Genomic DNA, 71,063 nt, shown 5'->3' on the forward strand with positions numbered 1-71,063 from the left:
CCAAGGAAGAAGAAATCTTTGAATATTTTTACATATCAATAATTTATGGGAATATTTTATAACCGTCTTATACAATTTACAAAGGCAAAAGTACTTGAATTTATATTTAGCAATTGATATTTGGAATCTGAGTTTACTTAGAAATGACATGCTTTTTTATCATGGCTTCTGGACTTTACATGAAAAGCATTCACAAACATTTGTATCTTTTTCATTTATGTAATTAATGTTAGTAGTTATTTTAGGTTCCTATATAAACTGAGATAGTTACTATTTTAAATTCTTTCTTTCCTTCTTTCATTTTTCTTTCTTACTTTTCAGGGTCTTACTCCAGCTCAGGCACACCTGGGACTCACTCAGGTGGCCCAGGCGGGTTTCAGACTCATGGTTCTCCTTTCACCTCTGCTTCCTGAGTTCTGGGATTAAAAGCATGAGCCACATGCTCAGCTTTAAATGATTTCTTTATCAAAGAACACTGAATTTGTTGTCTCTGAAATATTTGAATAATCAAGTGTGATTTTGGCTGGCCAGCAAGCCAGGCACAAAGCATGGTCATCATTTGATGAAAATAGGTTTTTATCATAGCAGCGAATTTAAATCAGCTTATTTGTCAAAGACTGAGTTTAGTCATGTGAACAAAGGCACCTGGATCATTTTCAGTTTTATTTGTGTGAGTGTCTGCCTGTCTGCACACCAACTGCAATAGAGTTTCTTGGGGGGATTTTACCATATGGACATGAAACTGTAATGTATATTTCAAGGTGGCAAGAAAATGTGTATACATGAATCAAGTTTATATAAATAACTCTTATGCTGACTTTTTTTTTGTCATAAGAGAGTATAGTTAAACAAATTTACCAATTTGTAATCGGCGGGCTGAATCCAAATTATATTTATGAATGAAACAAAATCAGCTGCCCACACAGGTCAACTCCAAGACAGAGCTGCTCAGGTGTTCAGAAACTACTCTCTTTCTTTCCTTTCTTGGACCCATGTGAGTCTGAGAGTGAGTCTGCGGATGTTTACAGGCCAGCTGGAATATGCCCTCATGTGCCCTTTAATATTTAGTATACTTAGTCCCATGACTATTCTTAACTACCTTAACACAGTGTGGTTACAGACCAAATATTTCCCCTGCTGCATTGAAGGAGGCCTAAGTCCCCTTCAATGCGATGACAGTATGGGATCCTGGAGCTGTGTGAGTGCCCAGACCCAAATGTTGCAAGGCACGATTATTTCCCAATGGGGCTAGAGGGGCCTCTGCTTGGTTGTCACTTGGCTGTGACAAGTGGGAATGGGTTCCCATCACCAGTGGTCATCTGTGTTACTAAAGGCACATTGATTGGTTCTGAAGGCTCCTCTGCTGGTTCTTTGTATGTTCATGTGTATTATAGGTGTGTGTGTGTGTGTGTGTGTGTGTGTGTGTATAGACACATGTGTGCCATGGAGCACATGTGGAGGTCAGAGGACAACCTTGAGGTATCAGTCCTCACCTTCCACCTTGCTTGAGACAGCCTCTTGTTTGGCTTCTTGCAAGGACCAGGCTGGCTGGCCTGTAAGTTTTGGGGACACATTGTGATTCTGAGGATACCAATTCTGGTCATTAGACTTGCACAGAAAGCATTTTTTAACCACCCAGTCATTTCCAAAGCCCCTGGGGGAGCTTATTCTTATAGTCACCCCAAATCAGACTGAACAATGATATCTAACAACTATGTCTCTAAGCAGTTGTTTACACTGGCCAGTCTCCTCCACCCTTTCTCTATTACTACCTATCTTTTTATTTATTTTGAGGTAGGGTCTCACTCTAGCCCAGGATGATCTGGAACTCACTCTGTATCCCAGGCTGGTCCTGAACTCACCACTGTCTTTCTACCCGAACCTCCTGAGTACCGGGATGGAAGATGTGTGCCCCTGTACCCAGTTTACATTACTAAATCTCTTAAAGGCCTCACTGATCACAGTGGCCAGTGAGTCTGGGGTCCCTATTTCAGTTTTTACAGTTTTCTCCTGATGTCTAGAACCAGTTGAGGAATGAAAAAAATAAAGTCCGCAGGAGTCCTCAAGCTTCGGGGCTCCATGGAGATCACGGAAGTGTGCATATGAGGAGCTCCCCCACCCTCCCCTGCCCCATTCTCTTGTCACGGGCAGTGAACACCCAGCTGAAAGATGGTCTTGAAATGACGGCCTCATCGATGGCCACACGTCCTAGCTTCCAGATCTCATTGACACCAAACAATTCTTGCAAAAGAAGGGAATCTCTGTTTTTATTTGAATCATCTCGTTTGCAGCTGTCCCAGTTAGGTTGCAGACATGGAGGGAAGTCTTCCAGATCGCTTTCAGGGTGCTCCGTGTCAGAAAGTGATGGCAGCGGGAGGGAAGGAAGGGGAAGGAGTAAGTAACATGCCACACACACCTGAGCTCCACAGATCAGGTAACAGGGGCCCTCCTGGCTCCCTACCCCACTTCTGAGAGCTCGTGAAGGCCCTGGGTCCACAGGAAGGATCCAGCAAGCTGCACAGCCCAGGGACCCCGTGGCAGTCCTCATTCTGTTGGCAACCTCAGCTTCTCTCTGCCAGGGAACATGCACACCCACAGCTGGGACCCGAGGCCTAGGTGTGGACCAGCAACTCCAGGGAGGGCTCTGGGGCCAGGCTGGGTCCTGGCTACCGGGTCTGACAAGGACAAGGGACCTTGTTGTCTTTTCTCCAGCCCCAGGTTCCGAGGCTGGGCACTTCCTACTCTTTGTCCCTTAGGACAAAGCTTTTTTTTTAATGTTCACTCAAATGTAATGGGGAGGGCTAATTACAGTAATCAGCACAGTCCATTGAGATCCATCCAAACAAAACAATGCAGTCACTCTTCAGTGAGCAGATTGTGGGGCCTTTGTGAGGGTGGGCGGGGTCCTGCCTCCTGGGCCACACAGTGCAGAACAAACAAACCTGCTGCCGGGAGGCCAGAGCAGCAGAGCCAACACGGGGACCTCATGCTGCGCCTTCTGTCTGCAGGACTGAGCCTGCTGTCTGCGCTGTGAGCAAAGCCATGGCCTCCCAGGATCCTGCCAGCTCCAAGAAACTGACAGCCCTGTGGTGGTCAGAGGGGGCAGGGACCCACGTTCCTGAGGTTCCTCCTCTGGTTGAGTGTCAGACCAGCTGATGGAAGTTGCAGTGGAAGACAGCAGGATGTCTTATGTCCTTGGTGACCTCTGCTCAGAAGGACAGGAGGCGACCACAAGGAGCAACATGGAGTCTTCCCGTCCTGTGGGGGAGCACCCAGAGGCGGAGGGAGGAATGGGGAGACCTCCCCAGATGATCATTTGGTCTCATACCCACAGGCCGTCTTCCTTGTGTCTCAGCTGTTGGTTCCAGAAAAGCTTCTGTCTGCTCTCCAGAAAAGATTCAGTTCAGCATTTTCATTTCACAGTGCAAGGCTAGTGCATGATAGCCTGAACAAACCCACATGTTGTCCTTTTTTTGTTACTTTAAACATTTACATTTTAAAAATATCTGATTTATTTATTTGAGAGAGAGAAAGAGGCAGAGGGAGAATGGCTGCACCAGGGCTTCCAGCCACTGCAAATGAACTCCAGACACATGCACCACCTTGTGCATCTGGCTTACGTGGGTCCTGGGGAATCAAATCTGGGTCCTTTGGCCTTGTAGGCAAATGCCTTAACTGCTAAGCCATCTCCCCAGCCCCTTACAGTGCATTTTTATTTAAAGCCCTATAGATGCTTGGCCATTGGCCCAGTCCCATCACTGATGGACTATGGTGACTTCATGCGGCTTCTCTGATTTTTAATGTCCTTGTCCTGGAAGCTAAAGTGGTCTGATGCCAAACAGGTTCCCCCAGGGCAAGGCTGACACCTAGGCACCCTAGCTACCCCTAGTGATGTGTTCAGTTTCTAGGCCCATCGTTCTTGAGCCCATGACCTCCTCGCCATGACCCAGCTCTCTTTTCCCTTTTCAAGGGCTGGCTGACTGGTGCCTATGCTCTTGGCCACCTGGGTCAGGGGAGCCCAGCTCCCTGCCCTGCCCTGTCCTTTCCACACACAGATTTTCCCTGTCCCCTTACAAAGGGTCTGCAGTCAGCCATCCCAGGCCTCAAACATGACCCTGAGGCTCTGAGCATAAGAGAAGAATGTGGACAGGTGAGTGTAGAGCCATGGATCTAAGAACAAGAGGGGGATTCTATACCCATGCCCCACTTTCCAGGGAGGGGTGATGGGAGCTCTTTCCTGTGGACCTGAGAATGAGGAAAACACCCAGGGGCTGCCAGTCCTGTACACCCTGCAAGGGCTTATGGGCTCAGATGACTCTTGTCCTAAATGAGACTCAAATGCCTTCTGTGGCCTAAGGCTAAGATCAGGGAGTTGAGGTCCCTTCAGGGGTAGAAACCAAGCTTGGTTCCCTGGATATTCCTGATAGTGGAGTCCCCTGTGGTGTCAGGCTGATCACAAAACACTGAAAAGAGCTCCTGCCTAGGGAGATGCCCCATTCTGAAAGGTCTACAGGTGGGGAAGGACAAGGAGACAGTGGCTTGGTGCTCTCAAGGGCTTTACCCAGATCAGGATCATAAGAAATGAGGGCTGGAGAGATGGCTTAGTGGATAAGTGCTTGTCTATGAAGCCTAAGGACCCTGAGGCTCAATTCCCCAGGACCCACATTAGCCAGATGCACAAGGGGGTGCATGCTTCTGGAGTTCGTTTGCAGTGGCTGGAGGCCCTGGCGCACCCATTCTCTATCTGCCTCTTTCTCTCTCTCTCTCTGTCACTCTTAAATAAATAAAAGTGAACAAAAAATTAAAAAATAAAAGAAAGAAATGAGATATTCCGGGAAAGCTAGAGAGCAAGCACAGAGCATGAGCTCTGTCAGGATGAAGACCTATGTGTGTCTTCCCATTAAGGGGCTTTTCAGGGTTCATGGTGTTAATATAAGAGGGAAAAGCACCCAATGACCCTCGGGGAAATGAGAGGTAGAATATGTTACTTCTTGTAGCTGAGATGGAGAAAGCAAGTTGCCAGGCAGGGCGATGAGGGGTGCATATTTGGAGGGGTCCAGGACGCACAGACTATATCTGGTCATGATGGCAGAGTGTGAAAGCAGGCCAGGACATTGGTTGGGGCTGGATTCATCAACTCCATAGGAAGGAATAACTGGCTTCCAGCCGGGACTTCAAAGCTCGGCCAACACACCATGTTTAAACAGCTTTATTCAACTTGGGCTCTGCCCTACACATTTCAATAGTGCTCTTGACTCTTATGACGTGTCTGAGTCTTTTACACAGAGGAGACTGTGCAATGTCTAGTACCATATCCCACCAGCCAGGCTCCAAGTTCACCTGTAGGGACAGGTCAGTGGCCATGCAAGCTAATCACCCTTCCAGGGACCTCAGGTCTCTCTGCATCCCTCTTCTAGACTCCACCAAGATCAGTGCTGACAGCCCATGAAGACAGCTGAGTCTGGAAGGTGCTGCAAGCCACACCTGACTTATAAACGGAAGCTGGAATGCCACTCAATTGGGCAGCGCCAGAGCCACCTGCAGGTGACAGTGTGGGTGACTGTGCAGAGAGGACAGAGCAATGAAGCATCAAAGAAGAAAGCCAGGCGTGGTAGTGCACACCTTTAATCCCAGCACTCGGGAGGCAGAGGTAGGAGGATCATTGTGAGTTTGAGGCCACCCTGAGACTACATAGTGAATTCCAGGTCAGCCTGGACTAGAGTGAGACCCTACCTTGCAAAACAAAAACAAAAGCAAGAGGAAAAGAAGACACCCTACACTGGACCTCACCCCAGTGTACTCACACTCTGTGGAGAAATGCTGAGATCTCCCATGGGGGCCGGAGGGCTGACTATGGGAGCTGGAAAAGAGCACTTGGAAGGTGCTGGGCCAGACTCCCTTCTAAGGGGAGGTGTTGTGTGGGTCCCTGGATCCTCGGGGCCACAGTTCCCCAAAGGCAACCAAGGAGAGCTGGGTCTTGAGAGGCCGTGAGCATGGCGGGACATACATACACGGGAAATGACTTCGGAGAGTAGTTCGGTTTATTCAATAGGGAAATGGGTTTATAAACAGTTGAGAGCTAGAAGAGGGTCCTAAGGGGATTGGTGGGTTCAAAAGTTGCTGGACAATGCTAGGGATGTTCATTCCAGCATGCAGGGAGAAAGTCAGGTGACCTACACAGTGGCAGGAAGAAGGTTGCAGGGGGCTGGGCTGTGTGAAGGCTGCTGGCTGATACCATATAGGGAGTTTCCTAGGCAACTGGCCAAAAGTCGCAGGGCTAGGAGCAAAGCCGAAGTCCAGGTGTGCCGGGCTTGGAGAAGGCGTGGTCTCCTGTAGCCCTTAGCCGTGCCTGGCAGCTCAGGCCCATCCCCTGAAGGTTCTAGCCTGTGCCTGGCAGTGTTGTGTCTGGTAGAAAGGAGCCACTTTGGAAAAGGGGAAGTGCCTGGGAGGCCTGGGGGTGAAGAAAGCAAATGTGTGGCCAACATGAAAAACATCATAGGAAAGAGCCAAGCCCTGGTGCCACCCTGTATTCAAACTCCATCTCATTCTCATTATGATGGCAGGTGGTGTTTAAAATGTGACTGCTCAGGCTGGAGAGATGGCTTAGTGGTTAAGGCGCTTGTCTGCGAAGCCAAAGGACCCAGGCTCGACTCCCCAGAACCCATGTAAGCCAGATACCCAAGGGGATGCATGTGTACAAGGTAATACATGTGCACAAGGTGGCACAGACGCTTGGAACTCAATTGCAGTGGCTAGAGGCTCTGGCGCACCATTTCTCTCTCTCTCTTGCTCGCTCTCTGTCTCTCTTATAAAAAAGTGGCTGTTCAAGGGATTCCAGACATCCTTAACTTCAGTCTACCTGGAGCAGAAATTGTTCCTAGGGGGTATCCCGGAATTCACAGTGACCCCAAGAATGGTTTCTATTGAAGTTCACTGGCACCCCACTAGTGAGTTCCAAGTGAGTCTTATTGGTTTCTCAGCCCAGCTTATCTGCACACAAAAAGATAGACTGGCTTTCTGTTGGGTCACCGGCCAGGTGAATGTTCCTTTACCTACATTCTGCCCTCTGGCCTAACCATGACCAGCTGTGGCCCAGATAGATAACCCAGCAAATGCCACCCACTCCCTGAGCTATTACCACACCTTCTTCCACCAGGTCTGAACCCAGCCCAACAGTTTTCAGTCTTACCCCATCTCTTGCAACCCTAGAGCTATTCTTTATAGCTCTCTCTGTACTTGTTAATTGTACATTACACAAATTTAGAAACAGCAGGTGTAACGAGATGGACAGCATTTGAGGGGTAAAGATGTGATGGCACAAGAAATCCCATTTGCCTGAGGCAGCCTCGACCAGTGAAAGTTGAGCTCAGAATTGATGATAGTGGAAGAAATGACCCATGAAGAAGTCAGGAGGAAGGAGATTCTAGAGCAATGGGCATTCAGGGTGGGACTTGGGCGCAGCATCCATACTCAGAAGGTGTAAGACACAAATCCAATGGGGAAGTGCCATGTACTAGAAGACTGGAGAGTAGGGAAGAGAAGCCTGGGTCTATCGGAGTGTACTCTGCATGGAAAGACTACTGTATGTACCAGAACTGAGCACCACCATTGTAACTTCTCTTGTGGAGAGGGATAATTACGAATTACTGTTCCCTTTGAAGCGGAACTCAGCATTGTACATGGTTATCTTTCTGTTTCCTATAGTTTGGTGCTCTAACCACCGGGTATCACTGCCCTTGGATGGCCATATGTTCCAAGGTTAGCTAATGCCTGAGATAGTAAAGGCATCACCTGCAAGCTCAGCTTTTCACAAGCCCATCCACCTACATGGTTTCGCACCTGGGCCACTTCACATCTCCTCATACAGAACTGCTAGGGACCCTAAGCCTGTCTAGGGACCATTCTGAGAGCTGACACTAAGTCTGTCTGACTGTGATCTTATTCTTCCTGCCCCCTCACTAACCACCATGTAGGCTCTTATCTAGACCCTCTCTCCACATGCCAACTTGCCTAACTGCTACTTCCTATGGTACTGTTGTGCCATGGCATACCACCTGTAGGTAGAGACCTGTAAATCTGATTATTTCCTGACGAGACATAAACAAGGCATTAACAGCAAACCAAAGAAATGATTCTACTCAAATCCAGCTTGGTAAATCCACGAATTGATGAGTGAGGTGCATGGGTAACTCAAAGGCACTGGATCACCAATAAGTATACCTGAGTATAGGTGATGGATCCCAAAAGCTGCCTCCCTGGAGCTCTTTGCACTACTGGTAGACAGGTACCATGGAGAGTGTCCTCACTCCAGTAACTATGGACTTCTTCTATGGCCTTGGGAAGGGACTTTGTGTATCTTGTTACTTTATGAGTGTCCTTGGCTATGCAAGTTTCATCAGCTTTCTTGAATATTTGAACCTCTTTTTTCTTTCCTTTCCTTTCCTTTCCTTTCCTTTCCTTTCCTTTCCTTTCCTTTCCTTTCCTTTCCTTTCCTTTCCTTTCCTTTCCTTTTTTCTTTCCTCTCCTCTCCTTTCCTTTTTGGTTTTTCGAGGTAAGGTCTCACTCTGGCCTAGGCTGACCTGGAATTCACTATGTAGTCTCAGGGTGGCCTCGAACTCATGGCGATCCTCCTACCTCTGCCTCTCAAGTGCTGGGATTAAAGGCGTGCGCCACCACGCCCAGCTGAACCTCTTTCTTTACCCAGGAGGAATGTTTCACTTCAGAGAAGGTAGCTGCATAACACTCTACCCCCTTTTTTTGGCTCTTACATTTTTGACCCTTTCTTTGGGGTTTTCTAAGAAGTAGAGGGGATGACATAGGTGTTTGATTTGTTCTTTAATTTATTCCTGGGTCTCAGGCCACTGTGACACAGCAACAGTTACTTACTTCCAGGATGTTGAATGGTTACTTCCCACTGTTTAAAAAAACTTTTCCTTAATTTCTGACCAAGGTTGACCTGAGCGTATACACAGAGGTTAAGAAGACAATTTGACAGGGCCATTACATCCCCAACCCACTGAAACCTATAATCCCCAGCCACGTGCTTCTGTTTGTTTCAGTTTAGTTTTATATGAGGTGTCAAGTTTTAATTTGACTTTATTTAATTTTGTTCTGTTCTGTGGAGTGGGCCTTAACTGTAATCAGGATGCAGATAGTTTTATCCACAATGGCTGCATCACTCCTGGCAGCAGCAGGTATATTTTGCTGGGCATGTTAGTGGTACGTCATGCAGGGGCCACTATGGAGCAATTCTATGAGTAAGTTTTCCCCAGCAACTTGCATATTGCATTCTAGCACCGTGAAAGCCAGCCAGCAGGGAGAGACTTTTTAGCTCAGCCTAGCCTGATTTATTTATGTATTTGAGGTAGGGTCTCACTCTAGTTCAGGCTGACCTGGAATTCGCTATGTAGTCTCAGGGTAGCTTCAAACTCGTAGCAATCCTACCTCTGCTTCCTGAGTGCTGGGATTAAAGGCATGAGCCACCACTCATGGCTTTTTGTTTGTTTGAAATTCTAACTAAACTATAGTGTCTTCAGCCAAGAGAGGTCTATCATCTAGTTTTGGGCATATAACCAGCAGCAGTGCTAGTAGCCTTTATGGTTTGTGGGGTCTCTCGGGCCAACAAACCACAGGGTAGTAGTCCACCCTGTGGAAGTTTGAATGTGTGTCCCCCATAGACTCAGATGTTTTATTAAAGCTTGTAACTTGGGTCTCCAGCCTCCTCGGTGACACTGGGGGTGCATCCTGGGGTCCAGCCCTAAGGTGTGTTTGGGAGTGGATCCAAGTTCCAGCCCAAAGATATGCAGCAGCAAGGTGTGAGCTGTACAGGGATTCCTGATGATTGCTGCTTTTTGGTGTGTGTGCTGGACTGGTGTTTTCCTTGTTGCAGCTTTTCTCCCTTCTTGGATCTATGGAAGGAAGCAGCTTCTTCTGCCATTGATGGAACACCCCAGCCTGGATCTATAAGCTAGAAAGAAATCCCTTCCTCCCATAAACAGCAACAGGAAGCTGTCTTCTACACGCCCCTAATGACTCCTACACGCCCCTAATGTCTTCTTCACGCCCCTAATGTCTCCTACACGCCCCTAATGTCTCCTTCACGCCCCTAATGCCTCTTACATGCCCCTAATGCCTCCTACACGCCCCTAATGTCTCCTACACGCCCCTAATGTCTCCTTCACGCCCCTAATGTCTCCTACATTCCCCTAATGTCTCCTTCACGCCCCTAATGCCTCTTACATGCCCCTAATGCCTCCTACACGCCCCTAATGTCTCCTTCATGCCCCTAATGTCTCCTACACGCCCCTAATGCCTCCTACACGCCCCTAATGCCTCCTACACGCCCCTAATGTCTCCTACACGCCCCTAATGCCTCCTACACGCCCCTAATGCCTCCTTCACGCCCCTAATGACTCCTACACGCCCCTAATGCCTCCTACACGCCCCTAATGCCTCCTACACGCCCCTAATGTCTCCTACACGCCCCTAATGTCTCCTACACGCCCCTAATGCCTCCTACACGCCCCTAATGTCTCCTACACGCCCCTAATGTCTCCTACACGCCCCTAATGCCTCCTTCACGCCCCTAATGCCTCCTACACGCCCCTAATGCCTCCTTCACGCCCCTAATGCCTCCTACATGCCCCTAATGTCTCCTACACGCCCCTAATGCTTCCTACAAGCCCCTAATGTCTCCTACACGCCGCTAATGTCTCCTTCACGCCCCAATGTCTCCTACATTACCCTGTCTCCTTCACGCCCCTAATGTCTCCTTCACACCCCTAATGTCTACTACACGCCCCTAATATCTACTACATACCCCTAATTTCCACTACATGCCCCTAATGTCCATTACATGCCCCTAGCATCTACTACATATCCATAATGCTGGGGGTTTTGCTCAACAACCTATGACTCGTGGGAGTGCTCTGGTATAACCCATACACATTGTCTAAGCCTTTTAACTGTTATTTTTACTCTGTTTTGATATCTAAGGGTTAGTATTATATAATGAAACCTTTTCTCAAAAACTGGGCGGGATCTCTAAAGGCCCCCAATTAAGCACTGTAAGTGCCCGCTTGTCTTGGCTGGCTAATGGGATATGAAAAGACGTGTTAGCAGCATCTCATATAGAATGCAAAGGTCCCATCACTTGTGTCAACTTTTGTTTTAAAGAGCGATAGTGGATACGGCAGCATGGATTGGGAAACCATGTCATCGAATCTTCCACAACCCATAGTCATTCTCTGTGATCCATCCAGCCTCATCCTGGGCTGATGCCACTGCCATGGGTCCACTCTGCATCCCTCCTGAATGGTCTCAGCGGGGCAGATTGTTCTGCTCAAGGAGCAGGGCTGTGCTCTAGCATGTCATGACTGCTGCTGGTGCTGGCTCTCTGGCTATGACAGGCTCCAATAGTACACTGTGTCCGTTGTGTTTCCATCGGCTGCTTGAAAGAGCCCTAAGCTGGGCAGACAGTCTCGACTCTTCAGTGTACTTTCTTTTAGGGGAGAAACGAACATAGTGTGCTCCGGGGGAATAACTTACTGCCACCAAGACATGCTCAGTCATTTTCATCTGCTCTATTTTATTCTTTATGCAGCCAGTGAACTGTTGCTTAGGCTTTAAAGCTTGCAGAAGTTCACTAGCACAGCATTTGGCTTTCTGCTGTTTTCCCCCCATGAAGTCCAATTTGACAAAAGTCTTATCATATCTGTGTTTGAATTGTGAGAACAGATGCCATTGTCTGTTTTTTATTCTTCCCCTTATCTTCTTTTTACTGCTTTAACATTTTATGAACACAATGTATTTGTAAATCTAAGTCATTCAGATCTGTCATAGCCTCTTTTATCTTATAAATCCTACCAAAGGTCTTAGGAGAGCCACTAAAGTTTGTAACTGTCCCAAGGTCCCTGTGAATCATCTTTGTTTTATCTCTCCTATGCACACAATCTATATAGCCCTATAAATTGAGCAGTGAACACCACCTCTTCATGTTCAGTTTCTTCAATAACATCTGTCATTACCCTATTATCTTAAAGTCCCTGATATTTATAGGGCCGTCAGCCATTGATCACTAAAATGTTCCTAATGACTTATGAGCCACTTCATCAGATGTTGATTTTCCTTATATCTTACATCTCAAGTTATGCAGCCCTTGTCTCAAGTGAGGATGAAAAGTTCTTTTATTTAGTATCTCTGCTTTTACAGTACTCAGATTGACCCCATTCATCTCCAGGTCCCATAGCATCAAGGCTGTAAGGGACTTACTCCTTGTTTATTTAAGTCTTTCCTAATTTAAGAGTATTTTCTAATTATCATAATTTCCTTGCTGGGCCATTATTAAAGCCCCTTTCTACACATTGAATGATGGATTTTTCCCCTCTGTATTAAAGGTCATGCCTGAAAATTATCTTCTTTTGCAGCTAGCATGCTCTCTTCTACCTTATTGTCCAAATTTTCCAATGAGTTCCAGATTTTAAGATCACAAAAGGTGGCTCTTTCACATAGCTACTTGTTCTCTCTCTCTTCCTTTTATCCTGCCAGCTTTAAGAAATGGCAGGCCAATACTTTCATCCCATTGTCCTTCTATTTTTTTCTGCCAAATGAGAGAGTAATATAGAAGATAGAATCTACATGGCTTTTTGTTGTTGTAATTCCTCCATTAAATAGGCAAGTTCCTTCTGCAGACCATCTCAGCCTCAGTTGCACGTTGTTAGTTCCCCAAACAGATGTCACACAATAGTGGTTACCACCTGTAAATCTCATCCCATACGTGCTACTTTCGAGGATCCTAATATATTGTCTAGTCCACCACCCATTTGGGGTGCAGTCTTGGTTGACCCAGACCCTACTCATCACAGAGATAATGTCACCTTATTCCATGAAGAAGATAGCCATCCTGGGATTCTTACCAAGGACAGTCCACTCTCTCACATGTCTTGGCTTATTTTATCACACATCAAAGGAAGTATGGAAATGCCACTACAGCAAGGAAACAAACAAACTCATACCACAGGGAGGAAGTAGCCACCTTGTGACTGCCCCCACCGACACTCCACTCACTCTGACCAGACGCTCAAGCCTCAGCTGCATGTCTCATTTTCTATCCCAGAAGTCATGCCACCACTCTTCCCCAAGTCAACGTTGTTTATGTCAGTCATGGTTTGGGTGCCCATTGTATTGTGTTATGTGCTTTGCCTGGGAACATAGGAATGAACAATGTCTACTCACCCTAGAGACAGCAGCAACAGACCAGAGATCAGTTCTCCCCAGGTCCAGCTTGGTGAACCAGTGAGTTTCTTAAGAGTACTTAAAAGAGCCTCAGTGACTCAAAGGCCAAAGTCCACCTGAGCATGGCTGAGGACTCAGGAAAGGGACATTTCTGGAGAGTTCTTGCAAAGTAGCTCCCACAGAAAAAATCTCTAGTCAGCGATTGTTTGTTGATTTTATAACCTTGGGAAGAGACCCTGGGAATCTCACTCTTATGAATTTCATGAGCTACCTGGAAATTGTAAGCATCGTTAGTTTTCTGAGTCTTTATGACTCCTCATATAGGAGGGAATGCTCAAATTCAGAGGACATAGCTGCACAGCAGTGATGCAGAGTCCTCCCCTTTGATCATGGCCATCTGAGCATCTTCCCACACTTGCACAATACAAAGTCTGGACCCATCAGACCCTGTGTGATGCAGGTTGCCAGGGAACGTTGACCAACCCCACTGAAAAAGCAGAAGCTTAGAAAAGGATGTGGGTCTTGAACTCTTTCCTCTATTGGTACAGAGACTACTTATTGCAGGTGCACAGGGAACCAGGGCCCCAGTTCCTGGTTCCTATTCGGTCCCCATGGCCCTCTCATGGCATGTGGAAACCGGCCAACTCACAGTCTAAGAAATCTGAGGGAGACAGTCTTGCTTTCTTTTCTGTCAGAGGGTTAAAAAAATATAGAAATTAGCCGGGCGTGGTGGTGCACGCCTTTAATCCCAGCACTTGGGAGGCAGAGGTAGCTGTGTGAAGCCCCACTTCTTGACTCAGCCATTCATCCTTGAGACGAGAAGAGTCAACCATCCTTAAGAACAGAAGACTTAACAATCTTTGAGACCAAAAAGGTCAATAATCCTTGAAACCAAAGTTTGTGTTTCTGCATTTGGTAAAAGGACCCTGAATTTTTCATTCTCTTAGGTTTACCCAAGAAACCATGTCTATTTTATATTTTAGCTAATTGCATATGATGAGGTTGAGCCCTGACTATGAATCATGGCACCCATGCATTAGGAAATAAAAACCCTAGTAGACTTCCTGCCAGTGTGCTTTGCTTGTCTGGACTCTTTAGGAAGCTATGCTCCCTTTGGCAGAAATAAACATGGCCTTGCCATATGCTTTGGATTGTGTGGTCATTCTCAGAACCCAGACTCATTTATAACAACAGGGATCTAAAGATCCTGAAAGAGGCAAGGGGCTCCGGGGAATGGTGCTGTGGCCACCATCGTACAGGGGGAATCATGAATAGTAAGGAAGGAGAAATAAGAAAAAAAAATCTCAGCTGGGTGTGGTGACAGATTCCATTAATCCCAGCACTGGCAGCACTGGGGAGGCAGAGGTAGGAGGATCATCATGAGTTTGAGGCCACTCTGACACTACATAATGAATTCTGGGTTAAAGTTAGACCCTACTTCCTTGAACCTCCCCCCCAAAAAAGAAGAGAAAGAAAAAGAAAGAAAAAGAAAAAGAAAAAGAAAGAAAAAACAATCTCTTCTTCTCATTACCTTCACGTGGAAGGTTAATAATTTCTGCCCTATTCAGTGCTTTCCTATCTGCATCTTCATTCCAAAAGGCTTCCAGACCAGGGTGGGGTCAGTGTGGGAATGCAGTACCTACCAGTCTACAGGGGGTGGGGAAGGGGACTGGGAAGTCTTTTCCCTTTGGGCAGCTCACTCACAGGAGGAAACCTTGCCCATGCCGGATGCTTCTGGACTCCACACTCAATCTCACACTCAGAAATTGCTGGAACTCACTTATAAGCCCCATTATCTGGTAGTAGGAGAAACCAATCTTGTTAGGGGAGATGGTGGTGCCTGGCTGCTCTGGCAGGAACTGGATGGCAAAGAAGAAGATCCTTGACCCTACTAAGAAGGACAAAAGCTATATAACCACCAAGACATCACTGAGCAGAGAAAGAGGCGCATCTGATGACTTGTAGCTGAGAAGTGCACCACGAATCTGGAGTTCTTTCATAAGCATGAAGTCACAGGCTCTCCTGGAAGACAGAACCTAAGAATGGTTGTGCCCCAGTGCACCTGCCCACTTCCTCCCTGCTCCCACTGTGGGCCCAACACTGAGGTCACCACCAGCTGCCTCCTGATGAATATCTCCAGCCACCCTAAGCTATTCAGTTCTGTGGCCAGAATTCCGGAGACATCCATACTGAGATGTTCAGGACACTGGACACTGGAGCTATCAAAGGATATCTGGAGTGGCACAGGAGGGTCCCTATTATAGGTAAGCAAGTGCAGTAGGGTGGTTGTGGCAGGACAGCATGAGGTACCCAGCAGGAATAATTGTCTGAGAATGACCCCATGTTGTCCAGGCTCTGTTCTATGAACCATCAAAAAAGTCTGCTATCATCAAGGAATGGATGAGGCTCTGATTTTCACAAATATTCTTTGATATCAGTCCATAACTCAAATATGTGATTTGCCATGAAAATGTCCATTCTTGCATGCTCTAGAAAGTAGGCTTGGGAGACGACTGGTTACAGAGTAACAGAGAAACCACACCCCAATACTCCAGGGCTCATCAAAGAGGTTGGGCAGAGGCATAACTGATGCCAAGCCTGCACTGAGTCATGATCAGAGCAGACTGGTACTTATCTATCTCATGCCATTTCTCAAAGCCACACATTCCCTTAGTTTCCAAATGTTTCTCTAAAAGATTCTATCAGGTGACATAATTCTACACTTCTTCCCTATCCTGGGTCCCTACCTGACTGTGAAACCCATTGAAACCCAGAAGGAACAAAAGGCCCTGCACAGAAAGGAGCACAGAGCCTACATCAGCTTTACCAGGAGTGAGGAGCTCTGTGCTGAAGAGCCCCTGTCATCACAGGGAGACCCCATCATCACAGTGGGCACCTGTCATTACAGTGAGCACCTGTCATTACAGTGAGCCCCTGCCATCACAGTGAGCTGATGTCATAACAGTGAGACCCTGCCATTACAATCAGCGCCTGTCATCACAGTGAGCTCCCGTCATCACAGTGTTTCCCATAATCACAGTGTTCCCATCATCACAGTGCTCCCGTCATCACAGTGTTTCCCGTCATCACAGTGCTCCCGTCATCACAGTGTTTGCCGTCATCACAGTGTTTCCCGTCATCACAGTGTTTCCCGTCATCACACTGTTCCCGTCATCACAGTGTTTCCCGTCATCACAGTGTTTCCCGTCATCTCAGTGTTCCCGTCATCGCAGTGTTCCCGTCATCTCAGTGTTCCCGTCATCACAGTGTTCCCGTCATCACAGTGTTCCCGTCATCACAGTGTTCCCGTCATCACAGTGTTTCCCGTCATCTCAGTGTTTCCCGTCATCTCAGTGTTCCCGTCATCTCAGTGTTCCCGTCATCACAGTGTTCCCGTCATCACAGTGTTCCCGTCATCACAGTGTTCCCGTCATCTCAGTGTTCCCGTCATCTCAGTGTTCCCGTCATCTCAGTGTTCCCGTCATCACAGTGTTCCCGTCATCACAGTGTTTCCCGTCATCACAGTGTTCCCGTCATCTCAGTGTTCCCGTCATCACAGTGTTCCCGTCATCTCAGTGTTCCCGTCATCTCAGTGTTCCCATCATCACAGTGTTCCCGTCATCACAGTGTTCCCGTCATCTCAGTGTTCCCGTCATCTCAGTGTTTCCGTCATCACAGTGTTCCCGTCATCACAGTGTTCCCGTCATCACAGTGTTCCCGTCATCACAGTGTTTCCCGTCATCTCAGTGTTTCCCGTCATCTCAGTGTTCCCGTCATCACAGTGTTCCCGTCATCTCAGTGTTCCCGTCATCACAGTGTTCCCGTCATCTCAGTGTTCCCGTCATCACAGTGTTCCCGTCATCTCAGTGTTTCCCGTCATCTCAGTGTTCCCGTCATCACAGTGTTCCCGTCATCACAGTGTTCCCGTCATCTCAGTGTTTCCCGTCATCACAGTGTTCCCGTCATCTCAGTGTTCCCGTCATCACAGTGTTCCCGTCATCTCAGTGTTCCCGTCATCACAGTGTTCCCGTCATCTCAGTGTTCCCGTCATCACAGTGTTTCCCGTCATCACAGTGTTCCCGTCATCTCAGTGTTCCCGTCATCACAGTGTTCCCGTCATCTCAGTGTTCCCGTCATCACAGCGTTCCCGTCATCTCAGTGTTCCCGTCATCACAGTGTTTCCTGTCATCACAGTATCCCCCGTCATCACAGTGTTCCCGTCATCTCAGTGTTCCCGTCATCACAGTGTTCCCGTCATCTCAGTGTTCCCGTCATCACAGTGTTCCCGTCATCACAGTGTTCCCGTCATCACAGTGTTCCCGTCATCTCAGTGTTCCCGTCATCACAGTGTTCCCGTCATCTCAGTGTTCCCGTCATCACAGTGTTTCCTGTCATCACAGTGTCCCCCGTCATCACAGTGTTCCCGTCATCTCAGTGTTCCCGTCATCTCAGTGTTTCCCGTCATCTCAGTGTTTCCCCGTCATCTCAGTGTTCCCGTCATCACAGTGTTCCCGTCATCACAGTGTTCCCGTCATCACAGTGTTCCCGTCATCACAGTGTTCCCCCGTCATCTCAGTGTTCCCGTCATCACAGTGTTCCCGTCATCACAGTGTTCCCGTCATCTCAGTGTTCCCGTCATCACAGTGTTCCCGTCATCTCAGTGTTCCCGTCATCACAGTGTTCCCGTCATCACAGTGTTCCCGTCATCTCAGTGTTCCCGTCATCTCAGTGTTCCCGTCATCTCAGTGTTCCCGTCATCTCAGTGTTCCCGTCATCTCAGTGTTCCCGTCATCACAGTGTTCCCGTCATCACAGTGTTTCCCGTCATCACAGTGTTCCCGTCATCACAGTGTTTCCCGTCATCACAGTGTTTCCCGTCATCACAGTGTTCCCCCGTCATCACAGTGTTCCCCGTCATCACAGTGTTCCCGTCATCACAGTGTTCCCGTCATCACAGTGTTCCCGTCATCACAGTGTTTCCCATCATCACAGTGTTCCCGTCACTTCCCCGTCATCACAGTGTTCCCCGTCATCACAGTGTTCCCGTCATCACAGTGTTCCCCGTCACCACGGTGTTCCCCGTCATCACGGTGTTTCCCGTCATCACAGTGTTTCCCGTCATCACGGTGTTTCCCGTCATCACAGTGTTCCCGTCATCACAGTGTTCCCGTCATCACAGTGTTCCCGTCATCACAGTGTTTCCCGTCATCTCAGTGTTCCCGTCATCACAGTGTTCCCGTCATCACAGTGTTTCCCGTCATCACAGTGTTTCCCGTCATCACAGTGTTCCCGTCATCACATTGTTCCCGTCATCACAGTGTTCCCCGTCATCACAGTGTTCCCCGTCACCACAGGGTTCCCGTCACCACAGGGTTCCCGTCACGACGGTGTTCCCGTCACGACGGTGTTCCCCCGTCACCACGGTGTTCCCCGTCATCACGGTGTTCCCGTCATCACGGTGTTCCCGTCATCACGGTGTTTCCCGTCACCACGGTGTTCCCCGTCACCACGGTGTTCCCCGTCACCACGGTGTTCCCCGTCACCACGGTGTTCCCGTCACCACGGTGTTCCCGTCACCACGGTGTTCCCGTCACCACGGTGTTCCCCGTCACCACGGTGTTCCCGTCACCACGGTGTTCCCGTCACCACGGTGTTCCCGTCACCACGGTGTTCCCGTCATCACGGTGTTCCCGTCATCACGGTGTTCCCCCGTCATCTCGGTGTTCCCCGTTATCACAGTGTTCCCCGTCATCACAGTGTTCCCGTCATCACGGTGTTCCCGTCATCACGGTGTTCCCCGTTATCACAGTGTTCCCCGTCATCACAGTGTTTCCCGTCATCACGGTGTTCCCGTCATCACAGTGTTCCCGTCATCACAGTGTTCCCGTCATCTCAGTGTTCCCGTCACCACAGTGTTCCCGTTATCACAGTGTTCCCGTCATCACAGTGTTTCCTGTCATCACAGTGTTCCCGTTATCACAGTGTTCCCCATCATCACAGTGTTCCCCCGTCATCACAGTGTTTCCCGTCATCACAGTGTTCCCCTGTTATCACAGTGTTTCCCGTCATCATGTTGTTTCCCCTCATCACAGTGCTCCCCCGTCGTCACGTTGCTCCCCTGTCATCACAGTCTTCCCCCGTCAGCACGGTGTTGCCCCATCATCACAGTGTTCCCCCGTCATTACAGCGAGCCTCCGTCATTACAGTGTTGCCCTGTCATCACAGTGTTCCCGTCATCACGGTGTTTCCCGTTATCACAGTGTTCCCCATCATCACAATGTTCCCCCGTCATCACAGTGTTTCCCGGCATCACAGTGTTCCCGTCATCACAGTGTTTCCTGTCATCACAGTGTTCCCGTTATCACAGTGTTCCCCATCATCACAGTGTTCCCCCGTCATCACAGTGTTTCCCGTCATCACAGTGTTCCCCTGTTATCACAGTGTTTCCCGTCATCATGTTGTTTCCCCTCATCACAGTGCTCCCCCGTCGTCATGTTGCTCCCCTGTCATCACAGTCTTCCCCCGTCAGCACGGTGTTGCCCCATCATCACAGTGTTCCCCCGTCATTACAGCGAGCCTCCGTCATTACAGTGTTGCCCCGTCATCACAGTGAGCGCCTGTGTGGAACAGGGACTATGATGGCCTGGGTTGTCCATGCTCAAACTTCCCTTTGTTATGGAGAGACATGGTAGGATGCCAGGATACAGAAGAGGGCACCATGTTCCAAGTAGAATGACCAACTGAATTTCAGAACCACATGAGAGACCAGCATTGCAGAGTCACAGCAAGTAGCAGGGTGAGAGACATTTGCCTGTGGGTAGGATACTCACTTGACTTTTATCCTGAGCTCTAACTTATTTCATTTCTTCATGGAGAATGTGATGAGATGCCTTGGGTCTGTCATCTTAGCAGAAGATATATCTCCTACCAGTCATATTATGTATCACTTTCCTAAAATGTGGAGGGAGGAAGCCATCCCTGAGCAGAGATGCAGGGAAATTAGATGCCAGGGTAAAGGGTCCCAAATGGAGCTGCAGTGGGAACAGAGGCAGGATGGACTTGGGCAGGGTCTCAGCACAGGCTGGAGACACTGAAGATCACAAGGGATCTGGGCATGACAAGCTGCTCACCATTATTATCAGGTCATACCAGACAGGTGGGGACAGGAGCCTTCTGGGTGACCCACCTCCTGGGAGAAGTTCTGACCATTGCTCCTGCCCAATTGCCAAAATGAGAAAAATCATCTGAAACACCAGGTTGACTTTTATGTTGTGGGTGGGGGGAGAAAGACAGGTGAGAGGGGACAGAGAGTTGACCATCACAGGTGAACTGAACAACCATGTGCCAGTTAATCTAGGGAATGTCAGATGGCCACCAACACTCTGCTGGGGTGTGACCAGCTGCAGGGGACCAGTCTCTGTCTCTTTCCCAGCCAGTGCTGGTTTCTCCAAGTATTGACTCATCAAAGCTCTCCTGAGACCAACTGTTTAAGACAGTTAGTGCCCAGTCTGTGTTCATGGTTGCACATCAGTCCGAGGGCCCTTGAACACTCGAAGCCCATACCAGACTCCGCACCTGTTCATGACTTCCCAGCTCCTGGAATCCTCATGCCCATTACGTCATTTTTTCTTGCATTCAGGGGTCAGGACTGTGAGTGAGGCCTGGGATGACTGACGTCTGGCATTTGTGAGGGTACAGGGAAGACGCAGACCAGAATTCTGGTATGAAAAGAGCAGAAAAGGGGCGTGAAAGGATGACCAGCTACGACCAACTTCCTGAGAGGGGAAATGAGGACTTGAATCACCATGGAGGGGCCCTGGAGTCATGATACCAGGGAGCTTTTGAGGACCAGGTTAGTTTAGCTTCCAGGATAAGGATATCAAAGAAAAGGGAAGCTATAGCCAGGAAATGTTATCCATCTGTGATGGGGGCTGGTCCATGGCAGGGCAGCTCCAGGGCCTTAAATCTTGCCATAAGTCACATCATGTTTTTTTAAAAAAGTTTACACGACTGTGTGTATGTATACATGTGTGTTCAAACATGTGTGGGTGTGGTGGTTTGAGTCAGGTGTCCCTCGTGAACTCATGTGTTCTGAGTGCTGGGTCCCCAGCTAGTGTCTATTTGTTGGAGCCTTGCTGGGGGAGGTGTGTTGTTGGGGGCAGGTTTATGGATGTTATGGCCAGATTCTCATTGCCAGTGTTCGGCACACTCTCCCATGGCTGTTGTCCGCCTGATGTTGGCCAGGAGATGATGTCCACCCTCTGCTCATGCCATAGTCCCTTGCCATGATTCAGCTTCCCCTTGAGTCTATAAGCCAAAATAAACCTTCTCCTCCCATGAGGTGCTTCTGGTTTGATGTTTGTCTCAGCAATGAGGAGCTGACTGGGTATATGTACATGTGTGTGGGGGAGGGAATTGGTTGATGTTGGGTGACTTCCTCTATTGCTTGTCGCCTTATTTTGAGACAGGGTCTCTCAAGGAAACCATAGCTCATTGATTCGGTGAGACAAGCTAGTCAACCACCCTTGGGATGCTTGTGTTTTTGCTACCTCAGTGTTGGGGTCGTAGGCATGCAACCTCACACCCAGCATATTATATGGGGTAATAAAACATTCTTGGAATCTGAGTGAGCTGGCACACACCTTTAGCCCCAGCATTCAGGAGGCCAAGATAGGAAGATCACCATGAGTTCGAGACCACCCTGGAGCTACAGTGAGTTCCAACTCTGCTCCAGCTAGAATGAAACCCTGTCTCATACAAATAAAATCTTGTAAAAAATCTGTGGTTTTATGTAAATATCCATGGCCCTTCTATATGAAAATTCTGAAAAACAATCATTCTTTTTAATGTGTGTGCTATGTGCAGGTATGGCTGCATATATGTGCACATGTGTGTGGAGGCATCATCTACCTTTTCTAAGACAGGGTCTGTCATTGGCTTGGAGTTCGCCTAGTCAGCTAGATGGCCTGGCCAGCAAGCTTCAGGGATCTGCCTGACCAGCACTGGATATAAACACATACCAGCATGCCTGGAATTTTTTTTTTTTTTTTTTTTTTTTTTAGGCAGGGTCTTTCTCTAAGCCAGGGCTGACCTGAAACTCACTCTGTAGGTCCAAGCTGTCCTTGAACTCATGGCAATCTTCTTACCTCAGCCTCTTGAGTGCTTGGATGAAAGGCATGCACCACCACACCTGGCTCATGGCATTTTAACATGGCAATCAAATTCAGATATCCATGCTTGCAGGGCAAACACTTTATCAACTGAGCTATCTTCCCAGCCTCCCTCCCCACCAAAGTCATTTCTGATGGATACAAAAAGCTTTGCTGGAGTCTATAAGCTGACAGAGGGAGGAGACATGATTCAGCATGGCAGGTCTGGCAAGGCCCACCAGTAATAGTCTGAGGAGGCCTCTTTAGTTGCCCCTTACCCTGAATGTCCCCTCAGAGGTCAGAGGTCAGGAATGCACTGCCCTGTGCACTTGGGACTGCTGGTCTTCCCCAGAAAGATTGCACCAAGAACCTGACAGTGGGTCCCATCAACATCTACCTAACAACACTCTTGAGACCCTCACCCAATCCAAGGAAACAAGGCTCCCACCTTCAGCACCCCCAAGGCCAGTACTCACCTCCTTGGCACTGGCAGGAATCATCAGGGGCTCCTGGGCTCCCTGTGCTGAGAGCAGCAGGCTCAGCCCTGGGGCCAGCATGAGCAGCTGCACGGTCCCAGGTCAGCTCAGGGCTTCTGGCCTCCCCCAGGTGAACAGACACTCCTATAGTCTGCGCTGAATGGTGAGGACATTCTTTTGTTTGGAGGGGGATTGCATGAACTGCGCTCATGTATGTAATTAGCCATCTGGCTGCGTTCACTCATTCCGGGGAAGGCTGGTGTGAAGGGAGCATGTTATCAGAGTGGGGAGGTCCCGTCTGTTATCAGAGTAGAATGGTGCCAGGAAGATGACAAGACAGGCTCCTTGAGCTCTTATCCCCTCTATGCTCAGACTCCAGTTCCCAGCAAAACCAGAGTCCCCACACCTCTCAGTCCTCCGAGGTCTTCTAGCTCCATACAGTATACAGCTCCTCTCCACACACCTTCCCCAGATGCTGGACAGGGCCCTGCAGTCCTAGACACGTACAAGCTGTGTTGCTTTTTCAAAAGTATTATTCTCTCTCTGTCTCTCCCTCTCCCTCTGTCTCTCACTCTCTCTCTGTGTATGTTGAGTGAATGAGGGCACACATGTGTCTTGGCATGTGTGTAAAAGTCAGAAGACAATCATGATTGTCCGTCCTCGCCTTCCACCTTGTTTGAGGCAGGGTTTCTTGTTCACTCCTGTGAACACCAGGTTGGCTGACCTGGGAGCTTCTGGGATTCTCCTGTCCCCACTTCCCATGTGGATACATGAAGTACATATGTACATATGCATGAATGAATGACATGAAAGTAGGAAAGAATCTCAGGGAAGGAGACTCCAGGACGTGGAGACAGAGAGAGAGAGAGAAAAGAGGGTATTGGGGGTGAACATCAGCAAAGTACAATATACTTTTATGAAAATGTCTTTATGAAACCCCTCACTATATATAATGAATATACACAAATTTAAAACTAGCTTTAAAACCATATATAATGAATTTATATAATGAATTTATATAATGGATATATATATATATATATATATGTATATAAAATGAATAAAACTATATATAATGAATATACACAAATTTAAAACTAGCAGAAGAGATGGCTCAGTAGTTAAGTGTGCTTCCAATGCACATATGAGGATCTGAGGGGATCTGAGACCTCCTCAGTTTGAATCTCCAGAACTCATGTAAAAATGCTAAAAATAAAATAAAATAAAATAAAATAAAATAAAATAAAATAAAATAAAATAAAGGCATGCTCCTGGACCGAGAAGACTCTGGCTCAAATAAGAACAGGTACACAGGACAGCCACAGAGTGGGATACCTGACTTTCTGCTCCAGGCACCAAAAGTGAGCATACCTCACTACAGGCCAGCCTGCAAGGTACTACAAGGCACGTACACGTGAAGACACCACTCCACTCCCCCACAGGCAATAAATAAATAAATAAATAAATAAATAAATAAATAAATAAATTTAATTTAAAAGGTAAAATAAGAATTGCACAGAGCTAGAGTTGTCCAGGAAAAAGAAAATGTCAGGAAGCCCAAATTCAATGCCAGTGAGCCTTTGAAAAGCATTGAACCTGAACAGTAGTCTACCAAAGGGGTGAAAGGAGGAGAAGACAGAGTGATATAGATGAAAAAAACATGAATCTTGGGCCGGCGAGATGACTTAGTGGTTGAGGCACTTGCCTGCAAAGTCAAAAGACCCAAGTTTGATCCCCCAGGACCCACATAAGCCAGATGCACAAGATGGCATGTGTGTCTGGAGTTTGTTTGCAGTTGCTGGATGCCCTGGTGTACCTGTTATCTCTCTCTCCCCTTCTCTCTGCCTCTTTCTCTCTCTCAAAATGAAATTATTAAAAAATTAATCTTGTCCTAGGGGTAGCCACTTATCCTGACAAAGTTTACTGTTTACATTTCTACGCTGCAAGACAGTATATTGGGGATGGAAATTGTTTGCCCAGTCCAGGGTTTTTCAGCAGTCAAGTGAGGTCCACAGACAGGCAACAGTCACAGGTGTGGTCTGGAACCTGTCAGAGATGAGGCTCTGGCTCAAGTGAAGGCTAAAAGCAAGGCTCTGCTCCCTTTTGGCTCCCAACTGGACCAAGAAGTGCAAGAAAGCTCCTCTAAAGTCCATCAGGAATGGGGAGATGCACACAGGTCCTTAAACAGTGGCCACGCCCCAAGATGGCTCAGGGAAGTGACTGTGGATTATTGAGTTAACAAGGGACTGCCTCCCATCATGCTACTGTATCCGACACTGCTCTTTTTAAAAAAACAAACAAAACAAACAAAACAAAACTTTATTGACAACTTCCATACCTCTAGACAATATATTATCACAGTCCCCTCCCATACCCTCTCTATTCCACCTCCCAAATTCACCATCCAATGAATCCCTTCTTCTTTCTAATTACTCTCTCTTCTATTTTGATGTTATCACTTTAAAAAATATTTATTTATTTACAAGCAAAGAGAGAGGGGGAGATAGGCAAGAGAGAGAGAATGGGCATGGCAGGGTCTATAGCCACTGCAAACAAACTCCAGATGCATGCACTTCTTTGGGCATCTGACTATACATGGGAACTAGGGAATTGAACCTGGGTCCTTCGGCTCTGCAGGCAAGCACTTTAACAGCTAAGCCATATCTCCAGCCCCTGGTGTCATCCCTTTTTTCCCCTCCTATTATGCAGGTCTTGAGCAGGTAGCATTAGCCTCTGTGAGGTCAAGAATACCATGGCCACTTTGTGTCTGGAAGACAGTATTGTAAGCACTCCTCCCCTTCCTTTGGCTCTTACATTCTTTCCACCAACTCTTCTTCAATGGTGTCTGAGCCTTGGAGAGTATGGTAGAGATGTCTCACTTAATGCTGAACTGTGGATATCAAGCTAAATTAAGGAGATGTGGACACTAAGCTAATTCACAACAGAGTAATCTTTGTACAAGCTAAGCCTGAGGGCATGGAAGGCTGTGAACCTGGGGTGGAGTATCTTGAAGGCAGGAGCTCACAGCTTCTCCAAAGATTTCCTGATGAAATGATCATGAACCAAACAACATATGAACATGATCTGAACTGACAAGCATGAAGCAAGCAAGCTCGTGTTCTGTGAAGACATACATGAGTCACTCAACTTGTCATATGTGGGTCATTACAAACAGTCATTAAATTCAGCTGTAACTCCCCATAGTTTTCTATTGGTGAATCTTAAACAAAAGCTGTGAGTAGTCAGTATGGGGCTCTCTCTCCAGGGCACCCCATGACTCTCCTTTAAATCATATTTTGTGCGTGCTGTGTGTCCATTTTGTGTTTATCCACACACCGCTTGTTGCAGTCAGGCTGGCACTGCTGGTAGAAATCACCCAACCAATAGCACCTTGTGGGGGGAAAAAAAAAAAGAGGTTTATTTTGGCTTACAGGCTCGAGGGGAAGCTCCATGATGGCAGGGAAAATGACAACATGAGCAGAGGGTGGACATCACCCCCTGGCCCACATAAGGTGGACAACAGCAACAGGAAAGCATGCCAAACACTGGCAGGGGGAAACTGGCTATAACACCCATAAGCCCACACCCAACAATACACTCCCTCCAGGAGGCATTAATTCCCACATCTCCATCAGCTGGGAACCTAGCATTCAGAACACCTAAGTTTATGGGGGACACCTGAATCAAACCACCACACCGCTGGATGGTGTAAACACTGAACACTCCCCTGTCACTTCTCAGAACTGTGGTGAGTTTTGAGTCACCCCAGTGGTCACCACCATCTGAAAAGAGAAACTTTTGGGAGTGATTCCTTAACTCACCTACATTGAGTGTGAAAATGTTTCCCTCTTTGGTGCACTGTGGGCTCTGTTTATCTGGGTGTCTGTCTGCTCTTCAGATCAGCTGTACTGGATACTGTGTGGACAGGTGCCTCTTATCCCTTGGCATCCTGAGATCTCTAATAGTTCCAGGTGCTGCCATATGGGGGAGAGAAAACTGTGGAGAGCTGTCTCAACATGGCTCTTAAAGTTTATTTATTTATTTATTTGGAGAGAGACAGAGAATGGGCACACCAGGGCCTCCAGCCACTGCAAACAAATTCCACATGCATGTGCCACCTTGTGCATCTGGCTTATGTGGGTCCTGGGGCATCGAACCTAGGTCCTTTGGCTTTGCAGGCAAGCGCCTTAAGTGCTAAGCCGTCTCCCCAGCCCCTCAACATGGCTTTTTTTTTTTTTTTTGATGAAACAATTGATACCCATGTTGGGATCTTTTTCTGATGTTCAGGACCTAACATTTCTTCTTTGATGTCTCCTTACCCATGCAAAGTCAACTGACGCTTGCTTGGGATAGAAGACAGGCTTTCACAGATCCTGCCCACCCTCTGCAGAAAGGTTTCACTATATAATGCTAACACTCGAGCACCTTGTATCCAAATGAACAGTCAGAATACCAGCTGGAGTTTACACGCGGAAAGCACCCTGCATTGGTAGGAAACGGCACTCTCGGGAGCCACAAAGTGTTTGGGAAGGCCAAGTGCTAGAGCTGAGTGATCTCCCTGAAAGCTCTCGGTCACAGCGCTGAGGCCCCACAAACCGGAAAGCTAGTGACGCTGTTGACAGTCACATGTCAGAAGTAGATATTAAGCCCCTACTGCTGACAGCACTGAAGGTCTGGCTGCAGGACATGGAGGAAACAAGCTTGTACTTACCTGGCTCATTTAGTGCCAGAAGGAGCTATGCGAGCTGTTGAGGGAGAATAGTTAGCAACAGTCCTCCTCGGTTATAGACCAATAGGCCAGGCAAGTTGCATCTGCTGGTGCTGTGGTGGCATGGCTCTTCTGGTGAGATGGCTTAGTGGTTAAGCGTTTGCCTGTGAAGCCTAAGGACCCCGGTTCGAGGCTCGATTCCCCAGGACCCACATTAGCCAGATGCACAAGGGGGCGCACGCGTCTGGAGTTCGTTTGCAGTGGCTGGAGGCCCTGGCACGCCCACTCTCCCCCCCCTCTCTCTCTGCCTCCTTCTCTGTCACTCTCAAATAAATAAATACAAATAAACAAAAAAATAATAATAAAAAAAAACCCTGCTATCCACTGCATAGGCCAGAACTCATGTTTGGTACTATAAGCTAGGGCAAAAACCTGTGACGAGGAAGGTCACAGGCCCCTGTGTGAAAAGGCTACCGCTTTTATTTGGTTAAATGTAATGTTATGCCCTTGTCAAAATCCATGTTCCCTGTGTGTGTGTGCATGTGTGTGCGCTGCTGTAGTGCTGCGTGGCGTGGGGTGTGTCGGGCATTGCTAACACGGGCTGGGACTGTGAGAAAGCTGGCCTGGGCTGTTGGACATGGCCGGGGACCTGGGGCTGTGGGGCTGCAGCCAGCCTTATCATCAGGAGTCCACTCTGGCCCTGCCTTCTCAAGAGGTCCTAGTGGGCCTCATCTCTGCCCAGGGGGGGACAGGACTGCTGGGCCCTCCCCCATCCCAAAGCACCTGAGCATTCCATAGTCTAAGGTTCTGCCCCTCCCCCGCCCTTACAGGGTAGTAAACAGTCACTGCTGCTGTCGCCATCCAACACGTGGCCGCTTCTGTTATCTCCCTGGCAACGTCTCCCTCACAACTTCCGCCTTCCAACACCAGCCAATTAGATAGCGAGCCATCAACCTAGGTATCCAATCACCTTACAGTCTGTGTGTGCCTCCTCAACCTTCCCCAAGTGTTTATAAACCCGCTCCCCTTTTGAATAAACGACACAGACAGAGAGCGTTACCTATCAGACTGTCTCCCGCGGGCCTGTCCTACTCACCCTGTCCACCCAACTCCTCCTGCTCCAGGGACATTGGTGGCCAACGGCCCCTGGGGATAGCAAGTGCCCTCAGGGTGTGTGTGATGTATATATTTGCCCTGTAGCCCATAGGCTACAGATCAGGGTGGGAGTCACAGTGGAGGGTTACTGCGCAGATGCCAAGGTTGGCAGCCAGCAGCAGGCTCTCAGGGAAGATGCCTGCAGGCAGCTTGTGCTCTGGGAACCCAGGGCCCATTGAGATTGAAAGTTTCTGAGTCTGACTGTATCATGCGAGGTACAGGGCCTCTCCCCCATCACTGTGGTCCAGCATGGCTCTACAAGCCAGTCAACACGGACTCTTGGCCCTGGCCAACCCACAAGGAGGGGAAAGATAAGCAAAATCACCCAGAGAGGCTGCAGCGGTTTTGTCTCGTTTGAGGGGTGATGATGGAGGGTCTGCTACTCCTCGACCCACCCCTGCAACAAGCCCAGGCTCCTCGAATGTGAACTCCTCACAGGAGCTCATAAAGTCTTCACTGGAACAGGACAGCGGTGGGAGTCTGCATCCATTTTCAGCCCTGATGCCACCTCTCCAGTCCTGCTCACCCCAGTGTATCCCAAAATGTTTCTGCCTGCTGCCAGACATTGTGTGAGGGCACTTGGGATGGTGGCTCATCAAGGGAACTCCCACGACATCACAGAGCCCCGTAGGCCACACTCCTCAGGGTCTGGCCACTGCTAGGTCCAAACATCATTCCAATTTCCCCTCGGCCCCACCTCACAAAAGAGCCTTAGGAAACCAGTTGGAGGCTTTCACACACAGGCTGAGCCCAGAACATGTGCTAAGATGTTTTATTTGCACTCAGGTGGCGCTGGGACAGGAGCAGAAGGCAAGGGCTGGGGGGCGATGGGGGGGAGGGAGGGAGGGTATGCTCCAGGAGGGATGAGGATCCAGGGAGGAGCATGGTCCAGGGAAGGGAGGGATTCAGACAGGATTTGGATCGGGGAAGACGGTGTTCCAGAGGAGAGAGTGGTTTAGGATGATCCTGTTGTTGGTTGCAGAGTTTTCTTGCAGGAACAGACATGAATGGCTACGGGGACAGAAAGAGGAACAAAGGTGAGGGTCCCCTCTTCCTTCACTAGGAGCAGTAGTCAGTGAGGGGCTGCATGGGAGGCAGATGCTAATCAGAGGCCTTCCTTTCTTGAGCTCCTGTGCAGTCCCTATGGGTAGCCATGGGCCCAAGAACAATCCCGGGCTCCCACGAAGAGTCAGATCTCTGAGCATCTTTGACAGGTATGTGGGGTGGGAGAATGGGTCAAGCTCAGATCAGAATATGGGAAAAGAAAGAACTGACTCCCGATGCCCTGGGAATTATACTCAGGGATCTCCCTGGAGTGACCCTGCCTGGCTGGATGAGAGGAGGGTCAGAGCAGCTGACCCCTGAAGTGAGGATCCTGCAACTGAGGACTCTGGGCCGTTCCAGTGTTCATTCAGAGGGTCACTTACCCTTATCATGTTCAGGGACACACTTTTCTGCAGAAACAAAGAAAAACCCACAGGTAAAGAGGTGTTCTGGATGAGAGAGAGCCCAGGCCTCAGCAGGCCTGCAGCTTAGAAACTCCCATGAGGACATACAGGGACACAAAGACACCTGAGACACACTGAGAAACACAGGGCATCAGAGAGTCGTGGGTGACACAGCGTGGACATGGGGGAGGGGTCTGGGCAGGGCATCCCCTCACCCCTCTGCTCAGGCACAAAGATGTTTTCTGGTAGAAGTCCTTTGTGTTGGACAAATCTCTTAAATTCTTCCAGGGCCTCCAGGTTTTCCTCAGGATTCTTCCCTGTGAGGAGGGGTTGGGGGGCAGAGCAGGTGTGACTGCACATCTCTGTAGAAGGCTGATGACACCAGGACAGGAGACTGCCCAGATTCAGAGGCTTCGCAGTCAGGACAGGAGGGAGAGGACAAGCAGTGGGCGAGGAGCTTTGAGATAGGACGTGGATGGAATAGAATGTCACCAGCCAGCTGGCAGGTCCACAGGAAGTGGACACAATGAGTCACTGTATGACCAAGTGGGCAGGGTGGTTCCTGTGATGCCTTAAAGTCACACTCTGACCTGGAATGATCCCATGTTTCTGCTGACATTGGAGGGACCTTGCTCAATAAAAGCCTCAGTCAGGACAAGGCCCTTCAAGCTGACCCTTCAGAAAATCTGAGATCCCAGGATGTGATGCTAGGCAGTTCACAGCCTGAAACACCCACTATCAGTGGCCAGGGCTTAGAGCGCCACATCTGCCATTGTCCCTGCCAGTCTTTGCTAGCTAAACCCCTTCCCACTTTTGAGTTCACACACTGTTCTGGTAGCACCCTGTGTCTGGCACTTGAAGATCCACCCATAGGGTTTTCTAGTCCCCAGTGCCTAGTTTGTACCTACTGCCCACACCACTAGTTTCTGAAAGTACAGACCATGGGCAAGAGTTTGAGGCTCTCACCTATAAGATTTCCTGTAAGGATTTTGTTCCCAAAGAAATTATTTTCATAGTATAAGATGTAGTGGTCCTTCACTGGCAGCTCGTAGATGTTCATATGCAGGTTGGCCCCTACTGTAGATGAGAATAGAACCATTTTATAGTGTCTTTACTCCCAGATGGAACATTCTGGGGCTGGAGAGATGGCTTAGAAGTTAAGGGGCTTGCCTGAAAATCCTAGGAACCCAGGTTCAGCTCCCCAGAACCTACATAACCTAGATACATAGGTGAGACAAGGTGTGACACACGCATACAAGATGGCACACACACGCTTCTGGAGTTTGATTGCAGTGGCTAGAGGCCCTGGCATGAGCATTCTCTCTCACACACACATAAATAAAAATTTTTTAAAAAGATAAAACATTCACATCAGACTATGGAATGTTCTAGAAGATTCTGGCAATCACCTTGGGTCCTCAGCTAGCCAGAGCCCAGCTTTGCTATAAGCCCATCATGAACTAAGAAACTCCCTCCTGCAAACGTGTTACCCTACCTATAGAGTCCAGACCACGGATAGCAGAGAGGATCAAGGCTAGAGTTTGCTCTCTGCCCCCAGCAGCTGTGCCCCCTCACTTCCTGTATTCCCAAATCCTTAGCCTCAGTTTCCCTGTAAGACCACTGAGAGGGAGGCATGGTCTCTGCTGTGGACTAGCTAATAACCTCTACTGTCTAGTGTCTGGTCCACAATTCACCAGGGAAAGGAAGTGGATAGCTCTGTTGGGGCACTGGAAAGGGAAGACCACCCCAGGTTGTTCACTGTTGTGCAGCAGAGGGTTGGTACAGCAAGGAGAACTCACAGAGAATGTATTTGCCAGGCTCCTCCATTTTCATTAACACTAAGTCATAGTGAATGCATTGACCATTCAACCTGGAAAACAGAAACTCACAGGCAGCTTCTTTCAGAATCCACACCCAAGCCCTGCTCAGCTCACCTGGAGCATCAGCCCTGGCCACATGACCCAAAATTCTGACACTGTCCCTGCCTAAGCTATAGGATGCTGCATGGGTAGAGGAGGGAGAGAGAAAGCTGATTGCAAAGACCACAGCAGAAAACACTCACTTAAATATGACCTTGGCCTCCAAATTCCCCTCTTCCAGGGCTGTCACCACAATAGGGAATGTCTGCTTGGGCTTCTTCTCCGTCATGTTTTTGTTAGTCACAGCGGCCGTTTCATACCAGGTCCCTATGAGCTGCAGCAGACAGAGACCCTAAGTCAACCACATTCAGGCCTGATTCTCACCCAGGCTCCAGCACACAAGCTGCCTATAGTCTGAACAGACATTTCAGAGCCCAGGCTACAACCTCTGAGGTGCTCTGGCCTCATGTTCCCCTGCTCTGTACTCAGTAAACTGAGCCAGAACTCAGGTTCCCAGGCCCAGTGGAGACAGAAGGTTTCTGTCCATGACAGAGGCAGACCCTATGGGATCTTGGCCCAGCACGAGGTGGATAGTTACTCCTGCAGGTATTGCTGCCCTGTGAGACCTTCTGGAGCTCAGTGTCACTTCAGCAAGGATCCGTGACCCAAAGCTGCTCCCCTGCTCCAGCCCTATGACCCAGAAGGACCCATGTCTGCTGAGAGAACGACAGAGTCCTGGCCAGGGTACAGGGTCAGAACACAGACTTAAGGAACCTGGAGTCCTCCTGAAACAGGACTCAGGTGAACGGGTGCTGAGCGATATTCCAGGCCTTTCTCCTACCCCTGCCCAGTATGAGTTCCTATCTCACCTTCTGGTTCTCTGAGAGTAAGGGCAGGACATTCTGGGCCTGGAGTACAGCCACCAGACCAAACAGTATGACAGGCAAAAGTGGGGTCTTCATCTCCAGGCTCTGCTCACAGATCAGGAAGGCCTCCTGGGGAGTTGAGACAAGGCTTCAATGGCTCCTCACAGGGTGCCCTTTATGTCCCCTGTGGCCAGGGATGCGTGCCCACTTGGCACCAACTACATCCCTCCTGTTCATCTGCCATGGCCAAGTCCCCATCTATCATGGAGGTGGAATGCTATTATTATTGGGATCTTATGAATATTGGCTTGGGGTCAGCCACAGATATGGGCACACAGTGCCATGCACTGTCTACTCCAAGCAGGGGTGCTGCTTAGAAAGGACCCCTAGAGCAGGTGAATGACTTGAGTGTAGGATGTGGTGCACATGTCTGCACTTTAAGCCACGGAAGGAGATCCTTGATTTCTTCCAGTTCCTCCTCTTTCTCACCCTTGTTTTCCAGCTGCTCATGGTTGCTCTGGACCACCTTCCCTGCAAACCCAGCTTCTCCCCTGCTGCTGCAGAGAAACTACAGAGGCCTGCTCTTTCCTACAGCCTAAGCCCTGTGCCCTTGGGACCTCTTTAAGACAGTCCTCACTTTCAGATGTCTAGCTCCTTATCTGTATCTGTAGCCTTCTCCTCGTCTACATTTGAAGGTCCTGAGGAGTGGGAACTCCACTTCTGTGCTTCACAATTTCGTCCTGATAAAACTGCCCACTAGGGCAATATTTGTCCACTAAAGGAATGTCAGGTATTCTGCACCTCTGTGATATCAGGAGACTTATCTCCAACAAGAAGACTTGGATCCTCTGTTCCTTTGGTCACCTGAGGGACATGTAGAGCCATCCACCACACTTCCCTGGCATACTTGAAGCTCCTTTCCATACCATCTGGCCTGGGGTGAGATTCCAGAGTAGGAGATATCACAGCGTGATGAGAACCTACAGTACTGGCTAGCTTAACCATTCTTCTAGAAACCCTGACTCCCCAAAGGTTTCCCTCCCTGGGCAGTTAAATCACACATGCTCCATGGGTGATCCCAAGCCTTGTTTCCTGTGGATAAAAGAGCCAGAGAAGCACACAGAGGGTCGGGGCCCACCTCTGTCCAGAATCCAAGGCCCTTTCTGCTGGCCTCAGCCCAGCTCCCTCCCTGGCAGCAACTCTGCCTTGATCCTCCCCACAGGAAGCCTGTAGTTCTTCACCCTCACTGTCCTGCCCTGAGACCCACCTGATCCAGGCCCTGGAGACAGGTGCTGGTCCTACAATGGCATGTCTGTGCCTCTCTAGCCCAAGCTTGGACTGCCCTAGGGAACATAAACAACATTAACAAGCACCTAATAAGCCAGGGCTGGTCCTGGAGGTGCTGGCAGACCCTGTACTTGACCCCAGCATGGAGCAGAAAGCAACCATGTGGGTGTGGAGAGGGTTGGGCCAGTGCTCTTTAAAATAGGAATTAGTGGCAGGGAACAGTCTGCCTAATGGGTGCCAGGGACTTTTCCACTCTTTATCTTAAGTTAACTGTACCCCAGACACCTCAATTAAAGACAGTGATTAGCAATAGATGAAGAAATATGATGTAACTATACACTGTCTTTAAGGGACTTACTCATGGACCACCAGAAATTAAAATTTCTCAATATGCAGCCACTAGGCAAAAGAACGCAGAAATATTATTCTAATATTAGATAAAATAGGCATCAGAAGAAAGAGAACTTAACAGGCACATCATAGAATGCTCAATGGGCCACTCCACAAGGGGGACACTGCCATCTTGATTGTATATTTACAGAACAACAGAGCTACACAGCATGGAAAGCAAACTGCTGACCTGAATGAAGAAACAGAGCTACAATTGGGGCTGGAGATGTCACTGCTGCCCCGCTCTGGACAACTGAAAGCTCCAGAAAACTGGAAGGGACGTTGAAGAAGAACTCAACTACGTCATCATGCAACAGCATACATGGTTGTGTAGTGAAATTTTGGCACAGGATACTGAGAAAACATAGGAAGTGGGACTAGAGAGCCAGGCTCTATATGTTAGAGAAAGACACTGAGTGACATCTAACCCAACATGATTAGGTTGTTCAATGCATTTCAATATACATGCTTTCTACTGGATATACGATAATTAATTACCTATCCAAAGATGCATAAAGAAGGGGAAAGAAAAGAAGAAAAGATATTTGTGGACTGGAGAGATTGCTTAGTGGTTAAGGCACTTGCCTGAAAGGCTAAAGGACCCAGGTTCAATTCCCCAGCACACATGTAAGCCAGATGTGCCAGGTGGCACATGCGTTTGGCGTCTGCAGTGGTTAGAGGCCTTGATACGCTCTCTATCTCTCTTTCTTGAGTAAATAAATAAATAAGCTTAAAAAGATGTTTGTGTAAGTCATTAAAATATGGGCACAAGCTGGGTGTGGTGGTGCATGCCTTTAATCCCAGCACTCAGGAGGCAGAGGTAGGTGGATCACTGTGAGTTTGAGGCTACCCTGAGACTACATAGTGAATTCTAGGTCAGCCTTGGGAATAAGACATTGAATCTAAGGAGATATGTGGAAGGAGCTTAGTGTTCATTTGTAAGAGCATTGTTGATTTTTAAAATTTTATTATTTAAGAGAGAGTGAGAATGGGCATGCCAGGGCCAATAGCCCCTGACCAAACTCCAGATGCATGTGCCACTATGTGCATCTGGCTTATGTGGGACCTGGAGAATCAAACCAGGGTCCTTATGCTTCACAGGTAAGTGCCTTAATGGCCAAGCCATCTTTCCAGCTGGCATCGTTGATTTTAAAGAGAATATTTCTAGGGGTTTCATGCTGCTTCTGTTGTGCGGTGGTTTGTGGAGTGCCCCAGGGCCTGTGGTGGGGCTGCTCAATCCCCGCCACAAAGTCCGACTTCACTCACATGACGTGTCCTGCGGCGCAGGCAGTGGGCAGCCATCAGTAACAGGTGTCACCTCTGTGGATGACAACAACAGTTACTGGAGGATACGGGGCAAGACTGTCACTGGGTGTGAGAGGGAAACCCCCATCAAATGTGGCCAGCCCATCCGGCTGACGCATGTCAACACTGGCCGAAACCTCCATAGCCACCATTTCACTTCACCTCTACCTGGAAGCCAGGATTCCTGTTTGATGGAGAGTGGTATTAGAAATAAGAAGTAGGCTCTCCGTGAACTTGTTGCTGCTGAGATTATTTTTCTTTTCAGCCATCTCATCTGATGGAGCAATGACAGGAAGTGAGTGCTTTTGGTGAGGAAGGTGAAGTCCTGGATGACTGGACAGTGCTCTGTAATGGGCCCTACTGGGGGGGGAGATGGTGAGGTGCGGTTCAAACACTCTTCCCCTGAAGTACTACTGTCTGGCACAGGAGAGCAGTACAGTTGACCCATCCGTGGACAAAAAGAGGTACATGGCATGGCCAACCAAGTCAGAACAACTCCTGGAAGGCCATGGAAGGCATCTTCATGAAGCCCAGTGAGTTGTTGAAGGCAGAAGCCCACCATGTAGAACTCTGACTCTAGATGCCCGAGTCACTGTCACCACACAGTGTTGAGAGACGTCTGCTGCTGCTTCACCTGGGGATCCCTGCACTGTGTTCCCTGGGCAGTGGCCAGGTCCCCACTGAGACGGAGATGCACACTAGAAATGTGGCCTGCATTTGGAACCTGCAGCCCTTCGTACCTTAACTGGTTCCTCTCCCAGATTTGGGTCAGTTCTCTTAGAGGACTTGTTTGTGAAGACACGGGTGCTTTTTACTCATACTGATAAAGGACTTCTTTGAAGATAGCTGGGAAATGTTCCTCCGCAGGAGCTTGGCATCATGGATTGCTAATGTTTGTAAATTTCCCCCTAATTTTTTCATACAAAATGATAAAGAAAAAGAATTAAAAACAAAACTTCTAGGGCTGGGAAAAGTCTCCATGGTTAAAGGCACTTGCTTGCAAAGCCTGAAGGCCCAGGGTTTAATTCCTTCACCCATTTCTTTTTTCATTTTTTTTGTTTATTTCATTTATTTATTTATTTGAGAGCAACAGAGAGAAAGAGGCAGAGAGAGAGAGAAAGAGAGAGGGAGGGAGGAAGAGAATGGGCGCGCCAGGGCCTCCAGCCACTGCAAACGAACTCCAGATGCGTGTGGCCCCCTTGTATATCTGGCTAACGTGGGTCCTGGGGAATCGAGCCTCGAACCGGGGTCCTTAGGCTTCACAGGCAAGTGCTTAACCACTAAGCCATCTCTCCAGCCCTCCTTCACCCATTCCTTGTGATCTAAGAAATCTTGTGTCTCTATCAACTAAACTCACATAAAGCCAGATGCACAAAGTGGCACATGCATCTGGAGTTTGTTTGCAGTGGCAAGAAGCCCTGGCGCACCAATACATAACACACAAAACACACACACACACACAAACACACAAATAAAAGGAAAAAATTAAGTATTTATTTATTTGAGAGAGGGAGAGAGAAAGAGAAGCAGAGAGAGAAAAAAATGGGTGCACCAGGGCTTCTAGGTGTTGCATGTGAACTCCAGACCTTTGCACCACCTTGTACATCTGGCTTTACATGGTTTCTGGGGAACAGAACCTGAATCCTTTGGCTTTGCAGGCAAATACCTTAACCACTAAACCATCTCTCCAGCTCCATACAGAAAAAAAAAAAAAAAAAGTTTTTTCAAGGTAGGGTCTCACTCTAGCTCAGGCTGACCTGGAATTCACTATGGAGTCTCAGGCTGGCCTGAAACTCACGTGGATCCTCCTATGTCTGCCTCCCAAGTGCTGGGACTAAAGGCATGAGCCACCACACCAGCAGAAAAATTATTTTAATTAAAAAAATATGTGGGCATATTGAGGATGGCAGAGGTATTGGCTTTACAAGAGGGGTCATCCAGGTTCCTCAGGGCTTCCAGGAAGTGGGGTAGTTCTGAGGACCAGAGGAAGGAGAGGCCTTACCTACAGCAGGGTGTGGGGAATGTCTCTTGGATGAAACTAAGGACTGTGGAAACACTTTGGAGAGAGACGTGGCAGGAAGTATTGCGGGGGGATATCTCCTGGATTCTTCTAGAGCACCAGGAGAGGTCATCCATTGAGCTTAGGAGCTGGGCTTAGGCGAGTGGGAAGACGAAGTGTGTAGGGTACCCTGCCCCTTGTCACCTTCCTTCTGTGTTCTGAACATTACCTGAGTGCCCGGCCATGTTGTAATCCATCCAGCAGAAGCTTTCTCTTGGACACTCGAGTCCCACAGCGCCTCACCTTAAACACTCCCAGGTACAAATATTATTGCAAAAATACCAAACGTAACCAGTTCAGGCTTTGAGCCAAAGCTCCTTAAACCCTTACACAATGTCATGGCTGGCCAGAGGGTGGGTTATGGGAAAGGGAAGCCAGGGAAAGAGTAAGTCTTTTTTTAATTTTTTTTTTATTTTTTTAAAATTTTTATTAGCATTTTCCATGATTATAAAAAAAATCCCATGGTAATTCCCTCCCTCCCCCCCCCCCACTTTCCCCTTTGAAATTCCATTCTCCATCATATCACCTCCCCATCACAATCATTGTACTTACATATATACAATATCAACCTATTAAGTACCCTCCTCCCTTCCTTTCTCTTCCCTTTATGTCTCCTTTTTAACTTACTGGCCTCTGCTACTAAGTATTTTCCTTCTCATGCAGAAGCCCAGTCACCTGTAGCTAGGATCCACATATGAGAGAGAACATGTGGTGCTTGGCTTTCTGGGCCTGGGTTACCTCACTTAGTATAATCCTTTCCCGGTCCATCCATTTTTTCTGCAAATTTCATAACTTCATTTTTCTTTAACGCTGAGTAGAACTCCATTGTATAAATGTGCCACATCTTCATTATCCACTCATCAGTTGAGGGACATCTAGGCTGGTTCCATTTCCCAGCTATTATAAATTGAGCAGCAATAAACATGGTTGAGCACGTACTTCTAAGGAAATGAGATGATTCCTTTGGATATATGCCTAGGAGTGCTATAGCTGGGTCATATGGTAGATCAATCTTTAGCTGTTTTAGGAACCTCTACACTAATTTCCACAATGGCTGGACCAGATTGCATTCCCACCAGCAGTGTAGAAGGGTTCCTCTTTTTCCACATCCCTGCCAACATTTATGATCATTTGTTTTCATGATGGTGGCCAATCTGACAGGAGTGAGATGGAATCTCAATGTAGTTTTAATCTGCATTTCCCTGATGACTAGTGACATAGAACATCTTTTTAGATGCTTATATGCCATTTATATTTCTTCCTTTGAGAATGCTCTATTTAGCTCCATAGCCCATTTTTTGATTGGCTTGTTTGATTCCTTATTATTTAACTTTTTGAGCTCTTTGTATATCCTAGATATTAATCCTCTATCAGATATATAGCTGGCGAAGATTTTTTCCCATTCTGTAGGTTGCCTCTTTGCTTTTTTCACTGTGTCCTTTGCAGTGCAAAATCTTTGTAATTTCATGAGGTCCCAGGGATTAATCTGTGGTTTTATTGCCTGAGCAATTGGGGTTGTATTCAGAAAGTCTTTGCCAAGACCAATATGTTGAAGGGTTTTCCCTACTTTTTCCTCTAGGAGTTTCAGTTTCAGGTCTGATGTTAAGGTCTTTAATCCATTTGGACTTAATTCTTGTGCATGGAGAGAGAGAAGAATATATTTTCATCCTTCTACAGATATATATCCAGTTTTCCCAACACCATTTGCTGAAGAGGCTGTCTTTTCTCCAATGAGTATTTTGGGCATTTTTATCGAATATCAGGTGGCTATAGCTACTTGGGCTTACATCTGGGTCCTCTATTCTGTTCCACTGATCTACATGTCTGTTTTTGTGCCAGTACCATGCTGTTTTTGTTACTATGGCTCTGTAGTATAGGTTAAATGCAGGTATGGTGATACCACCAGCCTTATTTTTGTTGCTTAGTATTATTTTAGATATTCGAGGTTTTTTGTGATTCCAAATGAATTTTTGGATTGTTTTTTCTATTTCCATGAAGAATATCTTTGGAATTTTGATAGGGATTGCATTAAATGTGTAGATTGTTTTTGATAAGATTGCCATTTTCACAATATTGATTCTTCCAGTCCAAGAACAAGGGATGTTTTTCCACTTTCTAGTGTTTTCTGCAATTTCTCGCTTGAGTGTTTTAAAGTTCTCATTGTAGAGATTCTTTACTTCCTTGGTTAGGTTTATTCCAAGGTACTTTATTTTTTTTTTGATGCAATTGTGAATGGGAGTGATTCTCTGCTTTCATCCTCTGTGTATTTGTTGTTAGCATACATGAAGGCTACTGATTTCTGTGTATTTGTTTTGTATCCTGCTACATGGATGTAGGTTTTTATCAGTTTTAACATTTTGCTAGTAGAGTCTCTTTAGGGTCCTTTATGTATAGAATCATGTCATCTGCAAATAATGATAACTTGATCTCTTCCTTTCCAATTTGTATCTCTTTTATATGTATCTCTTGTCTTATTTCTATGGCTAAGAATTCCAGAACTATATTAAATAAAAGTGGGGACAGTGGACACCCTTGTCTTGCTCCTGATTTTAGTGGAAAAGCTTCCAGTTTTTCCCCATTTAGTAATATGTTGGCTGTAGGCTTGTCATAAATAGCTTTTATTATATTGAGATATGTTCCTTCTATTCCCAGTCTCTGTAGGACTTTTATCATGAAGGGATGTTGGATTTTGTCAAATGCTTTCTCTGCGTCCAATGAGATGATCATGTGATTTTTGTCCTTCAACCCATTTATATAATGCATTACATTTATAGATTTGTGTATATTGAACCATCCCTGCATCTCTGGGATAAAGCCTACTTGGTCAGGGTGAATGATCTTTCTGATATATTCTTGTATTCTGTTTGCCAATATTTTTGAGAATTTTTGCATCTATTTTCATGAGGGAGATTGGTCTGTCATTTTCTTCTTTTGTTCTATCTTTGCTTGGTTTTGGTATCAAGGTGATGCTGACTTCATAGAAGGAATTTTGATGGGAATCCTTCTTTTACTATTTCCTGGAAAAGCTTAAGAAGCAATGGTGTTAGGTCTTCCTTGACGGTCTGATAAAATTCAGCAGTGAATCCATCTGGGCCTGGGCTTTTTTTCGTTGGGAGATTATTGATAAGTGTTCAGATCTCCATGCTTGTTATAGGTCTATTTAAGTGACTAATCTCATCTTGATTTAATTTAGGTAGGTCATATAAATCAGGGAAATCATCCATTTCTTTCAGATTTTCATACTTTGTGGAGTATATGCTTTTATAGTATGTCCCTATGATTTTTTGAATTTCTCTGAATTTGTTGTGATGTTACCTTTTTCATCTCTAATTTTATTAATTTGTGTCTCTTCTCTCTTTCTTTTGGTCAGAATTGCTAAGGGTTTAGCAATCTTGTTTATCCTTTCAAAGAACCAACTCTTTGTTTCATTAATTTTTTGGGATTTTTTTTATTTCTATATCATTAATTTCTGTCTTAATCTTTATTATTTCTTCCTGTGTAGTGATTTTTGGTTTGCCTTGTTCTTTTTCCAAGGCTTTAAGGTGAAGCATTAGGTCATTTATTTGTGACCTTTCTAATTTCTTAATATAGGCACTTAAAGCTATAAATTTACCTCTTAAGACTGCCTTCATTGTGTCCCAGAGATTTTGGTATGTCATGTTCTCATTGTCGTTTGACTCAATAAAATTTTTGATTTCCTTCTTGATTTTTCATTGACCCATTCATCGTTTAGTAGTGTATTGTTTAGTTTCCATGATTTTGTGTATGCTCTATAGCCTTTCTTGTTATTGATTTGTAGTTTAATTCCATTGTGGTCAGAGAGAATGCAAGGAATTATTTCATTATACCTGAATTTGTTAAGATTTGTTTTGTGTCCTAATATGTGATCTATTTTAGAGAATGTTCCATGTGCTGCTGAAAAGAATGTATATTCTGCAGAATTTGGATGAAATGTCCTGTATATATCGGTTAGGCCCATTCCTTCTGTGGTGGTTTGATTCAGGTGTCCCCCATAAACTTAGGTGTTCTGAATGCTAGGTTCCCAGCTGATGGATATTTGGGAATTAATGCTTCCTGGAGGGAGTGCATTGTTGGGGGTGGGCTTATGAGCTTTATAGCCAGTTTCCCCATGCCAGTGTTTGGCACACCCTTCTGCTGCTGTGGTCCATCTTATGTTGGCCAGGGGGTGATGTCCACCCTCTGCTCATGCCATCATTTTCCCCTGCCATCGTGAAGCTTCCCCTCGAGCCTGTAAGCCAAAATAAACCTCTTTTTCCCAGAAGCTACTCTTGGTTGGGTGATTTCTACCAGCAATGAGAACCAGACTGCAACACCTTCTATGACCTCATTTAGTCCAGATGCCTCTCTATTTATTTTTTCCTGGGATGACCTGTCAATTGATGAGAGTGGGGTGTTAGAATCACCCACCACCACTGTGTTTGGTGTTATCTGTGACCTTAGTTCTTATAGTGTTTGTTTGGTGAATTTGGGAGCCCCCATGTTAGGTAAATATATGTTTAGGATTGTAATGTCCTCCTGTTAGAGTGTGCCCTTAATCAATATAAAGTGACCTTCCTTATTTTTCTTGACTAACGTTGGACTGAAGTATACCTTGTCAGATATTAGGATAGCAACCCCTGCTTGCTTTTTTTCTAGGACCATTTGCTTAAAACACCGTTTTCAAACCTTTCACCCTAAGATAATGTTTATCCTTTGTAGAAAGGTGAGTTTCTTAGAGACAATGAATTGTAGGATCCTGCTTTTTAACCCAGTCTTCAAACCTATGTCTTTTGGTTGGGGAATTGAGGCCGTTGATATTAAGAGATATTATTGAAAGGTGTGTATTTATGTTTGCCATGGTTTTTGTGTGTGTGTGTGTGTGGTTCAGGTTCTATCTATGCTCTCTTGTATTAACTAGTATTTGAGTATTGCTTGTTTTTTCTATGTTCCTTATATGTGTGCTTTTCCTTTTCTTCAGCATGGAGGATCCTATCAAGTAATTTCTGTAGAGCTGGTTTTGTCTTCAAATACTCCTTTAACCTGCTTTTGTCATGGAATGTCCTTATTTCTCCGTCTATTTGAATGGATAGCTTTGCAGGATAAAGTAACCTTGGTTGACAGTTGTTATCTTTCAGAACTTGGAATACATCACTCCAAGCCCTTTTGGCTTTTAAAGTTTGTGTTGAGTAATCTGCTGTAATCCTGATGGTCTTGCCTTTGTAGGTAACTTGATTTTTCTCTCTAACTGCTTTCAATATTTTTTCTTTGGTGTGTGTGTTTGGTAGTTTGATTATAATATGGCAAGGAGATGTTCTTTCCAGGTTTTGTCTGGCTGGAGTTCTAAAGGCTTCCTGTATCTTCATTGGCACCTCTTTCCCAATTTGGGGGAAGTTTTCTTCTATGATTTGGTTGAAGACACCTACTATGCCTTTGGAGTGGAATTCTTCTCCTTCTACTATGCCCTGAATTCTTATATTTGATCTTTTCATAGTGTCCCAAATATCTTGAAACTCTCACTCATACCTTCCTATAAGTTTGTCTTTCTCTTTGTTGGACTGTATTAGATCTGCCACCTGGTCTTCTAGCTTAGATATTCTGTCCTCTCCTTCATCCATTCTACTGGTGAGATTTTCTACAGAGTTTTTTATTTCATTAACTGTGTTCTTCATTGCTAGTAATTCTGACTGGTTTTTCTTTATTATTTCTATTTCCTTATTTATGTCTTCTATTGCCTTCTTTATTTCATGAAATCGGTGTCCTGCGTTCTTTGATTCCTTTGATTTCCTCTTTGATTTCTTCTTTGATTCCTTTGATTTGTTCTTTGACTTCTTTGAACATATTTACAATCATTCTTTTGAAATCTTTCTCAGGCATTTCCTCTAAATCATTCTCACTGGAGGTCATTTCTGATGCATTAATACTTTTAGGTAGACTTATATTGTCTTGCTTTTTAGTGTTTCTTGTGTTACAAGGTATATATTTTTGCATCTTGGATTAAGTTAATGCTTGGATTTTCTAGGTAGCTGGGTATTCTTAGCTGTATCAATTGATCTGATGTTATATATCTTCAGGGTAGGAGCTTAAGGTGTTAGGTGTGGCTCTTAAGACTCCCAGAGTATCTACAAAGGTGTTCCTAGGGGTTGATTTTGCCTGCTATTGGAGTATTTAAGTAGGCTGCGTGGAATAAAATATAGGTAGATTCTAAAATTTAAATAAACACTGCACACATTCAATAAAAAACAGCACCAAGTATTTATGTAACAGTAGGTATTATAACAACCAGATCCTCTATCAACAAAGAGGTTAAGATTTCTGGTCTGTTGAGGATCCAAATCATCTTATGACCAAGTGAGACCCTTCCCTGGTGTAATCCCAGTTACCTTTTTGGATGATTTTGGTCTCAGTCAAGTTGCTGGTTGGGTCGTTGGGCCGCTGTTCTGATTTCTGGAGCTGGGCCCTGGCTTTTCCTGTGGGGCAAACCGAGCCTGGCAACTGTGGCCCTGCAGATCAGCACCCCTGCTGCTGGAACCGTTACTGCTGCTGCTGAAGCTGTTGTTGCTGTATCTGTTGCTGTTGCTGCTAAAGCTGCCACTGCTGGATCCGCCACTGCTGCCACTGGAGCTGCTGCTGCTGGATCTGCCGCTGCTGCTGCTGAAGCTGCCCCTGCTGGATATGCTGCCACTGGGGCCACTGTTGCCAGTGTTCAAGCCGCTGATGTTGCTGCTGGACTCTGCTCCTGGTTGGGTCCCACTGTTGGCTCAAGTTGGCATGGCCGGGTCCCGGGACCACTGCTCTGTTCGCTGGGCACAGGTGGTAGGGGAGAAGAGGGGGCTGATGCTGCTCTAGTTTTCTCGCTGTTCCACGTGTTCTACCTTTTTATCTGCTCCTCCGTTGTTCACTGCTGCTCTCCCTTCACGTTTCTAGAGTTTGCGGAGAGCTCCGGTGTGAGTGGAAACTCCCCTCACCTGGCTTTTTCTGCGGCTCGAGCCGAGCCTGGCGGCTTTCTTGTGTGCCACTGCTACCGCAGTCAGCGGACCTGCCGGGGCTGCTTTTGCCGGCCTGTGCGGGCTCTGGATGCTCTGGATCTCTTCTACTTCTCCCCTGCCATTTCAATTTCCTATACACCTCGCTTTTTAGTAAAAGTGTGTATTTTGCTGAGTTTTTTTTTTTTTTTTTTTTTGGTCTTCCCCCCGCCCTAGGCTGCTTTGGCGTGGTACCTACACCACCATCTTAACCAGAAGTCATAAATAAATATTTTTTAAAATTTTCCTTTTTCCTTGAGCTGAAAGAGTTCTCTACACATTTAGATATTAGATAGCTAGCAGAAATATAGCTTACAAATATCCTCTTCAACTCCGTAGATTGTCACTCACTCTCTTGATAGTGTTCTTTGATACACACAGCTTTTAGGTTAAATGAGACCCAATACACTTTTGTGTGTGTGTGTGTCTTATGTTCTTGGGTCATATATACTTTTCCTGTTACTATGACAAAAAAAAAACTTAGGGAGTAAGGTTTGTATTGCTGACAGAAATCACCTGACCAAGAACAGCTTTTGGGGGGAAAGGGGGGTGTTATTTTGGCTTACAGACTTGAGGTGAAGCTCCAGGATGGCAGAGAAAACGATGGCATAAGCAGAGCGTGGACATCACCCCCTGGCCAACATCAGGTGGACAATAGCAACAGGAGAGTGTGCCAAACACTGGCATGGGGAAACTGGCTCTAACACCCATAAACCCACCCCAACAGGGCACTGCCTCCAGGAGGCGTTAATTCCCAAATCTCTATCAGCTGGGAACCTAACATTCAGAACACCTAAGTTTATGGGGGACAGCTGAATGGAACCATGATTGAAGGGTTTATCTTGGCTCATGCTTTGAGGTCCACTACGGCAGGGAAGCATGGTGGGAGGAGCTTAAGGCAGCTGGTCACATTGCATCCAGGGTGGGAAACAGGGAGATGAATGCTGGTGATCAGCTTGCGTTCTCCTTTTTATTTGGTTCAGGACCCTAAAATGGAACAGAGGTGCCCACCTTTGGTTTAGATCTGTCTTCCACAGTCAAACCTCCCTGGAAATGCCCTTACAGTCCGACCCAGAGAATTGTTTCCTTGGTGATTGTAAATACTGTCAAGTTGACAGTAAAGTTTAACCAGACAGGTCGTATTTAACAATCTATCATCAAATACAACATCAAGAAATCCCTGTGCTTTCTTCTATGGGCTTTATAGTTTGGCTTCAGTGTTTTGCGCATGGATTCGTTTTGAGTTAGGTTTCCTGCAGGGTATGAGGCAGGGGTGCTTCTGTGGATCCCCCATTTGGCTTCTGCTGCTGCAGTGGGGTCCTGGCTGGAGCCTCTGAGCATCAGCTCCGTTCTTCAGGTCTCACTCTATCTGGTAGACATATGCTAGGGACACTTGGGATGCCAGGGGTTCAGGCAGCACCTTTCTCACATCTCTATTGAGCATCCTGACTGCTCACTTATGAAAAGGCCTATAGATCAATTACACTTTCCCCCAGTGGTACAGCCAGGCTGGCTGGGAGTACAGGGTGGAGCCTGGCAAGCAGAAATTGCCAGGGTCCTCAATCTGGACAAAGCCCTCTTGGCTTGTGCAGGGTCTTCTTCAGCTTGCTCAGGAAGTAGGAGCTGAGGCCAGGACCGGGCTGCTCTCTGCCTTCCCAGACTCTAAGCTGCACTGTGCCTAATTCCTGGATGGGGGCCCACAGAGTCAAACATGTCTCCATCCAGCTCAGAGGAGCAACTGTTTCCCCTGGAATCCTGGGTCCCAGCATCCCAGAGGCAGCCTGTCCTGGGGCTTTCCTTGACACTTACCTTCAGCCCCATGTGTCAGAAGTGTCTGGAATCAGTAACTGTTATTCTAGCGTGAATGGTAAGACCTGCAAAATGTGCTGGGGCCACAGGCTGTTTATTGGGTGGGCAGGCAAGGTGCTCAGTGTGGGGAAATGGCACTGTTGGAGAGTCAGAAGAGGAGTGCTGGGATTGGGGGTGCAGTGGTGACATACCACAGCTGAAGAGATGAGCACGTACAGATTGCCCAGGGCTTTGGGGAGCACCACTAGAGTAGGTTGTCATCTAAAGGATCTGAGAGATGGGTAAATTACCCTGCACCATGGACATTTGGCCTCAGTCACTTTGTTGAAAAAGTTGCTTACTATTGAGAGACCTGGGCCAATCAGAAACCTGCTAAAGTCCTCCCCTGCCCAGAAGTTACAGGTCTGCAGGGATGGGTCTTGTCTCTCCTAAGGCTGGTCTGGCTGTGTGCCCAAGTCTGGACTGTGTTGAATTTCTTCCTCCCATCAGCCATGGCCCTCAGACTCCAGGGCACCAAGGACCTTAGAGGTGAACCAGAGAGGTCAGGAAAGGGGCTGTGGTACTCTCCACAGACATCTAATCATCTGACTTCGCTGCTACTACATCCCGAGGTTCAGGGGCAGCAGGGCCAGACCAGTGGGCAAGCAAGAGCACTGAGGGTCCTGGGAGCTATGTGTGTGTGTCCTGATTGATGGGTGGTAGGAGGTAAGGCCGCAGTGGGGAGTTAGGATGAGGGCTGCTCTGGCAGAGACTTGATCTGACTAATGCAACTCCTGTGCAGAATGCTCTTGTACAAGAACCCCCAGTAGAAGGATAGACCTGGGACAGAGTGCTGGGGAATCAAACCCAAGTCATTACGCTTTGCAGGCAAATGCCCTAACTGCTGAGCCATCTTTCCAGTCTGCTTGGGATCTTTTTTTTTTTTTCAAGAAATGGAAGGCTTTTTTAAAAAAAAAACATATTTTATTTATTAATTTGAGAGAGAGAGAAAGTGGAGGGGGGGAAGAGGCAGAGAGAAACAAGAGAATGGACGTGCCAGGGTCTCCAGCCACTGCAAACGAACTCCAGATGCATGTGCAACCTTGTGCATCTGGCTTACGTCCTGGGGAATCGAGCCGGTGCTTAGTCTCTGCAGGCAAATGTCTTAACAGCTAAACCATTTCCCCAGCCCGCTTGGGGTCTTTTTTGAGGCAGAGTCTTATTCCAGCCCAGGCTGACCTTGAACTCACACGGATCCTCCTACCCAAGGGTCCTAAGGGCTGTGCCTAAGGGCATGTACCGCCACACCCGACTTTTCTTCCAGCTTTGGCTAACCTGGGTCTCTCAATCGGTAGTATTAAAAAGAGGATTTACTGGGGTGACTTAAGGCAGTGTAACAACGGCTGTCTGCGGGGCTGGAGAGTCAAGGAACCTAGCCGCTCAGTCCAGGGGGCTGCTTCCCTCAGCACTGAAGGCCTAGAAGATTCTTAGAGAGCCTCTGGTCTTCAGTCCACGCTGAAACTCATTCCAATGTCAACGAAGGATGGATGTACGTTTAAGTGAACAGCAAGGATGGACCGCATGTGCAAGAGGCTCTCCAAGAAGTAGCGCAGGGAAGCCAGGAGAAAGGGGGTTGAGCTCCTGGGGGCGGGTTTTTAGGGTCCTCTTATCGGGGGCGGGGCGCTAGAGACTAAACGCCTGGTGTTCGGTAGTCAAGGAGACGGGGGCGGGGTTTCATGACACCGGAAGGAGATGGGGGTGGGGAAGAGCGACCTATGGCTGGCTCGGTCCCTGGCAAGTGAGGCCTGGGGCAGGTGACAGGTGGCGAGTGGCGGGTGATCGGAAACTCCGAATCCTTTGCTGTCAGGTGGTCAGGGAACACCCTGCCACGAGGAACCCAGGAGGATCTGCTGGGAACAGGGGATCAGGGCCAGTGACGCAGGTGGCGCTTTCGGGGGAGACCAGGTCTCCGCGAGTGGTGACCCTACCCAGCGTAGCTTAGGTTCAGGGGATCCCCTAATCTTCTCCCGCGGGCAGGGGCGTTGGCCTGCGCCCCGGTCCCCTGGCACGGTGTGGTCTTCTTAGCCAGCAGTGGGCGCCTCGGGCTCACCTTGTCCCCTTGCGCTGGAGGAGGAGGGTGGTGCGAGGTGGAGTCATGCCCAAGCCCAGCTGGACGTGGTTAGGTGAGTGCAGGTCGAGCTCCGGGCGGGCTGAGCGCCCAGCTGTCTGCGGAGAGACGCGAGTGGGGGTCCCGGGCGTGCGCGACCCTCGCAGGCCCCGCGCAGGGCGGGCGCGCCTGTCTGCCAGACAGACAGACCTCCTGGACCGGGGCTAGGAGGGGTGGCCCCAGGACTCCAGGATGGTCCCCACGCCTCCCCGTCCTCCCGCCACACTCATCTGCCATGGACTAACTGGGACCCCCAGAAAGACCACGGGGGACCGGGCGACAGAGTCACGAGAAGGTTCTTAGCAAAGGTGCTGGGTGTCCTCTCTGGCCAGCCTGTCCTTTGGGCTCAGCAGGCACAGGCACTTGGGGACAGCGCGGCGGGAAGTGGACCTGCCCCCAGCTGGGAAAGCAGGGCCTGGGGACGCAGGGGCGTGGGGGCGGCGGCAGGGGTGACCACCTGGGCGGGAAATGGACGCAGGTGCCAGAGCAGGTGCGCATGGCTGCTGAAGGGCTCTGCCTTGAAGACGTGGGGAGGGAGACCTAGTGTGGAAGCTTGACTTGGCTGTGGGGTGGGGGGGGAGGCCCGGGAAAACTCAGAGAGGATCTATGGGGGTTTGTCTGCAGGCCAAGTCTCTTCACTCACTCAGGGGTAGGTGAGTGCTCATCCTGAGCCAGGCTGTGCCCAGGGTCAGTGAGCTCCAGGGAAAGCTCTGGAAGTTGAGTGCTGCCTTCATTTTGCTTTGGGAAGACCTGTGTGGCCACAAGTCTATCCCCAGTCTGTCCTTGGTGGTAGAGGACAGAGAATTTCTGGGGCTCACTGACTGACAGTAGCTGCTGGCTGAGGCAGAGACCCCCTCAAGGAAACGTGAGAAGCAGGAGGAGATGTTTTTCTCTGGTCTCCTCACACACACGTGCAGAGGTGATACATATCTGCACACACGTGTATACACCACACACAGGTGCGTGTGTCATACAAGGAACAATTGCTCAGCAGTGAACAAAAATTTATTTCCACTTAAATTACCCCACAGCCAAACTACCAGCTACAGAAAGGGGGAAAAATAATCACAAATAATCACCTGTGGCATTCATTGAGCTCGCTTGCAAGCCCTGCATGCACAGTGAACGTTGCCCTCATTTTGCTTTGGGAAGATCTAGAACGTGGTCTGAGGTCACACACATTGGAAGGACAAGTGGAGTCGGTTGAGGTTTGTTCAGTGACAAACACCTGCCTCTTTTCTATAGATAATGCTTTCTGGATCCTAATTTCCTTCCTACCTCCTCCCTTTCTCCCGATGTCCTCGACTTATTTCAGCAGCTTTTATACAGTGAGGCACATATAACATGTACAGTTTGATAACTTTTGACATTTAAATTCCTGTGGACCAGTCACCTAATCAAGATAATAAACACATCAGTTCCTGATGCTGGTGGACTGTACTTCCTCAGTTATTATCAGCCTGCTCTGGGACCCTTAGAGGACCAGGGACTGGATGGTAGGTTTGCACACCCATGAGCTTCCAGTCAAGGGTCTGCCCCAAGATGAAAGAATGTGTTGAAGAGTAAGAAGTTTGGGCTGGGGGCTGGAGAGATGGCTCAGTGTTTAAGGCGCATGCCTGCAAAACCTAATGACCTGGATTTGATTTCCCCAGCACCCATGTAAAAAGCAAGATGTACCAAGTGGTGCATGCATCTGGAGTTCCAAGTCGATTTGTAGGGGCAAGAGGCTCTGGTGTGCCCATTCTCTCTTTCTCTTACCCTCCCCAATTCTGTTTGCAAATTAAATACTGAAAAGAAAGTTGGGTTTGGGGGCTGGAGAGATGGCTCAATGGGGCACACAGGAGGGCCTGAGTTCAGATCCCAAGCACACATATAAGAAACATGGTGCCCTGGTCTTGTAATCTAAGTGCTGTGGAGATGGAGACAGATCCCTGGGGCTTGCAGGCTACTTTGGTTAGCCTGATCCATGAGTAGTGTTCAGTGAGAGAGCCTGTCTCCTAAAAGCAAGGTAGAGAGCTATCAAGTAAGACCCTCTGCATTGACCTCTGGCTTACACACATGTGCACAGGCACACGTGTGCACCCCCACACATACAAACAAGCACACACGTGCACACTACACACATTCTTAAAAGTTCAGGAGGGATTTTTGTTTTTGTTTTTGAGGTAGGGTCTCACTCTAGCCTAGGCTGACCTGGAATTCACTCTGTACTCTCAGGGTGACTTTGATCTCACGGCAATCCTGCTACTCTGCCTCCTCAGTGCTGGGATTAAAGGGTACACCACCATGCCTGGCTTTTTAAAAAATTTTAATTTTATTATTTTTTCTTTTCACAATTTTTATTAACATTTTCCATGATTATAAAAATATCCCATGGTGATATATTTTATAATCATGGAAAATGTTAATAAAAATTTTAAAAAAGAATAGGATCATAGCATCTGCAATTGGTGACAACTTGACATCTTCCTGTTCCATTGGTATCTTTTTTACTTCTTTTTCTTGCCTAATTGCTAATAATTCCACCATTATATTGAATACAAATGCAGAGAATGGACATCCTTGTTTCATTCTCAACTTTAGAGTTATTGCTTCCGGTTGTTCACCATTCACGACAATGCTGACTATCAGGATAACATATATAACTATAATCTAGTGGTATCCTGAAGGGATATTGAATCTCAAATGTTTTCCTGCAGTTATTGAGATAATCATGTGATTTCTCCTCCACAGTTAACATATGTGCTGGGTTATATTTCTTGATTTGTGTATGTTGAATTGCCTTTGCATTCCTGAAATAAAACCAACTTAGTCATAGAAAAAAGAAAAATCCCATGGTAATACCCTCCCTCCCCCCTGGCTTTTTTTTTTTTTTTTAATGTTGAGGAATCTGACAACCTGGTGCCTGTTCTCAGGTTAGTCGCATTCCTTCAGCTCATTTCTCCAGTGATATTTGCTGAACACCTGTAGGCCTGGCTACTAGGAAGGGTGCCCGCCACAGGCAGCCAGGCGCGGAGGTTGGCCTGCTGTGTGCGAATTGGGACCGGTGTGCCTGGCTGGAGGAGGTATCACCAGGGGTGGATCCTGGGCCCAGTCAAAGGTGTGTTTGGGAGCAGATCTGATTTCCAGCTCACAGGTATGCAGAGAGGTTTTGGGCTCTGCCTGGGTCCTGCTTGCTGCCAGTTCATGTTTGCTGCTTTTGGATTTTTACCGGCTGCCCGGTGGCTTCTCTCTGCCTGGATGTATGGAAGCGGCTTCCTCCATTGCCAGGACTTCCCCACCCTGGATCACTGAGCTCGACATCAAGCCCTTCCTCCCCTAAACTGTGCCTGGTCCAGATGCTCATCCCAGCAACGGGACACTGACTGCAACAAGTGTCTGGACCTTGCACCGCTGTTTTTCAGGAAAATCAAAATGTTTCGCACTTCATCCTTGGATCTGTTTCCTAATAATCCTCATCTTGGTCTTCTTTGGGTAAGAAAAACCAAGCTTGTGAAGAGCAGCCCCTGAGACCCTGGGAGGGACCCCTGAGCTATCCTTGTCCCCACTGCCACAGCAATGATGAAGGTGCCAACCACAGTCGTATGCTGCGAGTTGTTCACTTCCGCTGATGGCATGTTCAACCCTCACTTGTGCCCTTAGTAAAAATTCTCACCTGGGAACCCCTGTCTCTCCCAGTTCACAAAGGGGGTTTTTAGCTGGGAGGCCAAGTCATTTAACATAGCTGTGAGGTCAGGCCTGGGAAAGACAAGCCTGCATCCCGAGCTGCAGTCCCTTCCAGATGCAGAAGGTCTTTGAGCCCTCAAAAAGTCCCTGCCAGATTCTTGGGCATTTGTGGACACAGCCAGGAAACACTCCCTGATGTGGCCTTGGGCTGAGTGTTCCTGGTGTGATGGGCAGGCTGTCTGCAGCTCCTGTACGTGCTCAGATGGAGGCCTGGCTCTCAGGGTCCTTTCTGCTGCCCACCTGCCTTCTGTGGGATGTGGCTGGTGTGGGCCATGCTGTGCTGAAAGCCAGGTCAGCTTGCCACCATGCTAGGGAGGTTTGTGTTCACTATAATGGCTCCCCACGCACACTTTTGGAGGCAGGACAGACAGGTAGGTCCCTGTTCTGCATTCTGAAGAGATTCTTCCCTTGAACTTCCTGCAGGTATGAGTCCATGAGTCCCAGAAGCCTGCTGGTGGGCAGGCTGGGAGCCTCCGAGACCAGGTGAGTGATGGCGGAGGACGGTAAAGGGGAGACAGGACACAGGCTGCCCTGTTGGCTTCACTTGCGACTCCACATGCATGCCTCTGAGTCCCCTCTAAATCCAGAGCAGCTTCTGCCACCTCCTGTAGCCTTTAAGGGTCACAGGGAGGACACTGCTGCCTCCACATGTGGATTCAGCCCCAATCTCTGTTCTGCCTTGATTCTGGGCTGACTTTGGGGTGGAAGTGTCCTAATAGCAGCTTCTGCTTCCTGTCCACACCCTCATCCTAAGCAGCTTGCTGAGTGCAAGGTTCTGCCTTCTACGCTGCTGCCCAGGTTTGAGGCCAGCCCATCCTCCCTGTCCCCAGATCCTGGCATTCTGCCTTTCAGGAGGCACACCTGGACTTTGCTGTACCTTCCTGGGCCTGTTGGCACCTTGTAGCAGCCTCATGTTTATCTTTCTGCTCTGATCCCCTTCTCCCCACACTACCTAGAGATCCTTCTGGAACAAAAGGTCAGAGGCCCTCTGGGGCCTGATCCTGCCTGGTCCTGGCCATCAGCAGCTTGGTCCCCTGAGCTCCACCATGAACCATAGCATGCAGTTGGGTTGGGGTTCCTGCACCAGAATCGCTCCTGCCTCCCTCCTTCTAATTGCCTCACATCTATGACCTGCCATTACTGAGAGCGAGAGACAGAGAGACAGAGAAAAAGGCTGACTATATCCTCCCAAGGATCTGCTCTGGTCTTGTTTGTCCTGCAAACACTGAGAGACCAGAGTGCAGCCAGGGCTTTGTGTGAGCAGCCACATGTCATTGGCATTTAAGAGGGTGACTTCTGGTTTGCCTGGTACTTGAAGGCAGTTTCCACTAATGCAGACCTTTGAAAATTGGGACCATCTCAGGTAGTGTCAGTGGAGCTGGTCCAATCCTTTTTATTTACTTCTTTTTTATTTATTTACGAGAGAGAAAGAGAGAGAGAAGGGGGGGAGGGAATGGGCATGCCAGGGCCTCCCGATGCTGCAGACGAATTTGAGATGCATGCATCACCTTGTACATCTTGCCTAAGTATGTACTGGGGAAATCAAACGTGGATCCTTAGGCTTCACAGGCGAGTGCTTAATCACTAAGCCATCTCTCCAACCCCTACTTCTTTTTTAAAAGTTGGACTTGTTTGATTGTATACGCACATGCACGTGTGTGTTTACATGTGCACATGTGTATTGTACCAGAGTCTCAGGCCACTTCAGTTGCCCATCTGATTTAATGTGAATGGCTGAGGAATTGAACCCAAGCCACAGGCTTTGCAAGCAAGCTCCTTTAACTGCTGAGCCATCTCCCTACTAGTAGCCAGCCCCTACTTAAAAATTATTTTTTAGGGCTGGAGAGATGGCTTAGTGGTTAAGTGCTTGCCTGTGAAGCCTAAGGACCCCAGTTCGAGGCTCGGTTCCCCAGGTCCCACGTTAGCCAGATGCACAAGGGGCGCACGCATCTGGAGTTCGTTTGCAGTGGCTAGAAGCCGTGGTGCGCCCATTCTCTCTCTCTCCCTCTATCTGTCTTTCTCCCTATGTCTGTCGCTCTCAAATAAATAAATAAAAAATGAACAACAACAACAACAACAAAAAATTTTTTTAATTATTTTTTATATTTTTTGTTTTGTTTTTTGAGATAGTGTCTCACTCTGGCCCAGGCTGACCTGGAATTCACAATGTAGTCTCAGGGTGGCCTCAAACTCACGGTGATCCTCCTACCTCTGCCTCCCAAGTGCTGGGATTAGAGGCGGGCACCACCACGCCCAGATATGTTTTTATTTTTATTTAATGTGACATGATTTGACTGTATAGCCTGGAGCATACTATCCTCCTTCCTCCAAATCCTAAGGACTGGAATTACAGGGGGTGCCATTATGACTTGCTATTGCTTTCAATCATGGTGAAATACACAGAACTTGAATTGACTGTGATTACCACTTTAGCAGCTCTATTAGCACATTAAGCACATTCACTGTCGTGCAGTCAGCAGCAACATCTCTCTCAACTTTATTTTAAAAATGATTATTGTTGGGGCTGGAGAGATGGCTTAGTGCTTAAGCGCTTGCCTGTGAAACCTAAGGACCCTGGTTCGAGGCTTCATTCCCCAGGACCCACATAAGCCAGATACACAAGGGGCACATACATCTGGAGTTAGTTTGCAGTAGCTGGAGGCCCTGGTGAACCCATTCTCTCTACCTATCTGCCTCTTTCTCTGTCTATCACTCTCAAATAAATAAATAAAAAATCAAAAATGTTTGAAAAAAATGATTGCTTTTTTGTTTTTTTGAGGTAGGGTTTCACTGTAGCCCAGGCTGACCTGGAATTCACTATGGAGTCTCAGGGTGGCCTTGAACTTACCACAGTCCTCCTACCTCTGCTTCCCAAGTGCTGAGATTAAAGGCTTGTGCTACCATACCTGGCCAAAAAAAAAAAAAAAAAAATTTTTTTTTAAATGTATGATTTTTAAATGTGTTTGTACATGTGTGTTTATGGGAGTACCTGGGCCTCTTGCCACTGCAAGTGAACACCAGATGCTTGCACTACTTTTTGCATTTGGCTTATGTGGCTGGTTTGGGAATTGAACCCAGGCTGGCAGAATTTGCAAGCAGTTGTCGTTAATCACTGAGCCATCTTGCCACTCCCCAGCTCTAGAATTTGCCATCTTGCCAGTCCCCATCTCTAGAACTTGCCATCTTGCAAATCTGTGGCTCTGTGCTCATGATCCAGGCTTCCGGTTCCTGTCCATCCCGGGCACTGGCACCCACTGTCCATTCTCATCTCTTGAGCATGGCCACTTTGCAGCAGCACCTCCTACAGTTTGAATCCTGCCCTGGGTTTCCCCGGCGCATTCTCTACTTCTAAAAGCTGTTGTAGGAAATGCACGTCATAGCTCTTACTGACAGGTAGAGAGGGCTCTGCATCTTCTCAAGGGGATAGACAACTACCCACACATTGTCCCAGACCAGGCCATCAATTCCGTCTTCTCAACTGACAAATACTGAAGGAGAAACTGAGCTCCTGTGCTGGCGTTTCTTCAGGTCCTCGAATTCTGGGCTGTCATGGCAGTGGGTGTGGTTAGAGCAGCCTGTGTAGGTGTGTCTGCCTGGACTGAAAGGTTCCTTGTGATGTGCATCCCAAATGACCCAGTTACCCTGTTCTGTTTTTGCAGGATGATCTACACCCAGCCAAAGGTGCTCACACCTGCGTGAGTAGATGCAATGAAATTTCCCATCATGTAAAACTTGCTACAAAGACTCTAAGAAAATGATTTCCTTGGCCTGGGAAGTAGTTAATATGCATAAGGCCCTGGGTCAGAAAGACTTGCCTTAAATCCCCATTTAGCTGCTATGTCAGCCTGTCTGGTTCCCGAATCTGGACACCCACATCCTGTTCTATTTCTCGCTCTCCTGCTCCTGGTGGCTTGTTTCTCATCGCTTGCCCATCAAGGCATCTGCAGTGGTGGCGGGTACTCGTGATGAGTGCTTCCTTCCTACCCCTGCTGACAAATCTCGGCTTCCTCGGTGGCCCAAGAGCCCTGATGGTCAGGGGAGCCGCTGCTGCTGGCCGAGTCCCGGTGGAAGGTTGCTCAGCCTGGGAACTGGGGAGAAGAGGGCTGAGGAAGGGGTTCCCAGGCTCCCGGGGTGCAGGCACGTGCGTTACATGCTGCATGTGGCTCTCTCCCCGTGCAGTAGGAGCGATGTCCTTATCCTGACTCCATGGCTGGCTCCCATTGTGTGGGAGGGGACCTTCAACATCGACATCCTCAATGAGCAGTTCAGGCTTCGCAACACCACCATTGGACTGACCGTGTTTGCCATCAAAAAGTAAGACATGACCGGGGAAAGAGGCCAAGGTAGATCAAGTCCTGCCTTGTGATCAGGATGCCATGGGGGAGGGGCTCCTCCACTGGACCACCTTGCTGAGCTCAGGCGGCACTGCACCAGGCCTGGAAGCTCCCAGGGATGAGACCTCTGGGCCAGCTGCCCCTCCCTCTGTGTCTGCCAGGAAGCACCTGCACCTGTTCCTTCTCCCTAGTGACCATCTCCCCTTCTCTGCCTACCATGAGTCCTGACTCTGGCTGTACTGCCGTCCATATGGGACCTTGCCTCAGGACATAAGTGCTTTACTTGTTTTCTCCCCAAGATAGCCTCCTGTGTAAGGAACATTTGGGGAACTGAGACCCTTCTTTGCCTAAAACGAACTCCCAGAAAAAGCAACAAAGGAGAGGTGCAGACACCCAACTCTCCAGAGTTCCCACCAAACCCACCGAATCACAGAGTGGAGAGGACTGTGAACTGGTGCAATGCTCCGGCCAGGACAGACCTGGGGGTGTGGGATGTGGTGGGATGAAGGTGCCATGGGGTGCCATGGGAGAGGTGGTCTGCTGAGGGGAACCTGCAAGGGTTCTACCCGCAGCCCCTAGCTCTCCTTCCTCAGATGATTACCAATGCCCCCCCTTCTGTGATAGATTAGGTGACGTGAGATGGCCGCAGATTGGTCAGGATGGCTGGAGAGTGAGGCTGTGCTGCCTACAGCCGTCAGGAGGTCGTGGAGTCTGCAGTGGGAGTCTGGGGCTCTGCGTCCTGGCTCCTGACGATGCTGCATCTAAGGCTCTCCTTGCCCTCTCATCCCCCCTCACAGATATGTGGTCTTCCTGAAGTTGTTCTTGGAGACAGCCGAGCAGCACTTCATGGTTGGACACAGGGTCAACTACTATGTCTTCACTGACCGGCCAGCAGACGTGCCGCAAGTGCCCTTGGGAGCAGGACGGCGGCTGGAGGTGCTGACCGTGCGCAACTACACTCGCTGGCAGGACGTGTCTATGCACCGCATGGAGATGATCAGCCGCTTCTCGGAGCAGCGCTTCCAGCACGAGGTGGATTACCTGGTGTGTGCCGACGTGGACATGAAGTTCCGTGACCACGTGGGTGTGGAGATCCTGTCAGAACTCTTCGGAACTCTGCATCCGGGTTTCTACAGTAGCAACCGGGAGGCCTTCACCTATGAGCGCCGGCCCCAGTCTCAGGCCTTCATACCCCAGGGGGAGGGTGATTTTTACTACATGGGGGCCTTCTTTGGGGGATCTGTAATGGAGGTGTATCACCTCACCAAGTCCTGTCATGAAGCCATGGTGGTCGACCAGGGCAATGGCATTGAGGCCGTGTGGCACGATGAGAGCCACCTGAACAAGTACCTGCTATACCACAAGCCCACTAAGGTGCTGTCCCCAGAGTACATGTGGGACCAGCAGCTGCTGGGCTGGCCCTCCGTCATGAAGAAGCTGCGATATGTGGCCGTGCCCAAGAACCACGAGGCAATCCGGAACTGATAGCCAGGGTCTCAGGAGTGGCTGTGCGGCTGGCCTGTGGCCCCAGTGCTGACCATGAACTGAAAGGGTCTGAGACTAATTGCTGTAGCCTCATCCTCTACCTCAGACTCAAGCAGGCCCTGCTCCACCTGGCCTTTCGCACACTCTGTCCCAGGCTGGGGCCTCATGGAGTGGCCTCCACCTTCAGCTCCTCAACCCCTGTGCTCTGTGAGGCAGTGGTCTCAGCCTCACCCCACAAGGGACAAGGGATGGAGTCCTTCAAAATAAAGAAGAAAGCCTGTCGCTCTGTCACCTGGGGGCTTGCACATCTTCATCTTGTGCCAGTCCTGTCCTCTGTAAGAGCTCTGACAGCTGAAAAGTCCCCTCAGGAGCAGGCAGGCAAGGAGGAGTAATCATGACCTGCAGGACTTGGCCATGCTTAGCTCTAATCCAGCCCACTTTGGCTTGTAGTAGTCCACCTTAGCCATTGCCTGTGTATAGGTTTGTTTGCTTTGGAAATTGCTAGTTATATATTATTGGGAATAAATTTATTTCTGTAACATAATACAAGTTTTTTTTTAATTAAGCTTCTGTCAAAACACTTTCCTTATTTTAGGGTCAGGATTGAAGGGCAAGATGACATGAGTACAGAAAATTTATAAGGAAATGACAAGTTTTTCAAATAAAGTGTTATAACTTTCAAACTTGACTTTAAAACATAGAATCAGGGGCTGGAGAGATGGTTTAGTGGTTAAGGTGCTTGCCTGTGAAGCCTAAGGATTCAAGTTTGATTCCCCAGTACCCATATGAGCCAGATGCACAAGATGGTCTGTAGTATTTTTGCAGTGGCTAGAGGCCTGGTGTGCCCATTGTTTCTCTCCCTCTCCCCCTCTTTCTCTCTCTCTCTCAAATAAGTAAAAAATTTTTAAACAAAAGAAAACATAGAATTAAGGTTGTAAACTAGGGGCTGGAGAGATGGCTTAGTAGTTAAGGCACTTGCCTGCATAGCCTATGGACCCAGGTTCGATTCCTCAGAACCTACATAAGCCGGAATCACAAGGTGGCACATGTGTCTGGAGTTTGTTTGCATTGGCTAGAGCCCCTCACATACCCATTCTCTCATACATATACTCTCTCTCCTAAATAAATAATATTTTAATTTTTTTTAATTTATTTGAGAGTGACAGACAGAGAGAGAATGGGCACGCCAGGGCTTCCAGCCTCTGCAAACGAACTCCAGACACGTGCGCCCCCTTGTGCATCTGGCTAACGTGGGACCTGGGGAACCGAGCCTCGAACCGGGGTCCTTAGGCTTCACAGGCAAGCGCTTAACCGCTAAGCCATCTCTCCAGCCCTAAATAATTTTTTTAAAAAAATATTATACACTAAATAATTTTCCAGTCATAAATAGGCAGCAGGGCTCATACTGATGGCTAGCAGCAAGTAACTGAATGAAATCTGCTTAGGAATAAATCTTCAAAGTACAAATTGCAGGCCCAAATGACAGACTGCAGCAACTTAATCACTTCCAAACAAAGCCTTGGTTAGCCGGGCATGGTGGTGCACGCCTTTAATCCCAGCACTTTTGAGGCAGAGGTAGGAGGATCACTGTGAGTTTGAAGCCACCCTGAGACTACATAGTGAATTCCAGGTCAGCCTGAGCTAGAGCAAGACCCTACCTCAGAAAAAAAAAAAAAAGAAAGAAAAAGAAAAAGCCTTGGTTAAACCATACCTACCTCATATATAGATACCTTCACTTCTGAGATGGAGAACACTATACAATAAATGAATTTGTTAATTGTTTTCACCACAGGGGTAATATTATACCTCTCTACCAATGTTTTCACATCCAAATAATTTGACAGCAGATGTAAACATATAAATATATACTGATCGTTTTTAGAGTCTTTTAAAAACATGTGAATTCATGCTGCTAACCTTAAGATCACACCTCACAGAAAGCTAATAGGAACAGTAGGGGTGACTTTCAAAGTAATGGGGAATCCCTCACTTATAATTCCATGATAACTGACACATTAATGAATGGCTGGAGTTAATGAACCCTCTCCAAACCAGCCACGAACTCAGCTACTGCACCTGCATTAACAATATTAATATTAATGACTGATAGAAGCACATCAGTTGTCTGGACTGGGCCAATGACTACATATAGGGACTTCCAGGTAAGACGGCAGTGTGGCAGCCACACCAAAGCAGCCTAGGGAGGGAAGTTAGCAGAAAAACAGCAAAATACACTCTTGGGCCAAAAAGTGAAGGTGTATAAGGAGTTATCAACCACAGCAGAGCAGCAGGAGAGACCAAGATCTTCTAGGAAGCAGGAAAGCAGCCAGCATCGAGGTCCTGGCGGCCCTGGTCTGTGTGCCTGCCTGGCGGGGACAGAGCTGCAGGAGCAGAGACCAGGTGGAGAGGCTGTCCACTCATGCCAGCAGCTTCACAGAGTCAGGAAACCTGGAGACAGCAGGGGCCACCTGAGCAGCTGCTGAAGGAGATCGCAAATGAGGCCAGCTGAACAGCTCTGAACAACTCCAGGCATCCTGCCCAGCCTCCCTTCCCCCAACTTTCAGTGCCTGAAACCACTGGAGAACTCATCCACACCCCCGGCCTCACAGCATCCAGCACAGCCAATCAGAACACCATATGCAGTGACCCAGGGAGCATTAACTGAGTCCACAGCACAGCAGAGAGGGATTGAGGTAGGCACTCAGCATTGGTACGATCAGAAGCCATCTCAGAAGGCAACAGAATATCTTAACTCAAAGACCAGATGGAAGATCTTATACAGTCCAACAAAGAGAAAGACAAACTAATAGAAAGGCATGAATAGGAATTTAAAGACATTTGGGACTCTATGAAGAGATCAAACATAGGAATTCAGGGTATAGTAGGAGAAGAATTTCACTCCAAAGGCATAGTAGGTATTTTCAACAAAATAATACAAGAAACTTTCCCCCAAACAGGGAAAGTGATGCCAATACAGACACATGAAGCCTTTAGAATGTCAAACACACAAAATCAGGAAAGAACTTCTCTCCACCATATTAAAATTAAACTATAAAACATGCAAACCAAAGAAAATATATTGAAATCAGTTAGAAAAAGCAAGTCACATATAAAGGCAAGCTCATAAGATAACAGCTGATTATTCAACACAAATTTTAAAAGCCAGAAGGGCATGGAATGATGTATTCCAGATTCTGAAAGTTAGCAACTGTCAACCAAGATTACTTTATCCAGCAAAGCTATCCATTCAAATTGATGGAGAAATAGGACATTCCCTAACAAAAACAAAGGAAAGGAATATATGACCACTAAACCAGCTCTACAGAAAATTCTTGAAGGGATACTCCATGCTGAAGAGAAAGAAAAGTACACACATAATGAAACAGGAAAAAACAAACCATGCTTAAATAATAGTTAATACAAGAGAGTAAAGGAAAAAGAAGAATCACTATGAAACAAAAAGAATGGCAAGAATACACACCTTTCAATAATAACTCTTTTTTTTTTTTTGGTTTTATGAGGTAGGGTCTCACTCTAGCCCAGGCTGACCTGGAACTCACTATGGAGTCTCAGGATGGCCTTGAACTCATGGCGATCCTCCTACCTCTGCCTCCCAAGTGCTGGGATTAAAGGCGTGCGCCACCACGCCTGGCTAAATAATAACTCTTAATATCAACAGCCAAACATCAAAATTGATGGAAAATGATGGAAAAAATGATGGAAAGTGGATTTGTCAAGGGGAAAGTGGAGGCTGGGAGGCAATTCTCATGGTTTATTGTTTATATTTATGGAAGTTGTCAATAAAAAATTTAAAAACATATCCTAAGAATACACTTGAGTGAAAATAGAGTAATAAGTAGTCATTGTTCTTATAGGTCACTTCCTGTCAAAGGTTAAGTTTTAAAGACTAGGCTGGGCTGGAGAGATGGCTTAGTAGTTCAGGCACTTGCTTGCAAAGCCAAAGGACCCAGATTTGATTCCCCAGGACTTGCATAAGCTGGCTGCATAAGGTGACACATGCATCTGGAGTTCATTTGCTATGGCTGAATGCCCTGGCATACCCACTCTTTCTCTCTCTCTGGTTTTTTTTTTTTTTTTTTTTTGTCATTGGTTTTTGGTTTTCCAAGGTAGGGTCTTGCTCTAGGCTGACCTGGAATTCACTATGTAGCCTCAGGCTATCCTTGAACTCATGGCGATCCTCTTACCTCTGCCTCCTAGAGTTCTGGGACTAAAGATGTGCACCACCATGCCCAGCTCTTTCTTTCTCTCTAGCTCTCCCTCATTCTCTCTCAAATAAATAATAAAAATACTTAAAAAGTAAAAAAAATAAAGACTAGGGCTGGAGACATGGCACTTGCCTGCAAAGTCTATATACCCAGGTTTGACTCCTCAGAACCCACATAAGCCAGACGTACAAGGTGGCACACATATCTGGATCTTGTTTTCAGTGGCTAAGGTCCTGGTGCACTAGTTCTGTGTGTGTGTGTGTGTGTGTGTGTGTGCGCGCGCTACTCTCTCACACTCTCATAAATAAAACAAAAAAATAAAGTTCAAAGACTAGATGATCTCAGTGGTCCTACCTTCTCCCAGGAGGATGATAACTGGCACAAACAAGTCTCACGTTGGAACCATTTTCTTTTCTTTGTATTATTATGTGTTCACGCATAAAAAGAACTGGGGCTCAGCACAGGGTGGGTAAGAATATCCTGGGGCACACCCTACTCGTAGAGACTGAGGTCTTCACAGCCCCACAGTGAATACCAAGAATCCCATTGAAGAGGGCCCTCAGTGGGATGGGAGCAGGGGAGAGGGGATATAAAAGTATAAGCTTTTAATAAGTTTTTTTTAAAAGAATTTTTTCTTTTTGTTTCTTTGAATTTTTATTGTTTCATTGACAACTTCTATAATTGTAAACACTATCCCATGGTAATTCCCTCCCTCCCCCACCCTCCCCTTTGAAACTCCACTCTCCATCATATCCCCTCCTCCTCTCAATCAGTCAGTCTCTCTTTTATTTTGATGTCATGATCTTTTCCTCCTATTATGATGGCCTTGTGTAGGTATTACCAGGTACTGTGAGGTCATGGATATACAGGCCATTTTGTGTCTGGGGGGAGCACGTTGTAAGGAGTCCTGCCCTTCCTTTGGCTCTTACATTCTTTCTGCCACCTCTTCCGCAATAGACCCTGAGCCTTGGTAGGTGTGATAGAGATATAATTTTGGTTTTTCAAGGTAGGATTTTGCTCTAGCTGAGGCTGACCTAGAATTCACTAAGTAGTCTTAGGGTATCCTTGAACTCACAATGATCCTTCCACCTCTGCCTCCAGAGTGCTGAAATTAAAGGCATGTGCTACCATACTGGCTTCCTTTTAATAAATTAAAATTGTATATATTTATTTATTTTTCAAATAGTTTATTTATTTATTTAAGAGAGAAAGAGGCAAGAGAGAAAGAGAGGGAGAGAATGGGTGAGCCAGGGCCTCTATCCATTGGAAACAAACTCCAGATGTCTGTGCAATCTTGTGAATTTTTTTGGTATATGTTATAATGCCTTTTTCATTTCTAATTTTTTTTTTTTTTTTTTGAGGTATGGTCTCGCTCTAGCCCAGGCAGACCTGTAGTTCACTATGTAGTCTCAGGCTGGCCTATAACTCACTGTTGATCCTCCTACCTCTGCCTCCCAAATGCTGGGATTAAAGGCATGTGTCCAGCTTCTTTTTGTTTTTTTCGAGGTAGGGTCTCACTGTAACCCAGGCTGACCTGGAATTTACTACAGAACGTCAGGTGGCATCAAACATAAAAATCCTCCTACCTCTGCCTTCAGAGTGCTGGGATTAAAAGTGTGTGTGTGTGCCACCACACCCAGCTATTTCTTAGCTTTGTAAGAAACCAGTGTGCATTCCTGCCAACAGTAAATGAAAATTCCTCTTCCCCTAAACCCTCACTAGCACTTGCTGTTACCTGATTTCTTGATGCTAATAGGCGTTCTGACTTGAGTGAGGTATGAGGCAGTTAAGAGTGACTGTTCCCCCAAAAATAAAAGCGGGGAGGCTGGAGAGATAGCTTAGAGGTTAAAGCACCTGCCTGCAAAGTCTAAGGATCTAGGTTCAATTCTCCAGGTCCTACATTAGCCAGATGCACAAGGTGGCACATGCATCTAGAGTTCGTTTGCAGTGGCTAGAGGCCCTGGTGTGCCCATTCTCTCTCTTTCTCTCTCAAATTAAAAAAAAAAAAAACAAAAACAAAAAAAAACAGATATAAAGCAGGACATGTCCTTGAGCCTGCCCTTGCATTCCTCATTTTGCTAGAGGTCAGAGAAGGATCTGGCTTCTCTCCTACTCTCTTGCTGCCTAAAGAAGTTCCCTAGATCTGTTTTTTCCAGGAACAACCTGAGTCCCTCCCTAGGAAAGAGTTCCCCTTTCCTAGATTTAAGATTCCTGGAGGATTAAACCTGATCCTGGCATTGTGGTTGGTTAAGCTCAGCCCCAAAACTTGGCATCATGGATGGTTAGCTCTGCCACCCTTCAGAAACTAGAAATAACCCCAATTTGGGTCTCTAGGTGGGCTTCTACCCCCTCCTGTGTTCTCAAGGGCAGGAACTCTCTGTACTTTCTCCTCTTTCCTTCTTTTATCTAATAAAGTCTCTCTAAACCTTACCCTCTGCTCTGTGGATTTCAATTCTTTGAATTCATAAGAAGAATCTGGGGATAACTCAAAATTATCAGTGTGTTGCTATATATTGATGCATTGGCAGAGGAACCCCAAAACTCCTACATTAAGTGAACTCTCAAAGTAGTTTTAATTTGCATTTTCCTAATGACTAAAGATGTTGAACTTCAAACAAAAAATTTATTGGTCCTTTATATTTCTTCTTTTGAGAACTCTGTTTAAGTCTATGGCCCATTTCCTGTTGCATGGTTTGGGTTTTATTGCTTAGTTTCTTGAGTTCTTTACGTATTCTACATATCAATCCTCTGTCTGATATATAGCTGGCAAAGATTTTCACCAATCTGTAGGTTGTCTCTTGACTCAGTTGGCAATTTTCTTTGTGATACAATAGGTTTTTAGTTTTGTGAGGTCCCATATGTTGGTTGTTTGCCTTATTCCAGGGTTATTACGGCTCTATTCAGAAATTCCTTCCCTGTGCCTATATTTTGAAGCATTTTTCCCTACTTTTTCCTCTAGTCGTTTCATAGTTTCATGTCTTGTATTGAGATCTTTGATCTATTGGAAGTTGATTTTTGTGCATGGTGAGAGATACACATCTAGATTCATCCTTCTGCATATAGACATCCAGTCTTCCCAACACTATATGTTAAAAATGCTGTCTTTATTCTAGTGTGTTTTTGGACCCTTGGTCAAAAATCACATGGCTATAGTTACATGAACTTTTGCATTGATCATCTACTCCATTGATCTAGGTGTCTGTTTTGTGCCAGTACCATGTAATTTTTATTACTGTGGCTCTGTAGTATAACTTGAAATCAAGAATGATGATATCTCTAGCAAAATTATTTTTGCTGAGGACATTTTTGGCTATCCATGCTCTTTTGAGCTTCCACATGAATTTTAAGATTCTATTTTCCATTTCTGTGAAGAATGGTAGTAAAATTTTGATTGGAACTGCACTGAATCTGTATATTGATTTTGTAGGATAGCTATTTTCACAATATTTATTCTTCCAATCTGTGAGCATGGGAGATCTTTCCTTGTTATGGGGACTTCTGCAGTTTCTTTCTTCAGTGTTTTAAAGTTTTTGTTCTAGAGGTCTTTCACTTCATTAGTTAGGAATACTTCAGGTTATTAAGTTTTATGACTATTGTGAATGGGACTAATACCCTGATTTATATCTAAGTATGTCTGTCATTGGTATATGAGAAGACTACTGTTTTTTTGAGCATTGATTTTGTAACCTCCCACTTTGCTGGAAGTGTTTATCAGCTATAAGAATGTTCTGGTGGAGTCGTTAGGGTCTCTTACATAATAAATAATGTAATATGCAAATAAGGATGACTTTATTTCCTCCTGTCCAATTTGTATATCTTTTATTTCTTTCTCTTTTTTTATTTTTAGTTTTTGGTTTTTCTAAGTAGGGTCTCACTCTAGCCCAGGCTGACCTGACATTTTCTATGTAGTCTTGGGTGACCTCAAACTCATAGCAATCCTCCTACCTTTTTCTCCCAAATACTGAGATGAAAGGTGAAAGCCACCATGCCTGGATGCTTTCTCCTTTCTTATCACTCTGCCTAAGGCTCTAAGCTCTGTATTTAATAGCAGCGGGGAAAGTAGACTCCCTTGTCTTGTTCCATGTCTTAGAGGATGTGCTTCAAGTCTAGTCTTATGTTCCCTATAGGTTTGTTAGCATTGCTTCTTGGCCTTTTGGCTAAGATCAAGTGTTATATATAGCTGCTATTATTTTGAGATATGATTCCTTCATTCCTAGTGTCTCCAAACTTTTTTTTTTTTTTTTTGGTTTTTTGAGGTAGGGTCTCACTCTGGCTCAGGCTGACCTGGAATTCACTTTGTAGTCTCAGGGTGGCCTCGAACTCTCAGCGATCCTCCTACCTCTGCCTCCCGAGTGCTGGGATTAAAGGCATGCGCCACCACGCCCGGCTGTCCCCAAACTTTTTATCATTAGTGATGCTGGATTTTGTGAAAGGCTCTTTCTGCATGTATTCAGATGACCATATGATTCTGTTCTTCAGTCTATTTATGTGGTGCATTATGGTTATTAATTTACATATATTGAACCATCTCTGCATCCCTGGAAAAAGGCCTACTTGATCAGGGTGAATGATACTTCTAATCTGTTCTTGAATTCACTCTGCAAGTATTTTATTGAGAACTCTGGCATGTGTGTTCTCCAGGGATATTAGCCTTCTGTGTCCTTTAGCTGTGTTTATTGTGTCTGATTTTGGTATCAGTGTGATGCTGGCTTCGTAGAAGGAATCAGAGAGCTTTCCCTCCTTTTCAATTTTATGAAATCACTTTAGACATAGTGTTAGCACACCTTCTATAAAGCTCTGATAAAATTCTTCAGTGAGCCCATCTGGGCCTGGACTTTTTTGATTAGGAGATTTTTTTTTTTTTTTTTTTTCGAGGTAGGGTCTCACTCTGGTCCAGGCTGACCTGGAATTAACTCTGTCATCTAAGGGTGGCCTTGAACTCATGGCAATCCTCCTACCTCTGCCTCCTGAGTGCTGGGATTAAAGGCATGCGCCACCACGCCCGGCTTGATTAGGAGATTTTTGATTATGCCTGCTATCTCATTTCTCTGCTTAGACTATTTTTTAAAAATATTGTCTTTATTTATTTGTAAGCAGAGAGGGAAAGAAAGAGAGTAGGCATCCTGCTACTGCAAACAAACTCCAAACATATATGCCACTTTGTGCATCTGGCTTTATGTGGGTGCTAGGAAACTGAGTCTTGCAAGCGTGTTTAGTCATGAACCATCTCTCCATCTCCTCTATATAAATGATTTACTTCATCTTTGTTTAAGTCTGGTAGATCATATGTGTCAAGAAATTTATTGATTTCTTTTATATTTTTCCAGTTTGGTGGAATATAGCTTTTTGAATTATGTCCTTCTCTCAATTTCATTGATATCTGTTGCAATCTCTCCCTTGTCATCTCTACTTATTTATTTATTTATGACGGGGTGGGGAGAGAGAGAGCGAATGGTCACACCAGGGCCTTTAGCCACTGCAAACAAACTCCAGATGCGTGTGCTACCATGTGCATCTGGCTTACATGGGACCTGGAGAATTGAGCCTGGGAACCTAGGTTTCACAGGTATGTGCCTTAACCACTAAGCCATCTCTCCAGCCCTCCCTTATTGATTGGGATCTTCTCCCTCTTTTGTTTAGCTAATTTGACTAATGGCTTGCTAATCTTTTGTTAAATATTATTTATTGATTGATTTGAGAGAGAGAGAGAGAAAGAGAAGATGTAGATAGAGATTGAGAATGGGCACACTAAAGCCTGTAGCCACTGCAAACAAACTTCAGATGCATGTGCCATCTTCTGTATCTGGCTTACATGGGTAGTGGGGAATAGAACCTGAGTCCTTAGGCTTCACAGGTCAGCATCTTAACCACTAAGCCATCTCTGGATTGACAATCTTGTTTATCGTTTTAAAGAACCCACTCTTTGCTTCATCCTTGAGTCAATATTTTTATCTTCAAAGTCTGAGACGAAGCTTTGTGCAGGGCAGTGGTGATGCCAGTGAAGGCTTAGCTGAGACGTGGCTTTTGCTGTTCACTGGAAACAAAACCACCGTGAGTTTGAGGCCACCCTGAGACTACATAGTGATTCCCAGGTCAGCCTGGGCTATAGTGCAACCCTACCTCCAAAAAAAAAAAGAGTCAGAGAAACAAAAGGAGGGTGGGGGCCCACCTCCATCCAGAATCCAAGGCTGGGCCATCCATGGTGCCCTTTCTGCTGGACTCAGCCCAGCTTCCTCCCTGGCCAGAACTCTGCCTTGATCCTCCCCACAGGAACCCTGAGGTTCCTAGCCCTCAATGTCCTGCCCTGAGACCCACATGATCCAGGCTCTGGAGACAGGTGCTGGTCCCACAGTGACATCTCTGCGACTCTCTAGCCCAAGCTTGGACTGCCCTAGGGAACATAAACAACATCAACAAGCACCTGATAAGCCACAGCTGGTCCTGAAGGTGCTGGCGGACCCTGCACTTGACCCCAGCATGGAGCTGCTGCTGAGCAGAGAGCAATCCTGTGGGTGTGGAGAGGGTTGGGCCAGTGCTCTTTAGGACTGGGGCTAGGGTGTAGTCTGCCCAACAGGTGCCAGGGACTTCAGAGACTTTTCGGCTTTTGAGGCTTCTTTTTCTTTGTTTGTTTGCAAGTAAGCACGTTTAACTGATGAGACATCTTCCCAGCCCAAACAAAACTTTTGCATCTCTGTTCATAAGGTATATACTTTTATAGCTTTCTGATTTTGGTGTTGTCTGCCAAATTTGCTTTGCTAATTACTCTCTTTTTGTTTTCTGAAGAGATAATGTATGTAATGGTATTGCCATTTCTTGTTTAAACAGAATTTTTTTTTAAATTTATTTATTTATTTATTTTGAGAGTGACAGACACAGAGAGAAAGACAGATAGAGGGAGAGAGTGAGAATGGGCGCGCCAGGGCTTCCAGCCTCTGCAAACGAACTCCAGACGCGTGCGCCCCCTTGTGCATCTGGCTAACTTGGGACCTGGGGAACCGAGCCTCGAACCGGGGTCCTTAGGCTTCACAGGCAAGCGCTTAACTGCTAAGCCATCTCTCCAGCCCCAGAATTTTTTTGGTGAAACCATATGGATGGACACGGAGAATCCTTTTCAAAATGTTTTAATTTTTTTAATTTTTATTTATTTGAGAGAGACAGAGAAAGAGGGAGATAGAGGAGAGGAAATGGATGTGCCAGGGCCTCCAGACAGTGCAAATGAACTCCAGACGCATGTACCACCATGTGCATCTGGTTTACCTGGGTTCTAGGGAATTGGACCTGGGTCCTTAGGCTTAGCAGACAAGCACCTTAATCACTAAGCCATCTCTCCAGCCCAGTTTTATATATATATTTTTTTTGGGGGGGGGGTTTCAAGGTAGGGTCTCACTCTGGCTCAGGCTGACCTGGAATTCACTATGTAGTCTCAGGGTGGCCTCGAACTCATGGTGATCCTCCTACCTCTGCCTCCCGAGTGCTGGGATTAAAGGCATGCGCCACCACGCCCAGCTTAAAAATATTTTTTTTAGGTTTTGTTTTAAGCTGGGCGTAGTGGTGCATGCCTATAATCCCAGCAGTGGGGAGGCCGAGGTAGCAGGATTCCTGTGAGTTCAAGGCCACCCTGAGACTAGACAGTGAATTCCAGGTCATCCTGGGCTAGAGCAAGACCCTATCTCCAAAAACAAACAAGCAGAAAATTGTTTTGTGCCAGACGTGGTGATGCACACCTTTAATCCCAGCACTCAGGAGGCAGAGGTAGGAGGATCACCATGAGTTCAAGGCCACCCTGAGACTTCATAGTGAATTTCGGGTCAGCCTGGGCTAGAGTGAGACCCTACTGTGAAACCCTCCCCCCAAAACACCTATTTTGTTGTTTTGCTTTATGTTTTTTGAAACTGTGAACTGTGTCCTATTTAGCCAAAGCTTGACATGAACTTGTTATATGGGTGAGGTTGACCTTGAACGCCTGGTCACCCAGCCTTTATCTCTGAAATGCTGGTATTAAAGACATATGCCACTAAAACTCAGTTTTGTTGTTTTTCTTAAAAACATTTATAGGGGCTGGAGAGATGGCTCTGTGGTTAAAGGCATTTGCTTGCAAAGCCTAATGGTGTAAGATCAATTCCCCAAGTACCCACGTAAAGCTAGATGCACAAAGTGACGCATGCACCTGGAGTTCATTTGCAGTAGCAGGAGACCTTGGAGCACCCATACTCACTCTCTCTGTGTCTGCCTCATTCTCTCTCTCTTTGTCTTAAATAAATAAATAATTTAGTTGAAACATTTTTATGTATTTGCAGCGGGGGAGACAGAATGGGCAAGCCACAGCCTCTTGCCACTGCAAACAAACTTCAGATACTGTCAGCTTCGTAAACAAGTGTCTT

The 71,063-nt window shown here is 47.0% G+C and overlaps 2 protein-coding genes and 1 pseudogene across 2 annotated transcripts; 2 read left to right on the plus strand and 1 right to left on the minus strand.

Moving 5' to 3' along the window:
• Nucleotides 1-28,773: 28,773 nt before the first annotated feature.
• Nucleotides 28,774-33,403, minus strand: LOC101599051 (vomeronasal secretory protein 2). The gene is made up of 8 exons (XM_012947812.2): nucleotides 33,383-33,403; nucleotides 32,897-33,022; nucleotides 32,231-32,361; nucleotides 31,968-32,038; nucleotides 31,135-31,245; nucleotides 30,384-30,485; nucleotides 30,148-30,174; nucleotides 28,774-28,877 (listed from the first exon to the last, which is right to left on the minus strand). The coding sequence occupies exons 1-8, from the start codon at nucleotides 33,401-33,403 to the stop codon at nucleotides 28,774-28,776; spliced, it is 693 nt and encodes a 230-aa protein (XP_012803266.1).
• Nucleotides 33,404-35,745: 2,342 nt separating this feature from the next.
• LOC101599343 lies at nucleotides 35,746-36,449 on the plus strand (annotated as a pseudogene).
• Nucleotides 36,450-48,504: 12,055 nt separating this feature from the next.
• On the plus strand, nucleotides 48,505-59,000 carry LOC101599636 (histo-blood group ABO system transferase 2-like). Its single transcript, XM_045138653.1, has 6 exons — nucleotides 48,505-48,927; nucleotides 52,316-52,385; nucleotides 53,061-53,120; nucleotides 56,297-56,332; nucleotides 56,817-56,951; nucleotides 57,769-59,000. Exons 1-6 carry the CDS (start codon nucleotides 48,900-48,902, stop codon nucleotides 58,454-58,456), a joined length of 1,017 nt encoding a protein of 338 aa, XP_044994588.1. The 5' UTR covers nucleotides 48,505-48,899; the 3' UTR covers nucleotides 58,457-59,000.
• Nucleotides 59,001-71,063: the final 12,063 nt, after the last annotated feature.

Source organism: Jaculus jaculus, chromosome 1 (genome assembly GCF_020740685.1).
Source record: "Jaculus jaculus isolate mJacJac1 chromosome 1, mJacJac1.mat.Y.cur, whole genome shotgun sequence".
Taxonomy (NCBI): Eukaryota; Metazoa; Chordata; class Mammalia; order Rodentia; family Dipodidae; genus Jaculus; species Jaculus jaculus.

Bases quoted from the DNA above. Each gene is read 5' to 3' on its own strand.
- LOC101599051 (XM_012947812.2), bottom strand. From the start codon at position 33,403: ATGAGCAGCTGGAAAACAAGG. The intron at 32,362-32,896 runs GTGAGATAGGAA...TGTCTGCTGCAG, and splicing joins TACTCTCAGAGAACCAGAAG to CTCATAGGGACCTGGTATGA. The intron at 31,246-31,967 runs GTGAGTTCTCCT...TCTCATCTACAG, and splicing joins GCCTGGCAAATACATTCTCT to TAGGGGCCAACCTGCATATG.
- LOC101599636 (XM_045138653.1), top strand. From the start codon at position 48,900: ATGCCCAAGCCCAGCTGGACGTGGTTAG. The intron at 53,121-56,296 runs GTGAGTGATGGC...CTGTTTTTGCAG, and splicing joins CTGGGAGCCTCCGAGACCAG to GATGATCTACACCCAGCCAA. The intron at 56,333-56,816 runs GTGAGTAGATGC...CTCCCCGTGCAG, and splicing joins CCAAAGGTGCTCACACCTGC to TAGGAGCGATGTCCTTATCC.